This window comes from Panthera tigris, chromosome C1 (genome assembly GCF_018350195.1).
Source record: "Panthera tigris isolate Pti1 chromosome C1, P.tigris_Pti1_mat1.1, whole genome shotgun sequence".
In the NCBI taxonomy this organism is placed as follows: domain Eukaryota; kingdom Metazoa; phylum Chordata; class Mammalia; order Carnivora; family Felidae; genus Panthera; species Panthera tigris.
The window spans coordinates 67,434,625-67,506,713 of NC_056667.1; the positions used below are offsets into that span (position 1 = coordinate 67,434,625).

The window sequence follows — 72,089 nt, forward strand, 5'->3', positions numbered from 1 at the left end:
ATGGCGGCTTTATTTGTAATAGTCCCAAATTGAAAATAACCAAATGTCCACCCACAGGTGAATGGAAGGCAAAGTGTCCTGTATCCACACATTGAAATAATACTCAGCAATAAAATGGAATGAACTATTGATATACGCCACAGCATAAATGAAGCTCAAAGTAATTATATTGAGCAAGAACTACACCAAAAAAGAATACCTATTGTATGATTCAATTTATATAAAGGTCTAGAAAATGCAAATTGTTCTATAGTTATAGATCAATGATTATCTTGGCTGAGGGAGGTAGGGAAGGAGGGGGGAATGGAATTGCCAAGGGGTACAAGGAAATTTCTGAGGTGGATGAATATGCTCATTACCTTGATTGTGGTGATGGTTTCACAGGTATGCATATACATGTACATATACATATACATGTATATATATATACTAAAATTTATCAAATACATTTTCTCATGCAATTTATCCTATATATGTCCATGCTAAAAGTTATCAAGAATACTTTTTATATATAGTATGTGCATTCCAATGTAGATCAAGTATACATGATAAATTTATAATAAGAAAAAGAAACTCTATTAAGAATGTTAATTATTAACTTAAACGCTATAGTTGTAGAGATCACGACAAGGTCTGGATTGGACAAGAAAAATATATTTAAGTATTGTGACAACAAAATTGCTCAGATGAAGTAGAATGATGGCTGAAAAATCAGAAAATATTGCAAATGAAAATAGATGATTTCATTAGAGAAAGGACATTAAAAAAGAGTTACTGAAAGATACTAGTAAATTTGAAAGAATGAAGAGGAAACAAAGGGCATGCAGATTTCTCCTGTTCATTAATGAGATAATTCACAGAAATCTTTAATTTCCTCACCTGAAAATGGATTAAAACCTGTGCTATACCTTTTGCTAAAGTTAGGTAGTATATGTATTTAACATCTCTGTTCTATTATAATTACAAAAAGCAAATGTTATCACCATCGAATATTATATGCCCTTTCTGTAAAAGGCATTCTGCAAAAGGGCAATTTTTTTTTGTTATTTTATGTATTTGTTTAATTGTTTGTACAAATCAACCATTATGAATATTTACCTTGTTTAGGGTCAAATTTACTAATTAAATTAATTTTGATGGTAATATAGTTTATTTTTGTGATAGACGGTGTGTTTAAAGTCTCTTTAGCATGCACAAAGTGAATTTAAAGCAGTTTCAGTAATCCTTGCCTGATTAGTTAACCTTAAAAGCAGGTTCTTTCAATGAAATGCTAAGAACCACGAATCTCATTTTACCAATTATACAGTCATTAGATCATTAAACACATTGCTATCAGAACTATTTTTAGAGCCTCTTCAATGATTGCTTTCAGTATCTGGGCTTAGTCTCAACATTCATATTCCTCTGACTCTCCTAACCAGCATATTCGTTATTATGAAGCAAAGATGCAGTGAGGTTGCATAAATATTTAATAAATAAATAAGGTCAATGACAGTTTGCATTAAAATGGAAATAAAATACATGCATATATGAACTAGGGTGGCAATTGCGCCTTAATAAAAAATATACTCAAACTACAAATAATAGAGGAAAGAACACTTTACATAATCAAATAAATACAGCTCATTTAGTCATTCATGCCTTCAACAAACAGTTTCCAGCAACCACACTGGACACTTGGGATAAGTCAGTAGGGAAATAAAAAGAGAACAAAATTCTTGATTTGGAATTTATAGTTTAACTGTCAAGCCTGACAATAAATTGTGTATACATGTATATACATATATATATATATATGTATATACATATACACAAACACGCATACATATAATATACATATTATATACATATACGTATATACGTATATGTATATATACGTATATATATACGTATATATATATATATATACGTATATATATACATATATACACAAACACGCATACATATAATATTCTGGAAGGTTAACAATTCTGTAGGAAATAAAAAAAGAGCAGAGAAAGGGGAACCAAGAGAGTAAGCAAGGAAGTAGAGGTTGAAATTTTGAATAGGGTCATACATTAAGCCCCATTGAGAGAGAAGGTGACTTGGGTGAGGAATTTAGTCATAAAGATATTCAGACAGAGTGCAGAGGCTCTCAGGCTCCTGCAGCATTCACTGAGAGCAAGGATGGCAGATGGCTGGAAAGGAGGAACTTGGAGAGAGTAGTAGATTCAAAGGTCAGAGAGGTACAGGGCATAATCAGGTAGACTTTCATATACCACTGGCTCTTTGAGTGAAATAGAAGCTTTAATGGTTTGGTAAAATGAGGGCATGAACTAATTTCAATATTAAGAGAATGATTCTGGCTGCACTGTTGGGAATGGAACGCAGAAGGCAGGAATGAAGTAGGAAGTCAGGGTACTGTGGATGTAATCCAAATGAGAGTGGATGAGGCTGACACCACAGTGAATGTAATGAGAAGGAGTTTAATTCTGTTTGGCGGTAGAGTAGGTATTTTTTAATGGATTGGATCTGGGATGTGAAGGAAAGATCAGAACTAAAGATAAATCTACAGGTTTTAGCCCAAGAGACTATAGGATGGAAGTGCTATTAACTGACATGTGGAAGATTTGGGGTGGAGCAGGGTCTGAAGGACACACATGAGGAAAGCCAGCACATGGAAACTTCTATTCTATTGAATGGTTACCAAATGCCCTGCACCTTAACAGCTGATGAGTACATAGAAGTGAACAAAACACAGTTCCAGCCCCCAGGAGAATTAACAGTCAAGAAGACCAATTGATAGGCTGGGGACTCTCCCATCTAGAAGGAAGCTGTCTTTAAGGGTTTTGTCTAATTTCTATAACATCACCAAATCTTGGAATACCAAAATGTGGAGAATAAAGTGTGCAGGAAGTTTCAAACAAATCAGATCTCTTGACCTGATTGGTAGCATGCTTATGAAGCCAATGGAATTCATTACTAATATTAAACAAGAAAGTACAACATGAAGTTAACAGTCTAAAATTTTAGAAGTCCTTTATATCCTTTATTTTGTATATTTGAGTATTAACGCAACATAAAAATATCATCCCAAGATGGGCTGTGCGCGGAGCTGACACTGATGATGGTGAGGTGCTCCGCTCCCCAGACATCTATGCGAGTACCGCCAACAGGTGGACTCAGCCACCTCTACTACTCCCAGATCTGTACAAGTGACAGATGCACTGAAGGCAGAATTCAAAGCAAATGCCGAGAAGACTTCTGGGAGCAGCATAAAAATTATGAAAGTGAAAAAGGAATAATCTGCCCTTGATAGGGAAAAATCTGTTATAAGATGGCTGACAAGACTGGATAGGGAAATTCCAGTCGCCCCCCCCAACCAAAGACTCCCCTTCCAGGTTCTTGTTCCTATCCCGCTTGCCGTGAGCGCCAATACTACTGACGCAGAATGTGGAAGTAACAGACTATAAATTGTTTCCTCTGCTCACGCTCCAGAGGTCTCAGACCTCTGGAGAGTGATCTCCTCTGAGCCCGCTCGTGTTACTATAAACCCCCTGCCTTCCATGATGTCCAAGTGCCGCTGGTTTCTTCAAGAACTGGATGCTCCAGACCAAGTTCCATAACACCCTAACGGATCCTGAATGCTAGCTACATTTTCAGAGTGAAGATGTGTGGGCACATGTTATGGCAGATTGAAAAGTGATCTCACTTCATGGGGGAAAAAAAATACGTGTCTTGTTCATAAATTGACATTGAATAAGTTGAAGCATGGTTCAAAAAAATGTTATTTATCAAAATGTTTAAATAAATGCATGATGTGAAACATAGTAAGTAAAATTAAGAATTTGTGAAAATATTTCTCTCTTTGTTGTTGATCAAGCTTTGCAGCTATATCTATGTTTTCTGAAGATCTTAGATTAAATGAACTATGGGTTTGACAACAACTATCTCTAAGATATAACATTTTGTTTATCTTATGCAAAAAATCCAAGATTATAATACATATTTAGAAATACAAAGAAAAACAAAAGGAATTCCAAAACAGAAAGTAAATCTTTTTTTTTAATTTTTTTTTTATTTGAGAGAGAGAGAGAGAGCACAAGTGGGGAAGAGTGGCAGAGAGAGAGAGAGAGAGAGAGAGAGAGAATCTTAAACAGGTTCATCACAGCCTCATGAGCCGTGATCACATCACAGAGCCGGACATGGGGCTGGATCCCACAATCCTGGGATCATAACCTTAGCCAAAATCAAGAGTGGCATGCTCAACCAACTGAGCCAAGCAGGGGCCCCAAAAGTAAATCATTTTTAATCCCCTCTCTAAGGGTTAACCACTGCTAATACTTTGGTGGCTGTCCTAGGATGACTTGTGTGAATGTATATTTTGGAATAAATGTAAACAGACACACATGGAGGCACACTTATGTTAACATTTACCAATTTCCCTAGGAGGTGATTTGGGAGAAAAGGAAGATTTACTGTTTAGACCACATACTGAATTAAAAAGGTGATAGTTAAGGTGAAAATAAACATTCTAAAATAAACAATGTTATTTTCAGAAACATTTTAAAGAAGAGTATATCTCTAAAATCAAAAGAAGGTGATAATCAAAATAATATTCAATCAAAATAGCATTTTCTTTTCTTACATTTTTGACACACATACTGTGCATCAAGTGAAATGAAATTCAGTGTTTTGTCTTATCAGCAATGATTTTTCACACAAGACTTTTAAACACATGCTTTGTATTATCATTTCATCTAATTAAATATCATGATTAATATATGTTTATATGTGCATGTGCATGTGTGGGGTGTGTGTGTGTGTGTGTGTGTGTGTGTGTGTGTATGCACTTGTTGACTCTTTCTTTCAGTCACCGATATAATGCTAAGTGAAGAATAACGTAATATTCATAACAACAAACATTCTCTCTAGAGTTTAATATATACCAACCACTTATCTATGTGCTTTCTTGTCTATCAACTAACAATATCACAACACCTCAATGAGCTAAAGCCTATTATTATTACCACTTTACCCTTGAGGAGAAATGAGTCACCGTAGTTTAACCCTTGGTCACACAGAAGGGAAGTGATACTGGGTTTCACATCCCGGCTATTGGCCTTTGCAGTTCATGCCATTATCTGCTACACTCCATTGCTTCATGCAGTCTCAGTCGATCCATCTTTGGTTTTTACATAAATAGGTATTTTTAAATTATACTGCAAAAATATATATCTCGCAAATAATCACCATTACTCTTAAAAATAATCTAGAGTTTTAGCCTAAATATTTTCTGTGAACTTATTTTTTTGGAAACTTGTATTACCAATTTGCATTTTATAATTATTCAACACATTTACATTTCTAATTCTTTCCTAAGATCCCAGAAACTTTTCTTAGATTTTAGCACCTCCTGTTATTTTCTAGTATTTCTAGTATTTACACAATTTCCCCCGCAGGTTTGAAAAAAAATAGGTTATTTGTAATTCAGCTTTTCCAGTAGTAATTAACAAGTCACTCCATTAGCTGATCTGGCTCTATTGTTTCTTAAGAGACTACTATGTGCCTCGCACTATAATTGATACTTAAATAAATGAAAGGTATGGTTCTCTCCCTGAAAGAATTTGCAATGTAATTGAGAAGTAGCTTACCTTGACAAACAAAAACTGCCCAGCCCAGCTTTTCTGTTTCTTTTCAACCGTGCAACACACAGTGACTTTCACCAGGTCACCCTGGTGATTAATTAATAAGCATTGTGGGTGAAAACCAACTCTTAGTTCACTCACTAAGTCATCCAAAAAAACATTTTTAGGGCGGGAGCTGTAGTAGAGTTATCAACATGTTAGTGAATGAGACCATTGTCAGTATAGAAATAACTTTAAGTCTCCACAATAATCTTTTTCTTCTTAAAGCATATCATTTTTTACCTTTCTTGATTTTTGATATTAGTAGGAAATTACTTGCAACTATTGACATCTTGTTTTAGAATAATTTTTTTTTTCCATCTCATGTAGTCTTTGAAGGCTTGTCATGTCATAGAAGGCTTTATTGAGAAGATGGGTTTTGAAGGATGTGTACCATTGGTATTCAACTTCTGAATGACATTTTATTCTTAAGTTACTATGGTCTTTTTTAAATAAGTCATTCTTCTTGAATTGCACTGATTGGCTAAGTAACATTAAAGCATCCTATACTCAATTTCACCAAGGACATCTCTTGAAGCGGTTAGATAGCTCTCTGTTCGAAATTGTATGGTGTTGTATGGAATTGGTGTTTTCCAGTTTCATCAACATAGTAGAAATAACTTTCACTCTTTTAATAAGGCCATATATCTCATTGAACAATGTACTCGTCTTTATTTTTGTTATATGCAAATAGCCAAACGTACATCTCCCTCTCCACTCCCTATAGCTTAGCCATCAGCATCTCCAAAGATGTTCACTCTATTGGAAAGCAATTATTAACTGACACAAATGATTTTTAAGCTAGTTTTCACAAAGAAGCACTCAATCATTTTTTTTTGAAAAAGTTTTGCGTATCCTAATTACTTTGATGCTAAATGAAACATTTATTTCTATTACAAAACAAGCATTTGCAAATTATAAATTTTTAGAAAAAATCATCTTTTCTAATGAAAGAAGATATTTTTGCTGTAATGTTATGAATATTACAACAAATAGAAAAGCACATCTAAAGATTTTACAACTATATCAAAGTTTTTCTTATATATGTAGCAATCTATGGCTAACAACAAATCTAGAAAACCAACAAGATCAGGTCTAGAGACTCTTCTTTCTACAATAGTTTAAATTTTGTTTATGAATTTTTTTATTGACAATTACATCTTAGCCTCCAGTGTTTTGTGTTAATGGAACATTTTCCAATTCTAGAATTGGAAATTCTAGATTTTTTTGGAGGGAATTAAAAGATTAAAAGAATACTATGCAAGCTAGCAATGATAATCACTCAGTACAGGCACAGTTGCTGAATAGTACCTGATGCTATCTCATCCAGGGTGCCATTCCCAGGTTGGACGTGAGTGTTATGTCCTCATTTGAACAGTTACTGACCTCCCTGTTCTTTATGTCCTCGGGAGGCAATCAGATTTTGACTTTTCTTCCTATTGGGCCTCAATGTTATATAAAACTTTTTCCTCTTTACCATTTGAAGCATTGGTTAATTTTGACAACATATTCATTAAATATTGTGGACTTTAAACTCAGGGTTAGCCTAAAGAATATGCTGCTTCCTTAAACAGAATTTTATGAACAGTTACTGCTCACTCAGTAAGCATAACCAAAGTCTTAATGTATTTTGAATGTCCCTCGTAGTTCTATTTTTTTAACATCCTAATTAACTTTCTTTTTTACCCAGTTACAGTTTTTCAGTGTTGAAATGCAAAGACCAGGTGACAGAATATTTCATGGCTTAAACTTCCATAAGTCTGTAAACTTGTGATATAAAATTTTGATTCTAATTTACTAGAAAATAAGCTTTTGATCTTGGTGTTATGTTGGGCAGGGCCCCAGTCTCAATTTTTATGGAGGCCTCTGAAAATGATTTGAGGATAATAAAACACTGTTTCAAATTTTCATGAGAGTCATAGGAAAGCAACAAGAACAACAAGCTTCTATAATTCCTAACCATTCTCCTTATATGATTATATCCAAAATCAATATTGTCTTTTATTATTAATGTAGAATACACATTTTTTAAAATAATAAAATAGAGTAGTTTTATTCCTCAATAGTTCCAGTCTCTGACTTCATGTTTTTATTGGCAGTAGACAACATAATAATAGTTCCAAGTATTTGAGGGGCAATTAGAAAGTATACCACCATTTTAGGTTAATGTTTTTGAATTCATCTCAATAAATAGTTTGTAAGTGTCTCCCATATACAATCTAGGTGCAATACATTACATGGAATAAAAGATCAAATAAAAGCTATCTGTCTTTCCTAGAACCTAACAACATTCTAGGTAGTACAGCAAGGTTAGAATGCATGCTGTATTTATTGGTAAATTTCACACGCTTGATTTAAAGTCAAACTTATTATACATCAGTCATGATTATGTGAGGATGATTTATGAAAATATAATCTTTCATGATTGCATAAAGATAATATTTAATCTTCCCTAGCAGGGATGCCTTCATGAAGGTAGAGTCATTTGAAGTAGACATGGAAAAGCGATTTCAAATACAGAAAAAAGAGCAAAAACAAAAGAACTGGGAAAGTCCATGGCATCTTATAAAATAAGCAATTCAGTTTAATAAGAGATGATAGTACATACAGCAGAGCAATAAGAAAAAAGAGATTTCCATGTAACATGAAAGAAATATGAAATCTCGATTTCAAATTTGGAAACTAAAAAAAAATCACATTTAATTCCATTGACAACGAGAATCCAGTTCAGTTTGAAAAAGAGCATGGTTGGGGCACCTGGGTGGTTTAGTCAGTTGAGTGTCTCACTTGATTTCAGTTCAGGTCATGATCCCAGGGTCATGATATTGCGCCCACATCAGGCTCTACACTGGGCATGAAACCATGAAACCTGCTTAAGATTCTCTCTCTCCCTCCCCTACTCATGCTCAATCTCTCTCTCTCTCTCTCTCTCTCTCTCTCTCTCTGTCAAAAAAGAAAAAAAAAGCATGGTGGAATTAAGCTGTGGTTAGAAACAAAAGTAGACCAATAATAGCAAATATACTTTTATAGAGTGAGGAGGTTCAGGTCTCAAAACTGCCAAGAGATTATTTTAATGATCCAAAAGAGAAATAATGAGAGCCTGAACTAACCTTGTGTCAGACGGATGGAGAAAAAAAAAAAAAGTGAGGGGTTTTTTTGTTTTGTTTTTTTTTAAATAGAAGAGGTAGAATCTAAAGACAGGTACTTAGTTGTGTGAGGCAATATCAAATGAAGAGTTATAGATAACCCTGAGGCATTAACAGCGGGCAACTGAGAGAATTCTGCCACTATTACAGAACCCAGGAAATGAGAAACAGGAGCCAGTTGTGGAAAGAGGAGCAGAGTTGATTTTCAGGGCTGACAAGGTGTCCACATGGGGTTTCAGGGAAAACGTTTGGAAATGCAGATCTCACACTCTGGAGAAAGATGAGAGTAAGCAGATTCAGGAATCATCTCAACAGTGGTCCAGTTAAAGTCTGTACCGGTACTAATTGCTGCCAATCCTATCTTCAGGACTCTATAATAAAATGTCCTCAGTCAACGAATTTATTATAGAGCTGCCCACACATTTCTTAGTAGGATTTTAACTCCATTTAAAATGGCCATTATATAATGTCTCATAGTTCAGTGAATATTGTCTGTGACCTTAAAATAGAGAAAATATTTTCCCTTTCTCAAGTAACTTGAAGCTTGGGGGATTACTTGGTTCTTAGGAACACCACTCTGAACTCTAGTCACTCAGCTCTTTCTAAATTTAGAATATGTGAATAGTAATCTCTACCTTGCTTACCACGTAACTGTGCATTCTTATTAAATGAGACAAGATTAAAGCACTATTCAAATGTAAGAGATGATTATTATGGTCTCTCTCCACCTCTATCTTCATTCCCATGTGAAAAATTCAGCCAACTGGATGGCAGGGACATTACATTCCAGTTGTCTGACCTCACAAGGGCTATGCTTGGGGTTCGGTAGGTTAAAGACATAGCTTTCAGGTGTAGGTGTGAGGCACGATACTGCTGTGCTTGTGAGCATGCACTGTGAGACTTAGGGGCATGTAATACTCACAATGCACCTCAGTTTACTCCTTGATGAAATGGAGATGATGATAGAACCTCTTCATTAAGTTCCTGTGACTACTGAGTGCTTAGAAATAGTAGCCATAAACTATTATTATAATGGGTTCAAATTTTCGGTTTCAGCGATGTATTTGCAAAAATGTAATATTTATTTCCTTAAAAAATTAAAAGTAATATAGCTCTGTAGCCTTTATTCCAGCGATTGGCAAATTTCTTAGCAATTCAAGGTAATAGGCCCTCCAGTTTTAAAATGACTCCAGCTGAAGTTTTGACCCAATTAAGTTTTTTACACCTGGTCCCTTTGCCTTTTTTCCTCCCTGGTACTACTTAGGGTCCAGGCATCAGGTCAGAGATATTTGGTCCACATGCCCACCTGCCATTCTCTATCCTTGCTGCTCCATGATCTCATATAACACGTTAATCCTGGCACTCACTGTGCACTGGGATCTGCTGGTGACATTCATGACCTTTGTGTCCTCTGGTCAAGAAGTTCGGATAGTGCGTCTTCTTTATACTCACTTCTATTGATGGGCTAAATTATGCAATGGTAGCAACAACAACAGCAAAAAAACCCAAATCACGACGACTTATAACAGCAAAGATCCACTCTTCCTTGGACTACATATTCATTAAAGGTCAGTAGCAGTATTCATTCAAGGTCAGTCTTTATTCCAGGACACAGTCTGAAGAGCAACTCCTATCAAAGACTTGGCCAACCTCACAGTAGAAGGAAAAGATCATGGCACCAGGTAGTAGGTCATAAAGCTTCTGCTAGAAAGTGCTTACATCACTCCCAGTTACATCTCATTGACCAGAAGAAGTCACACGTCCAAGTGTATTTAATGGTGTGGGAAAGGATAAGATTCTACCAGGGAGAAGCAGCAATTTTTTTTTTTAATATTATAACCTACCGCAGTCTCTTTGGGCCCCCCAGATATATTTCCTGGCATATTATATCTCTCTCAGGCAGCCACATGCATTTTTCACATGTGGGCAAGGTGAGGAGGACACTGGGGCTGCCCTCAGTTGTATCTGCATTGACACACTAGGGTAGAGTTCCTAGATGTGCAGAAAGATACACAGCCACCTGGTGGCAGACGTCCCTCTTCTAGTTCAGTATCTAATATAGTTCCAAAGGTAGTAACACTAAGAGTCCTCCTCCTAACATTGGCAGGGCCCAAGGCAAGAATATAAATGGAAGTTCCCATATTATATATGTAAATATTTCCAAGTCATGACATGCTATGAAGCTACTACATAAAATATGCTCTACCTTTCCAAATAAATCCTAAATAAGATTGAAAATGCCAGATCCTCATCAGAGCATGACAAAACAAAGAGAATCTGCCCAATCCCAGGACACGGGCCCACTTTGATGGACCTTTTCTTTTCACCCTCCTGCCCTCTGCATATTCCAGGCAGCCTTTCCATGCTTTATCCACATCCCCACATCTAGGGTTGCATTCACCAGCAACAGCTTGGTCTGTTTTCAGGAAGGCAGATTTGAGGAAAGACCCAGGCAGGCATTGAAAACAATGTCAGTGATATTTGGGCTGGAAATCCAGGGGCCGTGGAACCTATAGGATTGTCTAGAAGGGGGTATGTGGGCTATGGATGGGCACATACCTTTGGAGCTTAAGACCACTCACCTGTGGGGGTGGGGGTACCAGATGAAGGCCAAAATGAGGCTTTCTAAACATATGACGTAGGAAAGAAGGACCCTCACCCATGGTCTAAGGGTGCTAAGTCCAAATAAAGTATAGAGTTTTAGAGCACATGGACATCCATTACATAAATAACATTCATATATTTGTGTATATCAGTTATAAAACCTAGATCAACTTAAAAGATCATCTTTTAAGGTTATCTGTTCTCACTTTTATCCACGGGCAGGCTCTGATTCCAGTATCACCTTACCTAATTTCTGAGCGAAACTGACCCAGTCTGGGGTATTTTAAGCAACCTTATTCATTTTACAAAGTATGTATTCCTTTTGGAAAAGAATTCCCAGAAAGTTTCTTGTCAGTGTTTCCTTTAACACTTTTAAAATACAGCATTATTTACAAAAGTGTGCACTCTTTTAAGACTCTACATCTACTGTGTAAAGTAATATCTATTTGTCTTTGCAAATAACACAACACAAATTCTGACTTTTGTCTAAGAACATGATACCAATTTATCAGCACAATAAATTGTCTGTGTCTGTGTGATAGATTACTAAAAACTCAACTGCCTTCCTTGGCTTGATCCCTGCTCTGTGAGAAGGAGATGCCTTTTGTACACAGCTAGCCAAGATTCAAGGGCTGTACCTCTGGCCAAGACAAAGAGCTTTTACTCTGGGTGAAATTAAAGGAGACTCCAGCTGTGGCCTCACTAGTACTCAAACGTCAAGTTCTCTGCTCCCAACCCTATCACCACATACCATTTGCTTAAATGAATAAGTGGCGTTTCTGGTGAGGCTGGAAAGTCTTTAGAAAAATGCAGAGTGGAAGCACTTTATAAATATGAGTTACAGCATTTGAATTAGAATTCTGCTTGGTATAATTTTTTTTTCAGCTTGTCACTCACTGCAAAGGCAGTTTTTTTAAAACAAAGCTGTCAATTTGTTTTATCTTATATGTATTTAATTTTTTGATTCTCAAACAGGGAAAACATGAAACAGAAAATCTCACATGTAACCAAGCTGAAACAAGAAAGACAATTACTTTTCCCTAATGAAATGTTCTATTTCCTTGGTTTGCTGTTTCATTAATTTCCCAACTTCATTTTATGCTGATCTAGATTTTAGTAGTTTTCCTCAAACACAACTTGAGCAAAAGATGTTTGGATTAATTCAAAAAATTATTGCATGTCTATGGTGTGAGACGCTCTTTCTTATGAGCTGGGTAATAGTAAATGGCAATCCAGATTTCTCCTGTGACAGGACTTTGACTTTAGAGCTGGGGTGAGGACAGATTAAGACAGACTAACTAATAAAAGTTAAATATAATGATAGTTATGATGAAGAAAATGAAAAGATTTATGCAACAGGGAATGACTAGGTGGCATATAACATGCAGAGAGCCCCCTCTGAAGAGATAAGATTTGATCTAAGAACTTACTGATGAAAAAGATGAAGCAATACATGTGAATTTGGGAGGGACACTCTGCTACCAGAGTGAATGACAAGGACAAGCCCAAGAAAGGGACCAGTTTGATGTGTTCCGGGATTGGAAAGAAAGTCATTGTAATGGGAGCATAATGAATAAAGGTAAGAGTGATAAGAAATGAGGAAGGACAATATCTGGGGGCGAAATTAATCACCATATTCTAGTATTATAAGGTAAGTTCCATTGTGTTTTTAGTTGGAAGCCACTGGAGAATTTTCAGCTGAGGAGTAATGTGATATATACTTGTAAGAGATTGTTTTGGTTGCTGAGTGTAGACTGTATTTTGGGCCAGGGTGATAGAGTAGGAGAGAGTGAAAGCAGGGAATCATTTAGAACAGCACAATAGCTTGTAGCCTGGATCCCCTTCTAGATCTCTTGGGTCTTTCCATTAAAACAAAAACAAAACAAAACAAAAAAGACATCGTCCAAACTCTATGTTCATTCACTTTTCTTCTTGGCCTTTGACTTGAGTCCATAATTTGTGGGCCCCTTATTTCTTGGTCTCTTTTTCTCTTTGCCTAAGATATGTCATGAAGTCACTTTTGTTTCCTACATTCAGGCTCCTCCTCTGGCTCTCTGTGCAGAGGAATGGACAGAATTCTCTTTCCAGTAAAGCCACCAGAACATGTAATTGCACTCAGAGTTCAGAGTTGCCATCCTGATATCTAAATGATGACAGTATTGAAATAAGCTGCCCACTATTTCCCAGAAGTTGCTAAATATTCGTAAGCATATCTATGATCCAGTAGTCTTAGATAATAGGTAGATCTATTTCATTTTTGCCTCTTGTTAGCTTAGCCATCTTAAATTCTTAAACTAGAGTTGATGAGAAAACCCACTTCATGAGCATGGAAATTCCTTAATCTCTGAAAAAGCCAAAAATCCAAAAATTTCTTTTGATTCCCTCCCATACCCCAAGTTATTGGCTGCTGGGAGCTGAGTAACATTAAGAGGATTAGAAACATGCATGGTCTTCTGTTTAATTTTCTGTCCTTACCATATATGTCAGTCTAATTTCTGGAACATCACTTTTGTTGTCAGCTTTTAATCTTTCTGAGGTGGAAGACTTAGAGGTTTGGCTTCAGTTAGTAACTTCTCTGGTTATTAAATGTGCTCTAAATGCAGTGGCTCATCTTATATGTGTTCCTTAATGTCATTTCTGACTGGGTGTTTTAGTTTCCCACTTTGGTCGAGCCATGTTGAGGGTTAACTCTCATAGAACTATTTATGAAGAAAAGTCTCTGGATTTAGTAAACAGAAGGAGTTATTTCTCATTGCTGGGAGGCGTTGGGTGATTTTCATAATTCCTTTCTTCCAAATCCTTATCATTGTGATTTGTGTTTTCAAGGGATGGGGGTTCACAACAGAAATGATGTCGTGGTGGTTTGGACCGAAAGAGCCATAAATAGAAAGAATATTGCCATGTTTTCTAACAGATGCTCTCTCTGGCTCAGAGCTTGAATCTATCAAGTTATTGAAAGGAGCATTCGTAACATCATGTCTCAGGGAAGAATAGAAAAAAAAAAAGAAAAGAAAAAGAAAATCTTCAGGCTATCTTTCTGAACTATTTTGTGTCTTTAGAATTAAATAATACATTTGAATGGGCCAATGCCAATAATGGTAAAATTTAAAAGATGTGTTGAGATTTGCTTGGGCCACTGTCATATTAGTCTTCTTCCTTTCTTGAGACAACTACTTTATTCTTGAGATTGAGTCCAGATCATCAAACACTCACTTTGTTTTAATTTTAGCTACAGGCAATTCAGTTCATGTCAGCCTATATGTAACAGATGTAAACTTTGCATGTTTTGTTTTGTTTTCGTTGTTTGTTTTTTTCCTTCTCAGTCTCATGGATTACCTTCATACCAGTCTACTCTTTCAGTTTTAAAGGGGGACAGGCTGATCATGACTCCCAGTCATCTGCCGAAGTAGGTGGGTCACCTTAGGGGAAAACTACCTGCTCAAAAATTCATCTCACATTACCAGTGAAGATTTGGGCACCTCCCCCATCATTATTTTCCTTACTCATAAGTTTAAAGCATTAAACTTTTTCAGGGTCTACTACTCAGCAGCCCACATCATTTTGTTCATACCTGTTTCTTGTCCAAATCTTAGTTCTAGTAAAACCTGTGGCTTCTGTGGCTTAAGATGTAGAATTTAATGCAAATACAGTCATGGGGTAACTGTGAATTATTTTATGTATGAATGAAATAGTTCTCCATTTTCCAAACTAATTAATGCAGTGGAAAATCCTGGATGCTGTCTGTGGACATGGGATCAATTTGCTTCTATCGATCATTACTTCTACTTCAGTCTATGTCTTACTACAAATGACCTTTGAGAAAGAAAATCAGTGTCTGTAATTTATCAAATGTAAGTTCTTTTAAAACAATGAGCCAGTATAGCTAAAATTGTGGTGTGTTAATAAATGGCTCTAAAATCTCAGTGTCTTCAAATAATAAAAGCTTCTTTCTTGCTCATGCTACATGGTCATTGGAAGCAGGCAAGAGATACCTTGCTCATTACACTCAATACGGAAACAGGCTAAGTGAGAAGCCACCATTTCTGGCATTGCCAATTTCTGAGCCAAAGTAAAAAGAACTCTGCCAGGGAGCAATTAAGATGTGCTAGCCCAGAAATGACACATTTACTACTGATTGGTTAGAAGTAGTCATAGAGGGGCGCCTGGGTGGCTCAGTCAGTTAGGCATCTGACTTCGGCTCAGGTCATGATCTCACAGCTTGTGAGTTCAAACCCCGAATCGGGCTCTGTGCTGACAGCTCGGAGCCTGGAGCCTGCTTCGGATTCTGTGTCTCCCTCTCTCTCTCTGCCCCTCCCCTGCTCACACTCTGTCTCTCTCTCTCTCTCTCAAAAAATAAACATTAAAAGAAGAAGAAGAAGAAGTAGTCATAGACCAGGGAACAGCCGGGAAGGGAGCTGTGTGCCAATGACAGTAAATACAATTCTACATGTGTCCTAAAGGAAGAGGAACCAGAAATATTTTGATTAAAACCTTTATGATTGCCCTAGCACTCCATGACTGGCTTTCTGTAAGACTTTTGTAGACTGCTTCATTGAGCTTCAAATACATGGCTTCTTTCCAGCAACTTTGCCTGAGGGATCAGTCCTTGAGGGAAAGCTAGATGACAAATGCCTGCTGAGCCAAGGAAGGAGAGAGAAGATCATGGCATTCACCTTTCTGCCTTGTATTCTGATTAGTTAGAAAATACAGGCTCATGTTGGTATTAATGTCCTTCCTGACACTTGCACAAAAGCAATCCCATGACTGACTCACCCCAGCACATTTCCTAATGCTGGTAGAGACAAAGCATTTAGTGGCACTGTCTCTGATACTTCCTGGGGGAAAACCAACTTTATCTGCCATTTTCCTGGCATCTTTGGACTTCTGCTTCTCTGTGAAATACTTCCACACCAGAAAATCAAAAAACTACTATAAATCATTCACTTGCCAGTTGGATCAGATTGAAAACAAGTTCTTTGCCTTCACTTTGCTCGAGGGAATTCCTTGGTCCACCCCAAGCATTCTGTTCACCTTCTCAGATTTCAAAAAGAAAATGTTAACTATAATCACAAATTCACTGTCTATTAGGCAGAAATGTCTACCTTCACCTGGCAACATCGAACTGTGCTATAGTTCAGACTCTTACCAAGGTATAAACCTGTGCTATTTAAAATTACCAAGAACTCAGCTAAACGTTTTCCTTTCTGACTTTCTCCCTCCCTCCCTCCCTTCCTTCCTCCCTCCCTCCCTTCTTTCCTTCCTTCTTTCCTTCCTTTCTTTCTTCTCTCTTTCTTCTTTCTCTTCCTCTTTCTTTCTTTCTTTCTTTCTTTCTTTCTTTCTTTTCTTCTTTCTTTTTTACCAGCTCTGTTGAGATATAACTTACATATAATAATAAACTACACATATTTAAAATATACATTTCGATATTTCGATGTGTTTTGACTTCTATAAACACCAGTGAAACCATCTACACAATCAGAAAAAAACATATCATATCCATCATCCCCAAAAGTTTTCTGGTGCCCCTTTTTTACCTTTCCTCTGACTCTCACTTTCTCTATACTCTTTCTTTTGTCTGACTTCTTTTACTCAGCATAATTATTTTGAGATTTATCCGTGTCATTATGTGTATTGGTGGTTGATTCTTTTTTCTTGCTGAGTAGTATTCCATTACATGGTTTATGCATTCACCTGTTGATGAATACGTGGATTGTTTCTAGTTTCTTTAATATTACTAATAGATCTTCTATGGCAATTTGCATATAACCTTTGTATGAATATATGCTTTCATTTCTCTTGGGTAAATACCTCTGATTGGAATGATGGTATCACATGGTAGATATATATTTATTTTTTTAGAAAAATACAAAACTATTTTTCCAAAGTGGTTATACCATGCCATATTCTCAAAAGCACTGAATGAGAGTTCAACTATCTATACTTGGTCACCCAACACATATTATCAGTCTTGCCCATTTTAATACATGTTTTCTGATATTTCCATATGATTTTGGTTTGCATTTCCCTAATGACTAATGATGTTGCACATCTTTCTATATGCTTCTTTGCTACCCATACTTCAATTTTCATGAAATATCTGTTCAAATTCTTTGCCCATTTTTTATTTGAGCTTTTTGTTTTTCTTATTATTAAGACAATTGTTCCCAAAATTGTTAGTTTTGAAATTATTACAAACTATAATTAAACAACACTTTGAGGAAGTACACAAAGATGCAGTGGTCCACAACCATTTGCGAGTAATTTGTTAATCCAATGCTCCATTGTCTCCTACTGCCCCAATGTGTATTTTCTATAAGCAGGAGATTTCCTTATATAAACATAATATAACCATCAAATTCAGGAAATTAACATTATATATTATTGCCATTTAACAGTCAAACACCAGTCAAGTTTTGCCAATTTTTCCAAAAAATTGTTCCAATTTTTGCCGATTGTTCACAAAGCATAAAAATCCAGTTCAGAATCACACATAGAAACTTTTTAGTTACCTTCAGTCTGCGACATTTCTTCACTATTACTTAGATTTTTGGACTTTGACACTTTTAAAGATTGCAGGTCAGTTATTTTGTAGAATGTCACTTAATTTAGGTTTAAATTCTGGTTATATATTTTTGACAGGGATATCCAGAAGTGATGGTGAATTCTTCTCATTGGATACTATTAGTTTTTAAAAACAACTTTATTGAGGTATAATTAAAAGGCAGTTAACTGCTCATAGTATACAATTTGAAAAGATTCGACCTATATGTATACTGTTACTACAATCCAGATAATGAACACATCAATAGCTCTCCCAAAAGTAGCTTGAAGACTTTATCTCTCTCTATAGCCCTTCTCCTCCCTCCCCAGACAACTGATCTGCTGTCACTATAGATTAGTTTATATATTTTAGAATTTTATTTAAATTTTATTTAAATGCACTATATTTTTGCCTGGCTTCTTTCACTTGGCATAATTATTTTGAGATGCATCCATGTTGTAGCATGTATCAATATTTATTCCTTATTTTTAAGAAGTATTCTATTGCATGGTATACCACAGTTGTTGGCACTTGTTAATGGACACTTGGGTTGTTTCCAGCTTTTGCCTATTACAAATAAAGCTGCTATGAACATTCATGCACATGTCTTTGTGTGGACATATGTTTTTATTTCTCTTGGGAAAATACTTTGGCATGTAATAGCTCGATCATATGGTAGGTGTATGTTTAATTCTTTAAGAAATTGCCAAATATTTTTCCAAAGCGGTTTATGCTTTAACCACCAGCGAAGTGTTTGAATGCTTTTTACATCCATCAGCATTTAATCAGAAATCCACTTTGTCCACTTCCTCATCAGCACTTGATGAGGCCAGACTTTTTAATTTTAACCATTCTAAAATCTGTGCAGTGGTATCTCATTGTGGTTTCACTTTGCCTTTCCCAAATAACTAATAATATTTAGAGTTTTTTCATGTCCCTATTTACCATTCATATATCATGAGCTTTTAATGGATTGCTCAAAATATGCTTGTTAGCAAAATTTCAATGCTATATTCATAATGAAAATCTGTGGCTCTGTCACAATTTATTATCTTTTTTAAGGGAAGGTGGGTCAGGACCTCTGTGTTTTCTGTTTCTACTCATCAATATTTGCCTCTTTATTAAATAGTTGAATACCTGGTACACCCTTCTCTTTGACACCTTCAAAAGTACAGATATACAAACATAGAAGGACCTGGGTGTTCCCCTCAAAGTATTTTTCTGGTTGTAACTGCTTAGTTCTGTTTGTTTGTTTGTTTGTTTGTTTACTTTGGTACAGAAGCTTACTGACTGAGGGCAGACTATGGTTCACAAACATACAGAAGTAATGACGTTTTCCATGTTGACTTTCCATTTGTTGGCATTCTTTCTCAAATAGCAGGGTTTTTGTTTGTTTTTGTATTATTTTGTTTTGTCTTTTAGTTAGAGATTTTTAATTTCCTCAGAGATACTGAATTTCATGCCAGGTGCAAAGAAGTTATTCTAGGAATAAAATAATTAATGTTCTATGTACTTTGGGATACAAATAATAACATCTTAAATACAAACAATCCCATTTCCTCTTTCTCCTTTGCACATTAGCTCAATTCAATCCCAGTCATCCCTTGGAGTTAGAAATCATGTGACTTGAGTTCTAACCAACTGAACAGGAAGAGACATAACATGTGTCACCTCCAGATCTGGCTCATTCAAACCCATCCACATGATCCTCAACATTCTTTCCCCTTTTTGTGACCAGTGTTGAAGATAACAGATAAACAGGATGGAATGACACTGGGTACCAGAATCACCATTTGGAGAACAACACATGGACCAGGAACATTAGTTTGATAGATGATGTGGATAATTTCCATTGCTCTAAGCCACTGAAACTTAGAAATTTGCCTGTTACAGCAACTAGCATCACTCTTACCAATAAAGAAGTCAGTAGGTCAGAAGGATAGGTCAACACTAAGGTTTCTATATTTTTCTACTGGCATTTCTTCCTCCTTGTTTGGACAAGGCTTGATGCCTTGATGGAGTACTGAAGCCCACTGAGACAACAGTGCTTGGAGTTTAATTGAAAGGCATAAGTACCGTGCAACAGTCCTTTTAATCAAGATGTTAAAAAGAAACTTTATTAAACTGTGATTGAATATATAAAATTAAGATGTAATGCATTTTAAATATATTAGCTCAAATGATAAAATATTAAATTAAGATTTAATATATTAAATTAAACACAGATTAAACTAGATTGAAAAAATACTTTAAAAAATCTCAAATACACCAGAGGAATTATTAACCATTTTATTTAAAAGTGAAAGTCTAGCAAGTACTAGAGTCATAAAAGAGGGACTATTGAGGGGAACCTAGCCACATTGGGTATACAGCAGTTGCTGCACTAAGTAAATGAGATTATCAAAGATTGAAGCAGAAATTTGGTTTTGGGTTAAAACGTAGGAGAATAAGAGCATGTTGAATCTACCAGATCCCATGAGTTCTCAGTGGCAGTGCCGACCCTGATGGTGAACACATGGCTCATCTATTTAGAGCTGTTATCTTTTCCCATGTCCAACATAAAAGCTTCTTGAAATGATTTTGTTGTTTGTACTTCTATATTTTCATGAGACAGGCTAGATCTTTGCAGATACTGACCCTTGGATCTAGCAGCCTTTCATAGGGAAGGAAAAATAGAGCAAAGTATCTCAAACCAAAAAAAGTGTCAAATGAAAAAACGAAAAGAAATAACCTGACTCCATTTTTCATGTTTAATCCTGAAAATAAATGAATTCAAACATACCTTTATATTGAACTTAGTAAGTGCCAGTACAGAACACTTTTTAAGTAAATGTTTCATCCAATTTTTACAATGATTCTATAAGGAAAGTATTTTTTTATAATTGTACATATGTAGAAATTACAAACAGGACAAATAAGACATTTTCCAGGGATGAAACAGTTAGAAATCAATGTAACTACACTCAAGAGTTTATCTATTTTCCCCCAAATCCCATGATCTGGATTGATGGCTGGATGATATCCATAAAGGAAGTCAGGCAGTTTCCCAGACAAGTCACTATGCTTAGTCACAAGGAATTAAAGTAAAGTACAGATGATAATGATAATAATAAATAATAATTATAGCAGCTATCATTTATTAGGCACTTAATGACTTGAGACACAATGATAAATACTTTGCTTATAATAATGCGTTTGATCATCTGAACAACTTGTGAAATGAGCACTGTCAATACCTCCATTTTAGAGATCAGAAGCCTGAGATTTAGAACTTAAGAAATGTGCCCCAGGCCACAAAGTTTTGAAGATACAAAGCTGGGATCAAACTCAGAGTTGCTTCCTCTCCCACTCCTCCTGGTCAAGCACTCTCCATTGACGTGCTTGGTGTATGTGGATGGATTGAGATGAGAGAATGAGAACTGTAGAGCTCCGTGGTTTCTACTCTAAACCTGTTCAGCTGGCTCTTTACTGAGTCTTCTAACCTATGAGTAAAAATAGACTGATGTCCATATGGGAGCATTATCAGGTTGACATGAAATTCTTACCTTAATGTTGAAAAAAACAATGGAAATACATCTGGGTGGTGTGATAACTGCCAGACAGGTGACTAAAGTCTGTTTTTATTTAATTTCTTCACTCACTTCAGTCCACTCTTCAACCCACTATAATCTGACTTCAGTCTGTCACCTCACCCAAGCTTACCAATGACAACTCATTATTAAATCTCAATGGCTCTTTTGTAGACCTCTCTGCTTTGGGCTATATTTCACACAGTCAACCACTTTCATCTATCTTCTCGATACTCTTTTCTGAATATTGACTTCTGAAATGCTAATTTTTCTGGTTTTCCTCCACTTCTCTGTTCCATTTAACACATTTCATCCTTTTCATTTCTATCTCAACCTAGTCACTTGATTTCAAATGCTTCTGCATTTGATGCAGATGCTTCTGCACTTCATTGTATCCCTGAGCAATTCAATCTCCTACCACTGGTGCTGTCTGTACTAATGACAGCACGTTTCCTTTCTGGTGTGTCCTATTTCAGTCAAAGGTATAACCTTCTAGATACTCTTTCTTTTGGGTGAGCTCATCTGTGTTCATGTTTCCAAATCTATATCCAGTTACTATCTCTATCCTGACCTCCAGAGCTGGATTTCCATCTCCTTCTCTCTCAATAAATCTGGACACCAAATCTAGATATCAAACACAATGTACTCCAAACTGATCTCATCCTAGCTAAGCAGTGATTAAGAACATGTTTTCTGCAGAAAAAGACAAATATCACATGATTACACTCATATGTGAAATTTAAGAAACACAACAGAAATATAGGGGAAAGGAAGGAAAAATAAGATAAAAACAGAGAGGGTGGCAAACCATAAGAGATTCTAAAATGTAGAGAATAGATGGGGGGTTGCTACAGGGGAGGTCCATGGGGGGGGTGGGCTAAATGGGTGATGGGCATTAAGGAGTGCACTTGGAATGAGCACTAGGTATTATATGTTAAGTGTTGAATCACTTGGTTCTACTCCTGAAACCAATGTTATACTGTATTTAAATAATGTGAATTAAAATAAATTTAATAATAAAAAAAAGAAGATAGTCCCTGGAGCCCAATTTTTTCACTTACTAGCTGTAACTTTGGGCATTATTTAATGTCTCTCTGTCTCTTAGCCTTATTCTGTAAAGTAGGGATGATTATAGTACCTTCGCCATACTGTGACATGACTAGTCCTAGTCTGGCCAGGTCTTTTTTTGTTGTTTCATTTCCCTGAATCTACTGATGTCCACTCGTGTCCTATGTCAGCTGCCTCTGAATGTTCACTGCTCTGGGTCAGAGTGGACATACCCAGAATCAAAAGCTCCCCATATCTATGTTCACCTTATCAACCACCAACTTTAAGGATGAAGATGAATCAGTTAGATTTCTCTGGCTCCAGTAAGTGCTTTTCCTAATTTGTTACTCAAGATACTCATAAAATGTTAGAACTTAGGAAGTTTATTTATTTATTTTATTTTATTTTTTTGGTGCAAGTGAAGCAAAATGTCCACTGTCACTGCCTGTTACATGAGAATGGCCTCACATTGGGCTTTAATGGATCTGTGACAGAATACAGCCTCTAGATCATAAAAAAAAACATTCTTCCTATTTTCCTGGAAAGACCAGGTTCAAACAAGTTCAAAGCTACGTGCTAAACACACGTACATCCACATGCGCGTGTGCGCACACACACACACACACACACACACACACCTGCGTACTTTCCTTCTCAAGGTGAATCAGTGAGTCACTGAGTTTATACTACTCTCTGTACAAAACTAACAAACTTGCCACCCACCAAAATGTGCAATTTAATCTTTTACACTTGATAAAGTGAGTCTGTGTTTCTACTGATCACTCACTGTGCTTATAATACTTTCTTATTTATTTGATACTTTTCTGTTTATACTTCAAAATCCCTTCTAAAATTCCACTTTAGCAGTGTCTTTCATTAACACATAGGAAGAATTATGGTAGTTTGCAAATACTAATACTAATACTACTAATAATATACTTAAAAGTAATATCATGTCTTGTGTGCCTCATATGAACCAAGTCCTTAAAACAAGCTTATTAAGTAGTATCTGTGTTACAGGTAAGGAAATAGACATTCAGTGAGACTGAGTAACTTGTGCAAGAAACAATATGTACAAAACCAAAATTTGGCCCAGTCTTTTTCTCCCATTAGCTGACATGTCCCCTCTCACCACCACACTTGACCTAATGAGAATTTCCATCCTTGTCCATCTACCTATGTATTATGTATTATATGTTATGTAACCTCAAGAACAAGCATAATTTTACTTATATTTTTCCAATACAATATGTATTATATAAAAAGATTTTCAAAATATTTTCTGAGTGAATGAGTCAACCAAATAGTGACCAAATCACACGTTTGTACTAAACATGTACCGACACTAAAGAGTTAATGACATGGAAATAGAAAAAATTAGAAAACATGGTCTCAATTTCAAGTAGCTTACAAAATTCCAATTTAGAAGCAATATGGAATGGTGTAAAGACATAAGAACAGGCTTTTAGTACATTCAAATTTGTAATTTTGACTTTGCCAATACCAAGATTGGGAAAGTCATAAAATTTCTGTTACATTACTTCACAGCTTCTCAAAAGCCAAAAGGTTACTTTATGTAATCAGAAAGCTGACTTTCCACCATAACAATCTGTCACTATCCTCTAAGAAAGTCAATCTTTGATAGCACAGTTCATATGTGTAAATCAGTGGTATTTAGGGAAAAAAATGGTTTAAAGTATTTGCATATTACAACAGATTCCACTTCAGAAAGCACAGGTTTGTGAATCTGTTAAAATTTTGTTCAAGTTTTTATTTAAATTCAGTTAGTTAACATACAGTGTAATATTAGTTTCAGGTGTATAGTTTAGTGATGCCTCACTTACATACAACACTCGGTGCTCATAAATTTTTGAACGGATATGAATAGTAGAAGAGTTGCTCTAAGCATATTACTTTTGTTATTTTATTTCATCTCGAACTCTGGGTTTCAAATTCCTCACCTATGTAATGGGTATTCTATAAAGGTATAAAAAGTCCTAATCAGGAATGGACACATAGTAATACGAGGCAAATAGCATTTTCCTTTCCCTTTCTGCCTCTAATAATTTCTCTTGAGATCTCCAGACATTTAATATCTTGTCCATTGAATCCCTCTACATATAGAAATAATCTTCAAAACATATTTAACAATTAATAGAGCACCAGACTGACCAGTCAAAAAAGGGTTCTGTTTCATCAATAGGAAGCTCTAAACAACTGACAAAGCCTAGGCAAATGTGTTCTGGTAGATAAGTAGACCTGGCCCAGATTATTTGAGCTTCACAGTCAGAAGTGCACCAACCTGCCTTATTCCATGTGGATTGATCTACTTACTGCATTCCGAGTCAGTTGTGGCATTGTGGCCACAATTTCAGAATTTCAGAAACCCCAATTTTAGAATTTCAGAAACCCCAATTTCAAGTTTTAGCATTGCCCATGGTTCTGACCCTTTCTTCAACATCAATTTTTAATATGTTTATCTTCTTTAAACTTTTTTTTTTGATAAAGAAAATGGGAAAAATGCTTCCAACCATGGTAAACTAGTCAAACCATGATAATGCTTCTTCCAACCATGGTAAACTAGCCAACCATGATAAACTAGTCAAACATTTATCAAGTGCTTATATTTATCATATACTTAAGTTATATAAGATATCATAAAATTGACCACTAGCAGATATGGGAATAAGTGGCAGAAAGAACCTTAAAACCGGTAGCTTGATTCCAATAGAGTAAAGTAGGTAATGTTAGCATCTACAAATCAAGATAGAGATGCAATTTATGGAATATGCAAATTTATGTCAATGTCCAATAAAGTTTAAGTGCAGATTACTCAAGTTTTGACCAACAGCTCCAAGATTGAAGTATTGAGTTGTTAAGAGAAAAGCTTTTTAGCAATGGCATTGTCAAGAAGGGTCTTAAACGTAGTAGAACATAATCCTCTTGATTGGAGTTTGTATATGGACTGTCCCTTAGCTTTTAGTGTTATCCCACAAAATATTGTGTCACAAATATTTAGAACAATTTATCCAGGATATTTTTGTCCTATTTCTCCACCTAATCATGTAAGAACTCAGAGTATTGTTAAAGAAGTTACCAAAAGACCATTCTTGGTTATGACACAAAGACATTTCATTCATGTTTCTTGAATAGATAGAAGAAATCAGCCACTAGTTGATCATAACCTGGCAGAAAAGTGCTAAGTATACAAAAACCATTTAAGAACAGAGGGAAAAAAACCTTATTAATGAAATGTCACAAAATATCATGGTTCATTAGTCCTAACTTCTCAATGCCTACTGAGCTAAGTATAGACTTTTAAATAATAAAATCACTCCTTTTATGCATACATTTTAAAAAATACCAAAAATCTTAAAGATAAAATTTACTAAATATAATAATAATTTTTGAGAAAGTAATTTTAAAATCTAAAAGCTCCTTACTTGAAGATTACAATGTACAAAATATCTGAATTCAACCAAATTAATTATTATGAAGCAGCTTTAAGCTTTAATTTTAATTCTTGGATTTACCGAACTCAAGAAAGTATTTAGCAACCTGTTTATGTGTTATGTATGTTGTAATTAAAGCTTTAAATGTATTCATAAGCACATTTATAAAAATTATAGTGGCATGTGTTTAGAATTTTTGATTTTTTTAACCTTGCAGTTACAAGAAAAGTTTTTTAAAAGCTGTGGAAAGTACCATGTCTTTATATCTTCATTTTATTCTTCATTCCTTTGTGATTATTTAAGTAAGGATATCCTGGTTGGTGATACTGAGATTTTGTTTTATTGCACAAGCTTCCAATAGATGAGACTGTCCTCACTCCTTAGGTTTAGGTGTCATGCTCTTGAACTGATCTTTTAGAATTCTGAGATTGCCATTACAATGAAATAAAAGGGTGGGAATTGTGTGTGAAACTATCCAGGTCTAGTGACCAACATCATTTTCTTCTGTTTGCTCAGAAACAATAAGGGGGAGATAAATTATTAGATTCCCTTACTTGTGATTTCTCTCACTAGCATTTTTGTGTAAAAGTTATCTGAAGTGGAATAAAATAAATAGTCCTCTAGCTACAAAATCAAAATAAAATGTTGTTGATTTACAAAAATTGTTTTGAGATCTACTCCAACAATATTATTTTCATTTTAATATATATTTGTGAACTAAAATATATCGAGAATAATAGTATTTCCCTTGAGGATCTCTCTGCATCTACTTTTCATCATTATATGCATATAATGTATATAATGTATACCTTTACATTATATACATATAATGATGAAAAGTAGATATATATATATATACCCTAGATATATATGTATGTGTGTGTGTATATATATATATATATATATATATATATATGGACAATCCTGCTTATAAGGAGAGCATTTGCTTATAAATGTTATAATTTAAAATTTTAAGTCATGTCTATATCTCTTCTTATACCATATAAATATACATGTATTTGTATACTAACTTTACAGTTCACTAGTTGCACACTTAGCTATAATAGTTTTGTTTAAAACAACATAAAATCATATATTCAGAAGTTAGGCCTGGAGTTCTATATCTCAATGTACAACTTATATAGTAGAAATCCAACTTTTTATTTGGTTTTAATAGGAGAGCTAGTTATATGGTTGACAGTACAGCATTTGCTTAGCAACAAAACTTGCTTCCATTTCATTTTAGAAGGCCTGCTCTAGTTTAAGCATTATATATGTATTTTGGCTGAATAAAAAGTTGTCACAGATCTGTGACTTCAAATTGTAACAGTGCTTGCAAAAGTTGGCTGTCTGAGCTCAGACCACTGTATCAGATAGTGTAGATATCATTAAAACAGTTCCTTTATGTTATATTCAGATGAAAATCTTACTACTATCTAAATATAAGAACTGTAGTCTTTAGGGAAAGTCAACAGAGTTTTCAGGAAGAGAGCCTCCTGAAATTCAGGTTTAGCTCAGGTGGTAACATAGGTTATCTAAATGGGTAGACCAAACAATGAGTTATTAATTCAAAAATCAGACATCAATGGTCTGAAAAACTGATGTTTACCAAGAAATCCCCATGGACAGGCTGGCATTAGTAGAAGCTCAATAAATGTTTGTTGAATAAATAGGCAAATAAATACTCAAGGTCAGATCAGGTAATGTTTGACTCATACAGGATGTTTGTCCCTGCTGTCTTCATACTGTCACTGTTGGAAAAACCCAGTACCTAGAGATGGAGGGTGTAGCAAGGAAGAGGGAGACCACAGGCTCACAAAACTCCTGACTGTGCAAAGGCATAAGTGCTAAAATTACCAGATTTTTATGTGCATCTTTAATATAAAACACTGGGGTTTCTTTCTCTTTCTTTCTTTTTCTTTCTTTTCTTTTCTTTTCTTTTCTTTTCTTTTCTTTTCTTTGTAAAAGCAAAAGGAAGTTGTTCAAAATTCTCAATTGAATTCTGTGCAACAAAGACAAAAAAGTGATTGTGGAAGTCTGATGTAAAGTAGAGGATTGTAGGACAAACATTGCCGACTGTTGTTTTGCCCCTGGGAAGTTAGATATTTATCAGTGGGACCAAGGAAAGAAAGAAAGAAGAAAGAAAGAAAGAAAGAAAGAAAGAAAGAAAGAAAGAAAGAAAGAAGGAGGGAGGAAGGAAGGAAGGAAGGAAAGAAAGGGGGAAAGGGAAAAAAAGTAGAGACATCTTACATAACTTTGAATAACAAGCTTAAAGGCAGACAGAAATAGAAGTAAAATGAAAAATAATCGCATTTTTTGAAAATAACAGGAATTTTCTCACCATTGGGAATTCGGTGTGGAGTTGAATGATGAATAGGACAATAGGTTAGAAAGTGAGTTTGAAGGAAAGTGAAAATAGAAAGAATGGGAAATATTTGTTAACATATAAATTTGGTGCACCAAGTTTATGCAAATACAAAAAAAAATGTACTGCCAGTTGAGTCTTCTTTTTTGAGTTCAAGACTTCACACTTATTACAGAATGAAAAAGTGCATATTTTGATTATTGAAGCTGAAAAACAAAATCACATAAAAATAGTTCTCAAACGCTGTAAAATAAAACTATGCAAGAGTTCAAAACCCCACGTTAAAGAGAGGAATGTATCCAGTTAAAACTGTAGGGGGAACTGAGGTGAGAAAATAATTACTCAAATTGAAGTCAATCCAGAATACGAGGCTGGAACAGGAGCCATGTGGAACACATCACGTGGCGTTTGGAGAAAACAGACACAAGCCTTTGTGTGGGATCATGGAGTCATGCACACGTGCACAAGTACCGGGGAAGGCCAACACTGTGTGATTCCAACAAGGAGGTCATTCTGCAGTCTACTACATTTTGACTCAGAAACTAAATGACAGACTATTACAGTCCCAAACCCCCCTCAGTAACTAAAAGAAAGTCATCCGATAGTGACTGGCACTCATAAAATGAAGTGACTAGACCCTTTTTGAGAGATCAGATTTTCTTACTGACTATCAAGACAAACCCAAGCTTATTTCTCTTTGAACAATCAGGCATACTGCATGAGGTTAAAAAAAGGATTAAAATAAATTGTTCTCAAAAGAGTAGATTCTTTTTCCTATTTTGTATTATTAGATACTTCAGTAAAAATGAGATATTTTATAAAATAAGGTTTATATGTATTTTTCAGACGAGATCGGGCGCGTTCAGGGTGGTATGGCCGTAGACTACATGTAGTTTTCAAAATGTCAACATGTTTAGCAATTTTATGAAGTTCGGCAAAAACTTTGTAATTCATCTTCAGTTTACCGAGAGATGCTGTGATGCATGTGGTCCACTTCTAATGGTCTCATTATAAAATCAAATCTATTAAGTCTCTTTAACATAAGACATGGAAAAAAAGCTAGGGGTTTTAACGTCAGGCACCCTGAGCTTGCATTCTAGCTTTGCCAATCACAGACGTGAAGTTGAACTTCTTTGACTTCCAGTTCCTTCATTAAGAGTATTGAAATAATAATATTTAGCTCCATAGAATTATTTTGAAAATGAGCCAGCTTGTGGTAGGTGCTACATTCACTATAATGCTGTATGGTGTACTTAATGGGCAAATTATTATTGGCAGGCACTGGGCTAGCTGGTAGGAACAAAAAAATGAAAATACCTAACTTCCTTGCCGTTGAGAAGCTCACTCTCTAGTGAAAAAAACACACAGACGGGCAGTTCTGACACAGTTTAATAAATACGCTAACACAGCCCTAGTTCTTAGGAGGACATGGATTCTATAGGAAAAGGAAATTCCCAAAAACTTTGTCCCGCCATAGAATATTCTACTTTTCCAACTTTCTTGTCTAAAGCATTGCAGTGATCATAGTGGCAGTGAGGCTGTAAATGTCAAGTAAGCTATAGCAAATCCCAACTCCTTTGGAGATATGAGGACATGGAAAGTCTCCATTCCCAAGAAGCTGTGAGATCATGTCTGATTTAAGTCCCAATCCTAAACAAAGCGGGACTCATGCTGGGTTTCATGTGCAGAGTTTCATGTCCAATCCCTGTAACGAGGTGATAAGGCCTGTGTCACAGTTAGTCGGTAGCAGGCGATGCAATTAACAGGATTGCACTAACCTGGAGATGCGCCAAGCTGGCAAAAGAAGGATTAGAAAGTAAATGAAGTGAACAACCATGAACCAGCAAATAGGGCTTAATGGACAGTACAAGTCAGTGAGGCAAAAATGGGCCAATTTGCTCTCATTGATTTTCACTGTCCATTGAGCCGCATTCCTCTTTTGCTTTCTAATGCATTTATCTTGGCCTAGGCAAGTTCTCTGGCTGTCATCCTGGGGACAGTTCCATTGACCGCGACAACTCCATGAGTGGACCAAAGTACAATTTGACCCACAGAGCCCTCTCTCAGGCATCCTGATGGGATGTTCTGATGGCTAGGAGAGTCAGAGAAAGAAATTCCAATAGGTCTTATGCCCAGGAAGTCATTGAGGAGACTTTTATCAGAAGAATGGAAGTAAATATTACAAAGTTTCATTCAACTTGTGTGTTCCACCTTATTTTTAAATAATTCATCAAGGCAAAGGACAACACTCTACCCTGCTGTTCTCCACTAGTTTTAAATCATCTCCAGTGGAAGTGCCAAATGACTTCTGCTATCCAGAATAAAGAAACCTGATGACCATTTGTTGTTCACTAGCTATTATGAGAGGAAAGCCATGCAGCCACTTAAACTCTAAGAATAGGAAGATTGAGTCAGCTAGGCTAGGATACAAAGCAATATTTCCACCTGGAATAAGCCCTTCTTCTCTGCCTCTTTTCTACTCTTTTCTCACCTCCTCTTGTTTCCTGGCCTGTCTGCTTCTCTCTATATACATATATTTTTCTTGTTTGGCTATATCTGCCCTCTGTCTTCTTTTTCTTACCTACTGGATGCTTTCTTTTTTCTTACTTTCCCTATGCCCCAAAAGTAAATGCACTGCCTATTACATCAAAAGCCAGTCAGGAAAAGCCACATTTGTCCACTGCATTATCCAACAAGTTGTGTTCCAGATAATTGCTCCCTAGCCCTACCATTTGTGCATAATTTTAGAATGAAGTGGCGTCTGAGATTTTGAAATTCCATCAGTTGCTTTTGGGGAAAAATCTTTATCCAGTTTCATGTGAAACTGCATACCTTGCCATGATCCTGAGCCCAACTTCATATCATTAAAAGAAACTCGGATTTGCAGAAAATATTTATCTATCCATAAGAGAAAGATTTTATTGAGTTAAGAAGTAATAGACAATGTGTACAGAGAATTACGTTTGATATTTACCACAGTATGAACCTCCTTATGAAAGGGGACACAGTGATACCTTCAGCAATTCAGAGTCCATAATTACAAAGAACAGAAGGAAAGTCTTTTGTCCCCAATGCTGCACGAGGAAGCCTCTGAGATTTCCCTGGCTGTGCTGGAAGCTTAGACCCTACTTAGCTCAGGAGGGCTAATGAGACTCCGACCTGACGAGGAATGGCTGCAGGCCTGAAAAAGACTTTTTTTTTCTCCCCAAGCTAATTAACAGGTATTTTCCATGAGTCCAGTAAAATAAGAATTTATTTCTCTAGTTGCCCTTGTAAACAATACCTCATTCAATTATTTGGCAGTAGGGCACACGTACCAAGAAATGATCGGGGATGGCTGGTGAGTCCACTCGCTCGGCCCCAAATATGATTCCTTTTTTGCTGTTGTTTTGTTTTAAACTGTTAATAAACTAGCAAGAAAACGAGAGGGTTGGGGGTAAGTCTCAGATGTCACAGGTCATACTGGTTTTGGTTATTAGTTCTCTCCTCACCCAGGCCCTGCTCCCCAATGGACCATTTCCCCCTTGCGTCCATCAAGTAGTTTTGCATTCCTTAGATGAAACCTGGGGATTACGCGGCCAGCTGCGATAGTACTTTCCTGGAGCTGCTGCTGCTACTGCTACTGCAGCCAGTAGAAGAGATACTGGGGCATTTGATATTCCAGAAAGTGTTAACTGCAGCTGCTAAGCAGCAGAAGAAAAACCAAGTCTTAGTCTAAGTTATGCATTGCGTGACACGTGCATTTGATGTTTCTTCCTATGTTTCCAAAGCAGCATGTGCAACATATCACACTCAAACTGTCACCATCTGAAACAGAACAGCACACAGGCAAAACGTTCCAGCAAGTCTATTGCATGCATGCGTTCCACCTGAAGCACCTGGAAATAACTAAACTTCCAAACATAGGTTGAGTTTTCTTTAACAGAGTAGGAAGCTTCTGTGTTGAAATGAATTTAATTTTAGATGGACTAATTTATCCTAATACGGGCCATCTGAATATTTCATCCTCCCTGTGGATTACTCCTAATATTCTCAGAATTGATCTTCATTACTTTATTTCCTCCCTACCTCCTATCCATTCTATCAGATTTTTTTTCCCCTAAAATGTACAGTTTTTTTTTTCCATATCACTCCTCTACTTAAAAACCATCAATGGTTTCCTTGATGCCAAAAATAAAGCTCACATGCCTTAGCTTGACATTTCAAGTTCTTTACCATCTGGCCTCAACTTCCCTATGGCTTCTGCCTCGTCTCCTAGTCAAATTGGTCTAATCACTGTTACTCCCATCATCATATTTCCACAGCCCCAAATGAAATCTCCTCTGAATTTTCTGGGTATTAATTCTCTTCCTTTTGCTTGAAATGACCACTTTCCTTCTCCCTCTCCCCTTAACCCTCTATCTTTATTGTGTCCACCTTCCAAATTCTACTTGCTCTGGAAGAATTTTTCTGCAACTGCATATTTCTTACAGACAGTGGACTGAGAAGTGTGGTGCTGGAGTGGAAAATAAAGTCTAGAAACCAGGAAAAAGGACAAGGGTTTTAGTTCCAGCACTAATACATAACAATAGCATGACCTTGATTGAGTCACTCAACCCTCTGGTTCTCTGTCTCCTTATTCAAAAAGTGGGTTTAATAATAACTGCCTTCCATAAGCCAACTGCAAAATCATATAAGATCATTCTGAAAAAGTACTCTGAAAATACTGAAATATTCTTTGAATGTAACATAGGATCACAATTTTTTTCTAAACAACCAGCATTTTCTGTGAACTTATGCCACACAATGTTCTGCCTAACCAATAACAACACTATGGTTGGTATTATTATTTACAAATAATAAAATGGAAATGCTAAATGACTTGTCCAAGTTAACATGAGGGGTGAGAAGAAGAACTAGGATTCAAACCAAGATAACTAGTCACCAGGGCTTGTTTTCATCACACTACATTTTATTGCTTTTTATGCAACCTTGTAATCAATCATTAGCATGCATTAATTAGTCTTATGAACTCCTTGAGGCCAATGACCACAGCTTATCTTCCATATGACTTTCATACTTGGTGTTCCCTGTGCCTAGAATGCTGGCCACATGGGTCACATGGCTCACTTCCTCATCTCCTTCATCTTTGCTCAGATGACAACTTCTCAATGAAGACTTCTCTGACCACCATATTTAGAATTTTAACCCTCCAGCCTTTCCTATGCACCTCATCCTGTTTATTTTCTCCCTATCACTTATCATTTTCCATCCTACATATTTTATATATTTCTACGTTTTTATTATCTTGTTCCGATAGAATGTAAGCTCCATGAAGGCAGGGATTTTTGTTTTTTTATTTACTACTGTGTTCCCCACTGCCTAGAACAGTGCCTGAAACATATTAGCTGCTCAAGAAATATTTGCCATCTTTATAGGATAAGCTTCTATCTTCTGTAAAAATTTTGTCCATCATAATGGCAAATTATCCTTGTTGATCACAGGATAAAATCTAAATCCCTAACGAGGAGCCCCAAGTCATTTTAGGAAAGTGTCTCCACCTGCATGTCTACTTTCACCTCTTATCAGTCCTCATGTCAGAGGCTAAAGAGTATGGTAGCTACAGCACATGCCCTGGAGGCAAGTTACCTGAGTGTGAATCTCCGTCTCTTCACCAACCCTGGACACATTACTTAATTTCTTTTAAGCCTCAAGTTCCCCGTTAGTAAAATGGGGGCAGTAATATTAACTAGTTCCTAGAGTTGTAATGGAGAGAAATTAGACCATCCACACAAAGCAAACTGCCCAGCGCAAAGTAGGTTTTGGCATATAATTATCCATTTCAGTTTATAATCTAATTATATGCCTTTCCCCAACCTCTCCAACTCATGCATTTATGTCTCTGAACATCAGATTCTTCTGTGTAAAACACTTTTCCCTAACTTATCCAGTTGGCAAATTCCTACATACCTTTCCGACCTCAACTCAAACACTGCTTTCTCCGAGAAATCCCCCCTGACTTTGCAATTTAGACTAAGGAATTAGTTCTCTGAAGTTTCAACTTTATATTATACATATTTCAACTTTGGCAACGTTATGCTCAATCGGTTTGTTCAAATATCTGTCTCCCTATTGCATTATAAATACCTTCAAGGCAGAAAACTTAAATTTAATTTGTGTATAACCAGTACCTATCACTCAATAAAGATGTAATGACTACATGAATTAATGACTTGAGTTTGCGTTTATTTTTAAGTGAGATTCAATCCTGGAAATATATCTATTTGTACCCTATTTTAAGATTAAATGATTTTTAGATTTTTGGTATAAAATTCTTTCAGTATTCTTTGTTAAGAGGAAACATTTTTCCCCCATCCTGATGCTTTCTTCTATGTGAAGGAAGCTCTACTTGTGCGGGTTCCTGTCCTTTCCATTTTCTTATTCAATTCTCTTCACACGTGAATTCTTAAATCAGATAGAAAAGTTTGGAATGAAAACTGGTCTTGTTAGGCCAAGTCATATTTCTTGTTTTCAAGAGTAGACCTAGACATAAAAAGTATGGGTTCCCAATTACGATGCTCAAATAGTGAACTTGGCCATGAAAAATCCTGTTCTCATGGTGGAAGTTGTTGACTCTTCAAAATTCTAACTAATTTTGAGTTTCAATATCAGGACGCTGGTTTATTGTCAGCTAGGAGCTAGATTGGCCAATGAGAGCAATATGAATAGTAAGGTTGATATTTTTGTTTCCCATTTGTCTCTCTCTTTTATCTTCTTTTTTAAATGGTTTAGAATTCTGTTGCTGAACAATGAGGCTCTTTATCAAACACTTGAAACCCCAAACATCTTTCATAATTTAACTATGCTTGCACTATGGCATAAGTTAAAAATATCACCCATCATCATTATCATGCCTGCAACATCGAACCCATTTATCTAAAGGAATCCTGGGTGGACAATAGTTCCCCCCACCTTTATCTGTGGGGGGCACATTCCAAGACCCTCAGTGGGTGCCTGAAATCATGAAGAATACTGACCTCGATATATACTGTTTTTTCCTATACGTACATACCTGTGATAAAGTTTATGTTACAAATTAGGCACAGTTAAAGATGAACAACAATAACTAAAAACAAAATACAATAGTTACAACAACATACTGTAATTAATGTTATGTGAACGTGGTCTCTTTCTCTCTCTCAAAATATTTCATTGTACCATATTCACCCTACTTCTTGTGATGATGTGAGATGATAAGATGCCTATGTGATAACATGAAGTGAGGTGAATGATGGAGGCATTGTGATGTAGCGTTAAACTACTATTGACTTTCTGACTATACATCAAAAAGCGGATCATCTGCTTCCAGACCATGCTGGCCACAGGTAAAAGAAACAACGGGAAGTGAAACTTCAGATAAGATGGGGACTACTACATGGAGGAATCTACACAAGGAAAATGTTCACTATGATTGGAAGGAAAAAAAAGAAGAAGAAAGTAAGAAGCCTTTTTAATCTGCTATAACCCCAAGGTAAAACACAGTGTCTTCATGAGTGAAAATCACTGTGGTGACACTCAAATATTTGTAGGACAGAGGAAGTATAAAAGTCAGTCATGAGTAGTACCTTATTAGAATCTTCAGATTCTCCAGGCAATCACTTGCTCACAAAGTTTATTTCCACAGATTCTGACGTGCTATTTATCTAGTGTGAATTTCATATTTATGCATGTTTCATAGATCCACTTATTCCACTTTCCATTGAAAATAAGCCTTTGATGAATAAAATGTTGTTTTTCCACTTTATTAAGTAAAACATTAACATAGTGAAAGACATTCTTAAGTTGAAGTGTCGTGTCAGATTGTGTCTACTCACTAACCAAACATGATTATAAGTGACAGAAGTGGTTTGCATTTTTGTTTTATAACATTATAATACTTTAAAACATGAGAATAAGAAATTAAACAAATTATAGTCATATTAAAATATATTTGCAGGGAGAACAGGGAAAATCATTTCTCATTGCTACATAATTAATGTTGTAAGATTTCACTAAGGTACTATACCAGGGTATCAACTTTTTATTCGGCAGTTTACATTTCTATACAGGTTTTCTGTATTTCAGTCATTTTGCAGTTTATTTTATCTAGAAAAGCTTAAGCTAGCCATAAATGACACATTATTACTTTCTTTGGTCAGTTCTTCATATTCAACTAAAATATTTTTCACTCATGCAGGCTATTAGTTCAAATTTTTTCAGATATCCATAAACACTTCATATATAAATTCTATTTTTCTTTCTCAACTCTAAAGTAGGTAATACTATTGATGAAATATTTGTAAATGTAGAGTATATCAAATTACCCAGTATAGACTGGATGATGTCTCTACTAGGTACGGTCCTACCTTCTGTGAAATTCCATGGCCTGAGGACCAAATACCTAGATTACCTAGATTTTATCCAAATTTTTCAACACTTCCAAATTTTCATTAACTCTTCCAGTTAACAGATACTGCAATAGTATCTTTATAGCAATCAGTATTCTTCTCTAGTATAGATTAATGATTTCTGCCCTTTATGCTGTGTATGTTCCAGATAATGTCATACTGAATAAAGTGTCTTGAACTCTTTTTCTCATTATGTGTGTTTTTATCTGCAAAACATATGTAGCATCTATTGTGTTATATTTTTTAAGCTTTAACAAAAATGTTATTGCATTAACCTTTGTATTATAGTACATTCTCAATCAAATGTTACTAAAAGTATTTCTGCAATCACATGGGTGTCCAAAAGTTTCTTAGTGTTTACAAGGTGTTGTATTGGAAAAGGTATGAAGCAAATGGCATGGACTAACACCTTTAAAAATGATACTAAATGTTTAATTTATGTATTACCTTTCTTGCCTTAAGAGACTTAGGGAAAAACTCAAAACTGAAAAAAAATCTGTGAATTTGTAACCATAGGAAAAGGAGATACCATGAAAGAAACAAGAGAGTCTTCATTCTTTGAAAATTTCAACAGTATTTATCCAAGGGCTTATGATGTGCCTGACACTGTATTTTAGGAAATTAATGCCAGATAATTCACATTTTTTTCTATCTTGCAGAAGTATTTGCATTGGGTTATACTGCTTGAAATGCCATCATTTAGAAATTCACCTAAGTTCACCAGAGCTTCCTATATTAATCAAGAATCTTTTGATCTCAAGTGAATGAAACCCTTCTCAAACTCTCCGGGATGAATTGGCATTCATTTTCGGTTTCCACCTCTTTCTGGTGCACCTTATCCTATGGTAAGGGTTGAAAAGCTAAAAACTACACTTTCTTTTCAATTAAACACACTGAAAAGACAACAAGAAAAGGGGAAGGATGCAGAGCTATGTACTATTCATGTGTATTATTTTTGTTGCTCAGCAAAGTCATGAAGACGTAGAATTCTTCTGCATCAGCCTTCCGTTGTGTTACCTCAAGCCCTGTGAGTGTTGGGTGGCAGTGATGACAGAATGGACAGCAAGTACCATACTCCAGCACACAGGCTCTAGTTTTGGTGACATCAAAAGAAGTTTCTGCAGTGAGGGGCTTATTGATCCTCGTACCTATTCCCGGATTTGGAACTCCTGCATCTTCAACTAAGAGTTCTCCCTGCTCCACACTCTGGATGTAGTTAAGGTTGTAGATTCTCTGACAGGACAATTCTGCAGTGTTCTGGAAGTTTTTTCTAGAGGCCCAATACTCTGGGATTTCCAATCATTTTGTAAGCATTTAATTCATTCTTTTTTTTTTATGCTTAAAATACCTTGTGGTTTCCATTTCCTGTACTGAACATTAATCAATATATTGACTCCAGCTACACTGAGCCATAAGGAGAATCTATTGACTGACATAGCTTAAATATCCAGGCCTAAGTGTGACTTTAGACAGGGTAGGTCCAGGGTAGATCAACATAACCCAGTGCCACTTTCTGCTTTACCATTTACTAACTTGACTGAATTCTCAGGTATGATGGAAAATGGTTTTGGAAGCCTAGCTTCTCATCTTCTCCAATTGGAGTCTTATGGTGATGGCCACCTGCCTCTTTACCAACCCCAGCAAAAGCTCCAATAAATGTTATTGGCTGTGGTTTGATCACATGACTATTATCTGTCCAAAATAATAAAAAATGTCCTATTTATCAGATTTGTGCATTATGCCCTACACTGGAACAGAAGTAGCAGGAATAAGCTCCACTCAAAAGAATAATCAAAGAGAACTGAGATTTTCCCACATAAATTTAAATGCCATTATCATAAGAAGGAAAACACATACTTGAAGACAAACAACAAATGTCTACTGTAGTTCTTTAAATTCAAGCACTTCTAGGAGGATTATTTTAAGTCATCTACATGTTAGAATTTACTTTTTTTCCAGTTTTTTTAATGTTTATTAATTTATTGAGCAAGACAGAGAGAGAGTGCATGAGGGAAGGGGCAGAGAGAGAGAGGGAGAGAGAGAATCCCAAGCAGGTGGTGTGCTGACAGCAGATCTCCTGAACCAAACCAAAATTGAATGGGGATGCTCAACTGACTGAGCTACCCAGGCACCTCTACTTTTTTTTCAGTTTTAATAGAGAATTATTAAATGGAAAAAATTAATTTAAAAATATTTATTAAACTCCTACTATATACTATAATCTTTGGGATTCTGTAAAAAAATGCTCATTAAGAATCTTACAAATCTATAGTAAGGCAATTGCATAATTCGGTACAAGTAGGAAAACAAAACTATCATACGGTAAGTAGAGATAATGACACTAAGAAAAAGGAAGAATTACCTCAGTTGAGGAAATTGAGGAAAGCTTCATGGAAATAGTTATGTCTTAAGAAAAGCTTACATGGTTGATTGCACTGAGTTTATGGAAAAGGGATGAGTCAACACAGGGATGTGATAAGTGGGGTGAGAGGAAGAATTTACTTTAAAAAGCTTATTGAGAACTGTGTCTCAGGAAGAACTTTCTAAGAACTGTAAAACTTTCTTCATAATTTTCATTTTTATTCAGAAATTAAAAGAAACAAGGGTCTATAATATAGTTGGAGAGGATGATTCACTAAGATTGTGGATTTGATGTTGTCCGTTTGTTTTGTAATTTATTTATATGTAATTTCATTCCAAAAAGGATTTGAGATAGCTGACCTAACAATTGATTGAAAATGTGGGGCAAGTGAGAGGAAAGAGACAATGGCATTCAATAAATATTTGTTGAGAAGTGAATTAGTTTACTGAGCTTTGGTGAGTGGAAAGTGGAAATGCCACTACAGGATTTGGGCCACTCAGGAAGTAGTTGATTTGCAGAGATAATAGGAATTGACAGAAAGTATATTAGAGCAGACACGTCTTGTGTTTGTAACTACATGAACTTATACCAAAAAAATAAATAAATAAAAATGCAATTTATTTGCCTTGTTTCAGTCTTCACAAGCTGTGAAAAATGTCCATGCTGAATTTTAGTTGTGGACAGAAAACCCAGCATTCCAAAAAGGTAGAGCATTTCTCTCTCTAAAAGGACAGACAGCAGGTGGAACTGATTTTGTTGGTGGCAGTGTGTAACTCACTAAATACTCTATCTTCTGCAGCCATAACTGAAACATTGATTTGAGCTACTGGGGTCATGGGGCTTACCTTACATTTTATAAGAATTATCACGTTTTCCCTCCTTTCTTCTTCCCCCAAAACATGTGCGAATGACCATTTTTCATGACTCTGGATACCCTGATAACATCACTGCAAAGACCGTCCTAGGGAGAAGCATTGGGATCCTCATTTGAGAAGCAACTGTCTTTTTTTTTTTTAATTTTTTTAATGTTTGTTTGTTTATTTAGAAAGCATGAGCGGGGGGAGGGGCAGAGAGAGAGACACACACACAGAGAATCCGAAGCAGGCTCCAGGCTCTGAGCTATCAACACAGAGCCTGATGCAGGACTCAAACTCATGAACCGCGGGATCATGACCTGAGCCAAAGTTGGCCACTTAACCGACTGAACCAGCCAGGTGCCCCGAGAAGCAACTGTCTTGAAATAGTCAAAGTCCTGCATTCATATGTTATTTAAATGCAAGAAATATTCTCAATATTCTTGTAACATATAGAAGCTAGATATCATCTTGACTTTGTAGATTAAAAACAAAGAAAGGGACGAAAGTTAAGAGATATGCTTACATTAGCGATACTATTGTTATTTGAGGCATATATCAGCATCTAACTTGGATGCTGACTAAAATCAAGGTTTGCTGCTTTGCCCACTGACACTTTATGCACATGCTTTGCCCATAAGCAGCAATGCACAAAGGATACACCTTTCCTGCCCTCTTACAAACAGAACACTTGCCACACTGATAATTCTGTTTGGCCAGTTTAAAGTAGGTATTGCATGTCTAAACTCAAGTCTACAGGATCCAGACAACTCTGACTGTACACTGAGATAAGTGCCTGAACTCTCGAATTTTCTACTCTGCAAAACAGAGACAACAATAACACCTTCTTCATAAGATAACTATCGTTTTCAGAGCACATGCTGGATTAAGTGTTTAGGACAATGCCTTGATCTATGATGTCTTTCAATACCATTAGTTATTATTCTTGAGGTCCTTTTAGTGATAAAAGACATTTCTTCTTTTCCAAAAAGATAAAGCTCTAGTTTTAAATGCATTGTACACTTGGAAATAATTAGCATATTTGCAGTGCTCAGTACTACTCATTTAAAAAAGATTAGGAACAAGAGACTTTAGCCCCCTGCAACCATTTCAAGAGTGGTCTTTTTAACAACAACAACCACACCACTCTGTGGTTTAAATCTTACATTATTTACTTGTGCCTGGTGAATTGAGAAGGATACTTCATCCCCCTTGGATGTGAAGACCAAATGTGCTCAGCTGCAGACCAATTATGATATTCAAGTATTTTCTAGACTGCTGAATGGGAAACGTTGAACTGTGCTTGTGTGATTAGCCTCATTGATTTCTATAGAAATGTAGTACTTAACTTCAATCAGTACAGTAGTTCAGTAGTTCAAGGAAGTTTATTCCTCCTTTGAAATTCACAAGGAATATATAGTACAAAATTAGCCTTGCAAGAGTCACAATAATTTACCAAAACCAGGTGTCTCAGGAGTATTTGTAATTTATCCCCTAATTTGAAAAGATTAGACCACCTCATAACTTAGATGTGTGTTTTCAGTTTGACTTTACTTACAGATTATACTATGCAATTACTTGCAAACAATTATTGATTACTTTAAAAATAAATAGGGATCCATTACATGGTAGTCTTCACTATTCTTTTGGCTCAAAAATGTTTTACTGTCTTCTAGTTGAAATAGTGATGTCTTGGGCCTGGAAGATGATAGCCAATAACCAAAAAATATGGAGGCTTTTAACACAATGAAAAAGCTTAAATAGAAACCTGGTGGTTAATGGATCCTCAATAACAGAGAGAAACTTGGTGAACACTTAACTCAATCTACTTTTCCATCTATTCATCTAATTATTTCTATGATGCCTCTGATCAAAGTAATTAGGCAAGCTGACAGTGATATTCAAATTTCAACATAATAAATGAAGGAAAGGAGGCTTCCCCCTGTCTGTACTTAACTGGAGACGTGTTGGGGGTATATTTGTGTTAATGACACAATGTCTGCAAGGTACCATTTAGGTACAGTTTAGAAGAAAATCAGTACAAATTTCAGAGGCTAAATTTTATGCTTATCTGATATTTTCAGTTTGGGGTGAATCTTTCCTTGCCAACTCAGGTGACATTTGGCCAACCAACCACTTTCAACAACTTAATGGCCATGATCCTCAATGTCTGGAAGATATTTTTAGTTATGCAGAACAATTGGAGGATTGTTCTTCAATGTCCCAGCATCAAAGCCAAGTTATTCATGGAGATAACAGCAGAAATAAACTGCACACTCTGCTTCTACTTCAACTTCTCATAAAGAAAGATTATTATCTAAAGCAGAATCATATCCAAGATAGCCAGCTCATCCTTTCTGCCAGCCAGTCCAAAATCATGAGTCCACAACCAAGCGTGTGCTGAGTAATTCCAATATATTTTAAAATATTGTTTCAAACATTTACATAAATCAATGTTGAAAATACAGATTTTCTTCTCAGTGTTATTCTCAAGACTCTTCTGATAAAATGTGGATTTAGTTTTGTTATGGTACCAAAATACTCAGAATTTGAAATTCAAACTCCTAACCATCTCCCCTATTTTCCTTTTAGTGTTATATTTGCTCCACTTTCGCTTTTGTAAGATGATATTTATTAAAAAGTCTCTAAGACAGTATTCTAGAGGCCGATTATTTTCTCTTTGCCTTGTGCCTTGTGAACTCACTGAAATCTTTTGTCTTTGAGAACCTTCAACCAATCGAGCCATACATATAAGAATGAAGGTCAAAGACAGGTCAAATGAGGTGAATTCTAGGGTTGGTGAAATCTGGGGTTTACTCTCACTTGGGTCGTTGTTACAGGAGTAATAATTCCTCAAATTTCATTCTTCCAACAATCTTCAAGTAGAAGTCTGGAAAGCTTTCACAGGTCTTTTGGGAATAAACATAATATATAAAAAAAACATTGCATACAGTTTTGCTACTTAGAGTTTGGGGGCGACATTGTTCTGATTTCCCATTGGTAATAATAGAATGTCCTCGATTGAATAGTATAGACAAGGTTCTTAGGAATAATAATAAGGTATCTGAAGTGGTTCAGGCATGAGCATCCCCAGAATGTGCCACTTTGGCATGTGGATTACTTGGAACTAAAAATAATGAAGGCCCAAAAGACTTAGGAAGAGCTTCTTACCTCCCCCTTAACTGCTTCTAAGCATTTAGATAAAGGGCAGCTACAAACAGTATGAGCTAGATGAGGTAAACTGTGGGGAGCTCAGCAGGGCCTGTTTGTTCAAATTCTTCTCTGTGTCCCATTATCTCTGCATGGCATGACAAACATTTGTTTACCAAATATTTGCTTTTCGCATCTTCCTGTGAATTCTTCCTTCCCTTGGAAGTCCCAGATCCCTATCCCCTTCTCCTCAGCTCAGGATGGCATATAAGCCTCAACTGCCTGACTGTCTCTGAGCCTCTCATGCCTTTGTGGGGCTCCTGTGCATACTCAATTAAATTTGTTTTTCTCCTGTTAATCTGTCTTATGTCAATTTAATTAATAAGACAGTCAAAAGAACCTAGAAGGGTAGAGGACAAATTTTCTTCCTCTACATATCTAATTCATTCATTCAGTCACTCATGCATTCAATCAACATATATTTGCATTCAACAAATACATTACATATTCATCTATTCTGGTAAATAAAGAGACTTTTGTTTCAATAGAAGACTGAAATTTCATGACAAGCTTATGTTCCTTTTTTTTGTTTGCTACTTTAGACTTTAGGTAATCAGAGCTAACCTATGAAAATATTATAATTTCAGAAAATCATGTAATTTCTCAGGTGCTTGGAAGGACTGAATCTTATTTCCATCAAAGAATTATTTTTAATTTGACTTGACTTTTTTTTGTTTTGTTTTGTCTGCTTGTCACACTAATAATATATCTGAAGGCTATTATAAGTGGATATCATTAAAAACACACTATTTCATTGTTGAGCTCATCAGTAATTTCCAGGTCAACAAAATATTGATAGTATTCTGTAATGTGCCCATTGCAATAATGCATTAAATATGCCCACTGAAGGGGATCACATTTTGTCCCACCAAAATATGCCTCTCTGGCACAATAATTAGTTTCAAGAAACAGCAGAAGAAGCTCTGAAAACAAAGTAGAAGTTACCTCTTTGTAAGGGATATTTTCAATTATAAGAGAAATCACCCTCTGTAACAGGAAGAGAAGAGTGACTAAATCTCTAGAAATTTATCAATAGAGAAGGCAAAGATCTAAATCTGCATAACAACGTTACCCGTGTTTACTGTATGTTTTCTTGGTAACCTCTCATAACTGGCTACCCCACCCCCACCACCCTTTGTCTTTAGCTAGAGATGATATTTAAAGTGATGGCTTTGGCCATTTGGGGGAGTTACTCAGTTTTCTTGGGTATCTTTCATGTACACAGAAGGTACACATGTTATTAAACACATGTTTACTTTTCTCCTGGTAATCTGTCTGAATTACAGGCATGTCTCAGCCAAGAACCTAGAAGAGGAAAGGGCAAGTCATTTTTCTGACCCCACGCCATGCATGAGGCAGATGATTTCGTTTTGAATCTCCTTCCATCCATACTAGCTGTCAAATACAAATCTCCTGTGTACAGTATGTTTTTGAATAGTAGAAAAAAGTTTCTCCAAAATCTCTATAGTGTCAAGCCATGGCCAAAGATTAAATGTCATAGCATGACCATAAATAGTCTGTATACAATCCTTATAAGAGTTATACCTGTTTTGATATAAGATTATATTTTACAATCTGTTGACTTGGGCAACTCCCCCCTGTGTGATGTCAGATGACCCTCAAATTCTACCTCAAAATGTCCCTCAGTTATTTCTGGAATGTGTGAGAAATGGTCCCATGTATTATAAATTTTGACTGCCATCTTGCTCCCAAGTCATTTCAGGTATCAACAGTAAAACTGCTTTTTAATCATTCTCTGCCCTTTTTGGTTGTTAATTGGTACTATCCATTTGTCACAGATGAAAATGCTTCCATTGTATAAATTCAAGGAGGTTAAATTGTTGACTTCCTGTCCAAAATAAAGAAATCCCATCTGGCTGAGTATAAAAAAAAATCAAGACGGTATTACAGAATATTGGAGGAAAGATTGCTTACGGGCTTCTGTTTTGGAACTTGTCCGTTGAGGGATTTGAAAGAAGAGTGTAAACGGAAAATTATCTGGGCTAACAAGTCTAAGTGGGGCTAGCTACAAATCCTGAATGTTTTCTTACAAAGAAAATGGAGCTTGATGTTTAGAAAGCTTTGTTTTTCTATGGAAAAATCAATAAAAATCATTTTATTATATCCTGCTTTGGTGAAAGGGACTAAAATCTAGGGGAAGTTAAAAGTGAATTGGTTTTCTTTAACAAAATTGTGGATGACACTAAGTAGCAAAGTTCATCCTATTCTTTAGTCAGGAGGTGTGGCAGAAGTCTGGAATGTAAAATTGCTCCAAAACATCTGCAATTGGCAGCAGTTAACTTATGGGAATAAAACCTTTTTTGTATAAGTGATTAGATTCTTGGGGCTTCAAAGAGAGTTGCGGCATCTTAATTACTTGGAACATAACTACTCCAGTTTAAAAAAAAATACTCAAGGTGAAAACACACAGTAGAATTAAGCAGTATTATTTCAACCTTGAAATTGAAGCTTTATCTTATCATTGTATTACCCTGTAATGGAAAACTGAACTTGTGTTAATCAGTATTCCTGATTACAAATAGGGAAATTGTGGGGATTTTTCAGTCTTCCTTTTATTTTAAATAAAATGTCATGACCATGATTTAGATAGAAATATTTTGCAGAGGATAAAAGGCTCTTAAAATTCTGATAAACACAGGCTAACTTCTGAGATTTATAACTTATTGAACTTTTTATGCATAAAACATTTAGGTTAATTCATTTAAATAAATGATTGGATTGTTTTGCTGTCACTGCCTCAGATGTGCCTGCTTGGGCTTTCTTTTCCATAAAGTACATTTAGTGATTAGCTGAGTACATTTAAATGCAATTTGTCTTGAATAAGAAAAATCTGAAGATAAAGTAGCTGTAAACAACTAACTAAATAAATAAAGCTATAACCATGCAAAAGAGAGACACAGAGCTGAGAACTGAATAGATAGGAGTACTGAATATTGCAAGTACTGAATATTGATTTGCTACTCTAGTTCACAATAAGTGTGTTGGCTTATCCTGCTTATTGGTTGTTTCATATTTTTCACCAGGCCCCAAACAAAACTAAACAAAACAGACATGAATATAATTATTTTGTGTATAATGCCTTTGTGTCATTCTAGCAACTCCTGTTGCATGATGATGATGACAACCCAGGCTCAGAGCAATGGAGGCACAGAGTTTCTAGACCATTTCAATACACACAAGACAAAATGAAGTCCGTATCTCTAAATCCCAGAGCAAGTTTATAACTGGTAAGATACTAATTCAAACCTCAGCTTTTTCATACTACTGTCCGGCAGAAGTCATTCACAATGTGGTACAGTTCCAGGACAGTGTAAGTGACACAGGGCTTAGGGATTCCATTTCAAGGTACCTCATGGTTCTGATTCAACTTAAAGAAGTAAAACAAGAAGTGAAATTTGCTCAGAATAAGACATATAGTTGTGTTTTCCAAAATTCATTCGCAGTAAGAATTGAACTAGATTTGTCACAGACTAGAAGTCATTTCCTCTCTGGATGCTCCAAGATCCCCATTTCCTGGGGGCTCTACCAACTAGAGGACCTGAGAATGGATCCTGAGAGTTTGTGCCAATGGCCATAAGAAATCCTGGGATATATATCTACCTATGTGGGATTTCTCCTCTCTCATAAGCTCTGTTGTTTGCATCCTGAGTGAACACTGTTGGGGAAGAAAAATTTTCCTGTACCAGTCAAGTTTCTTCTGTCTGGTCTAAGAATTAAATTGACATGAGATAGATTAACAGGAGAAAATAATATTTAATTATATGTGCACAGGGAATCCACATAAACATTAGATTCCAAAGACAGTCAGGCAAAATGGGGTATATATGTCATCTGGAACTAAACAGAAGAGATTAGGGGTCCAGGACTTCAGAGAGAAGGATATCAATTCACAGGAAGATGAAAAAGAGTACATATTTGGTAAACAAATATTTGCTGGGTCATTCAGAAACAATAGGATCTAGAGAGGAATTTTATTTTTATTATTTTTTAACGTTTATTTATTTTTGAGACAGAGAGAGACAGAGCATGAACAGGGGAGGGGCAGAGAGAGAGGGAGACACAGAATCAGAAGCAGGCTCCAGGCTCTGAGCCATCAGCCCAGAGCCCGACGCGGGGCTCGGACCGTGAGATCGTGACCTGAGCCGAAGTCGGACGCTTAACCGACTGAGCCACCCAGGCGCCCCTAGAGAGGAATTTTAAAAAACAGACTCTCAAATTTCTCCTTGTCTGCTACCCCTGCTTTACATTATAATGTAGCTATCTATGGTGATAGCTCCCTTCCTGGAGTAGATGCTTTAACCAAATCCTTTCAGGAAGTCAGGGGGAAGGTCAAAGTTTCTTCCTGAGTCTTTTGACCTTTGTTTTTAGCTTGAAATTATTCAAGTTAAATTTAATTATAAATTAATTAAATTTACTAATTAATTAATTAATTATTCAAGCCAAAGTGGCACATCTTGGAGCAACTTATTCTGAACTTCTACAACACTAAGCATTTATAAATATCAATATATTTCATTATTTTCAGTAAAATTAGAGAGTTATACAAACTAAAGAAAAACTAGAGCATGAGAATTACAAGAGTAATGCACCAGGGACCAAAGTTCCTAAGGATTAAAAATAGAATTATTATATATCTAAGAATGCAGAAGACAAAGAAAATAGGTTTAACCAAATTATCTGCTTTAGTGGTTTTTTTCATAATTTATCCAGTATAATTAATTGTTTCCCAAATAAAAAGAAGTAAAAATAATTCTTACATATTGGAATAGTGTTAGAAAAACATTAAAGTGCTCCATTCTTTCTTTGTTTATAGACAAAATAGATAAAGTGCTAATGTGCTGACAAAGGGATTTTATGGAGCTCAATGCTTTGAATTAAATTTGACTCAAAAGCAGTCTCCTTTTTGGCAAGTGCCCTACTTCCAAAGACAAAAGGTCATATTTTTTTTTCTTGTGGAAATTCTTTATTCTTTTCTGACTTTTTACCCTGTTGCCCATCTCCCTTGCTAGCTATTTTGGGTTAGTTATGCAGCTTAATTTGATCAGGCTTAGCACAGTGAGAGATCAGACTAATCTGGCTTTCTCCTTTTGGATCATTTACTGAAAAATGTTCTAGATCCTACTAAATTGCAGGATTCCTCTGACAATTGCACCCACAAGGAGTATCTTTTGACATGTCTTTATCTTTAAACTTTCTTCTAAACATTGGAGACTGAAAATATATGGACTGAGAGATCAAATGTATTCTTAGAAATGTAATTAGCCCTCAGTCTTGTGGCATGTTGTTAAATATGCTTTGGATAATCACATAATAGTGTACACACACACACACACACGCACACACACACACCAAATAACTTTTTCTTCTGGTTTAAAAAAAAAGTCTTAAGATTGCAAGTATAATAATGCTTTCAACATGTTACATTTTAACTGTTAGATGAGTCAATTTGACCTGAAATTTTTTCTATATAATAGGTATGATATATTAATATATTAGTTTCTTTGGCAAGTGCCTGGGAATTTGAGTTTGTTGGATTTTTGTTTTGTATGTTGGTGGTGTGTTTGATGTTTATGATGTGTGTGTGTGTGTGTGTGTGTGTGTGTTCTGTCTCCCCACTAAATATGCATCTTACAGTTCTTCAGAATTGTTCCTACTTGTATAACATCATTGTTTGTGCAGTTTTATGCCAATGTAACTCCTCAGAAACCCTCATTAACTCAACATTGGCCAAAATAAACGTGAATTCTTAAGTTGAAATTTTTCAATAATTCTAGCTTATTTAAGTTGGGTAGAAAGGTCAATGTTACCAGATTTCTTACACATAAATCATTGTAATATACACTAATATCTACATTACAAAAGAAAATATGAAAAAAAGAAAATATTTAAGAGTTAAAATCCCACCGCTATTACTTTTGACAATTTTGGAGTGTTTTCTTCCATCCATTGCATTCTAAAACAGTTTTTCTCTGACTTTATTTACAATTATTCTGAGCACATAACAAAAGAATAAAAATCCTCACCTATAAGAGAAGCTTTAAGTCTCCCCGCATAAATTTTGGTGCCTCATAGCTAACCTGTTCCTTATTTCTGTACCATCTTTAATCAAACCTGGTAAACATTATGGTCCCTGTTCACATATAATGATATACCTTTTCTAGCCTTGTCCTATTAAGGGTACAGATGGAAAAAAATCAAAACAAAAACAATCCTTGATGTTATCACGAAATTTGCTATATTAAACCACCCCTGAAATTTGAGTCTCCCATTTTTTTTCTAGTTACATGTGAACCCATAACTGTTCTTTTGTTATTTAATTGTTGTTAATCTGATTTTCCATGCCCTTCCAATTTGCTTAAGCAATTGATCTGATAAACCACTTTGTGGCGTGATCTTTATGAGAGAAAGCTGATGAAGACGGCTAATGTGCTCCATCACCCTAGGTGAAGATATGCAGTTTCAAGGATGCCAGTCTAGTGCTCGTATCCTTTGTATTGCCAACTTGTAGTGAGGGTTCCCTGCAGGACATCTCTGAACACATTAACAGTAGACATTGAGCTCCCACAGGGTGTCAAACCTTGTGTGAGGATCCTGTGGTACTTATGAAGAATACTCAAAGTCTGGCTTTCACTGAGATGACAATTTACTATCAAGGAAGCTGTATGTATATGCCAGTAAAAATACAAGTGTTGGAGGGGTAAGGGTTTGATACAAAGAGCTATGGCATCAAAGTCAAACACACCTGTAACTGAATCTAGCTTTATGACATTCCAACTCTGGAACTCTGATAGTGTTACTGAGATTTCCAGAGCCCCAGTTTTCCATATACGAAAAGAAGGAGTAGCAGCAGCGTTATCACAATAGATAATATTAATTGAATGCTTACCATGTTCCAGGTATGCTCTTTAATACTGTGCATATTCTAACTCAGTTATTCCTTTTAACAAACTTTAAGAGGTAAACATTGTCCTCCCATTTACAGACGATGAAATTGAGGCATAGAGAATTAAATAAGACCCAAGGTCACAAAGCTAGCAGGTGAAGGAGCCAGGATTTGACCCCAGGCAGTGGGAAACCTCATATCTGGATTCTTAACCTCTTTTCTATACTGCCTGGTGAGACTTACGTGAGAATTAAATTAAATGATGTGCCTAAGCTATCTAGCAATGTGCAAAGACATAACTTCTAAATGCCCTCTGATTCCCTGATGAGCTGAGATATTTGCAAAAGAGGAGAGTTTCCTTGAAAGTGAAACTTGACTTAGAACTTCGAGGAAAAGGCAAGAAAAGTTGTCTATTTTTTGTTTAAGATGCAAATAACATTTGCCTGAACTTTATTATACTTCTCTGGATGTGAAATTCTTCTTTCCTCTCAGAGAACCTTAATTCTATTCCAAACCAGATTCATGTTTTATCCTCCAAATTATTCTATTGAGAGTTTTAAAGGTAAAATCAGGTAAGATCATTCCTTAGAAATAATATAGCTGAGATATACGGGTTTCAACATGGATTTTAGAATAAAAAATTTCCTACAAAATATACAAAAGCAAAGACTATTATGTTTTGTCATGCATATTCCTAATCAGGTATGTTTATTCACTCGTAAACATTTATTAAGTTGATCAACATAAGTACGTACTGTATACCAGACAGTACAAAGCCCTGAGGATGAAAAAGACAATTTATTTGTATTATATCACTGTGGGGACATTCTCATTTCTTACTTCCTGTCATCTTCTTCCTTCCTGGGGCAAGATTCCCTCAATATAGTTTGGGGAAACCATGGCCTGCTCTTCACTCTTGGGTTATGAAGAAGCCAGAAGACTCTGGCTTCATTTCCTGGCTTCCATCAGATCGGCGTCTCTCTGGCTAAAATAATTTGTTTGGAGATCAGTGGATGAATTTGTTATGCCCAGAATTCGTGATCCCCAAAGACCACTAGGGAGCCGAGTCCGATGCAAAAGCAAAAGAGCCTTTATTCGAGCTAGCTCGAGCTCAATCCCCTACCTGCATCGAGGCAGCGGTGAGATACCAGGGAGAGAGAGCGAGTTTCAAAAGCACAAAGGTTTTATTGGGGCCTAGGGGCAGTTGGTGAGGTAATGGCTGTGGCCTCAGCCAATTGGCTGGGGAAGGGTCGGAGTCCTGTTACGCAGGTCTCTGGGCGTGTTTTGATCAGGAATTTTGAACGGGTGAGCGGGAGGTTACTCAAGGGGAGGAGGCGTGGTCTAGGTGAAGGATACAGAACAAGATGGAGTCAGCCGGGGTAGGCCCGCCCTTTCAAATTAATCCTACCAATCACATTGAAGCTCAGAAGTTTACTGAGACTTCTGGGGCAGGAACATTGATGGTCTCATGCTAGGTGGCAGCATGTGAATATAAAATCCTCAGAGCTCCCAGCAGACAAATTTCCATTTTGAGGATGGCTAACCTGAGGATGAAACCAACCCCATAGATGCCAGAGCATTCAGATGGAAAATAATTACAAGAAAAAAATCCTTGGTGTTACCACTAAATTTCTGTTATTAAGCCACCTCTGAAACTGGAATCCTCCAGTCCTTTCAGTTACATGTGAACCAATAAATTTCCTTTTATTATTTAAGCCAGTTGAATTTGGATTTTGTTTACTTAGGAAGAACAGACTTCTGATTGCTATAAGTTCCTAATGTGAATGTGACCTAAAGTTCTTACCTTTGAAACCATGAGAATGCACTAACAAAATGAGTTGCCCTCAGTCCCAGGTGTTCCTGGAAAATATTTTAAGATCCCTGGATCTCACTGGGACTCAGTTGCTTACCCACAAAGGATCCATTAGTTAGCTGTTTTGCCAATGTTTTTTTTTCAGGTTTCTTATTATGTTGTTATGTTTTCTGGTGTGATTGCCAAGAAGAAATGCAAGCATTGGACAAATGTCTAAGCATTTTTATATCTTATTGGAATGTTTCACCCAGAAATAGCATTGCTGATAACCAAAGACTGAGCAATAAATCTCTGGACTGATGTCCTTGAAGGTTATATTTAAACACATTGTAGTATATCTGTTATTGTCAAAAGGTCCTATATAACACCGGGTATATTAGGAAGAACAGCAACCATAGTGGGGAAAAATATTATCTCTGATTCTTCTGACTTATTCAGCTTTTCTCCCTCTCACTTCATCTATACCACCCTCAGTAAACCTCTTGCTCTTCCTCAAATATGCCAGGCATGTTCCCATCTATGAGCCTTTCCTTTGAAAGGAAAGCCTCATCCTTCTACCTTGTAGATAGCTGGATTGTTAATGCTCTTAGGTTTTGTTCCTCTAGATGTCCACATGGTTCTCTTCCTAACCTTTTTAAAGCCTTCACTCAAATATCTCTTTTCTATGAGGTTTTCCCTGCCACTCTACCTAAAATTATTAACACTCCCTTACAAGCCAGCATTTTCCACCCCTTCCCTGCCTTATAGTCTCTAAAGCACTTACCAGCGGTTAACATAATTATGTGCCTAACTTCTTTGTTTAGTGTCTGTCTACACCCACTAAAATGTAACCTTCATGAGGGCAAAGGTTTTGTTTGTTTGTTTGTTTGTTGGTTTTATGTGCAGCTGTATCCTCAATAGCTACAGGAGTTTCTGGCACTCGTTAGCTGATAAATACATGTTTGCTAAATGGAGGAATCTGACCTTATACTAAGATGGAATCATTTGTATTCCTAGATATCACACTGCAAGAAAATCTCTAAGAAGAGGAAAACTTAAGATAAATGTGGTTACATCTGAGAAGAGATAAAAACCGTAAGAGTGGGGCTACAACTGAAATATGAAATTAGAACAAGGGAGCACACCTTGAAGCTTGAAATAAAGGCAGCATGCATTATTTGGCATGGGTAAGGAATCAAGATTTTAGATAGTCCAATGTAACGTACTCTGAGAAAGTGTCTGAAAGGTGTAATTCTGTGTGAATAAAGACCATTTTAATGGGGGAAAAGTCTAAAAACCAACATCTGCCTCAAGCCTTCCCTATGGTGAGCAAAGAGCCTCATGGAGAAAAGATTGTGCATCACCTACTCCATGGATGGGTCAGGGGGGGAATGACATTGGATTATCCCTGCTCTTAGAAATAAAATCACAGGACAGAATTCAAAGGGAAGTTTTCAATTCCTGTCTTCAGAAGAGAGTCGAGAACTGTAACCAAGGGAATAAAACTGTAAGAACTTTGTAAGTGTCTGTAACCTTCATCACTTTCCCACGTTTGTTATTTTTATCTCTTCAATATTTTTCCCAGAGGAATTAGCAGGAAAATCCTTAGAACAAAAGAAGGCAGTGTGATTCTGTCAAAGTTAGGTAAATAAAGGGTCAAGCTGGCCTGACTTCACAGGCCTCTGCCTTCCTTTTTGGTGGATAACAAAACCCCAAAAGATAGAGTGGGGGGACAGAAGCTAATCAAAAAGAGGAAAACTGGCTGAATCTTGCCAGCTTGCAGCAAGAAAGAAAAGAAGAGCCCAGTATGACAAGGACTCGGCAGCTGTGCTCTAGAAACATCTTGAAGCTCCCCAACATTTAAAATAACATTATCTCTAAAAGATATAGTTCATATATAAATGGGTTCGAAAAGTGTTTAAGATACATTTTGGGTATTTTAAGAAAATGGGAAATGCTTGGGATTCTTTTTTTGAGAGTGATGGTATGCCAAGCATGTCTGAAAGCCTCAAAATCTACCTTGATGAGCATCACAAGCCAAATCATAGACTGGCTAGATGATTAACTAGTTTGACCTTCTCTGATTACATTAACTAACTGCTTTTAAATGAATGTGCCCATGGAAACCTAGGATAGTAGGTCCCTTGGTAGAGGAAATATTTCTAAATAGGGCAAAATATCAAATGAATTTGATCACGAAGCAAAATGTGGTATCTTGCCTCTGAAAATGTTCAGAAAGATATGCCACACCAAAATGTCTATGAAGGTTATCACCAAAGCTTGCCAAGTTTACCAAACACATTAGTAGTGACACATTGCTATGCCATTGTTGCCAATCTGTGCCTTCATATTTAACAATTCACAGCATTTATGTGATAGTCTCCCCCAAAACTCCATTATTGCATTTTTATTTCTCTCCTATTAATAGACAAAAGGTTATGAGGCTCTTGATGGTACTTCACTCACTTGTGTTCTGTTTCCTTGCATGTGCATCTCAATAATACGCTGTAGATTACTGGGTCAAAAATTTGTTCCCTTCTAAGCTTATCAGTAACAATTGTGTCTACTGACTTCTAAAATGAAAAATACCAAAGAAAACTGGGATAGCAAGAAGTGAAGTGAATCAACAAGATCTCACTCAGACCTGTTGTTTCATTTTAGAGTAAGTCTTCCATAAAGTGATGAGATGTCCCAGATGGCCAGCCAGAGACATTCTTTGAATGATGAGACAGGTCCCCAACAATAGTGAAGTGTTCTATCAATCCCTGAGTGCTGTAACAATATACATGTGCAAACATTCTGCCCCAAAGAGAGAATTCCTGGTAAAATAATTTGGCTCACTCTCCCAATTCAAACAACTGCAGATACATTCCAATGTGTCATTTTCAATAAAGATAGGTGGCCTGCTGCTGCTTCATACCGGAACTGTGCTGTGTGCTGTAAATAATAGGTAAGCGGCAGTTTAGTTATACATGTGTATGAAGTGCTTATGGCGATATAAATTGGAGGTTCTTCCACTGGCTCTACATCAAGCATTCCCATTCTTTGCACACTTCATAGGGTCATAGGGTACTCCCTCTCTCTTTTTTTATCCTAGAGTATTAAAATTTGAGGCAGCTATCAGCGTAAACGTTATGAACTTTCTCACTAGAAACTGAATTAAGTGGCAGCGTTAACGCACAGATAAGCTGCGCTGTGTTCCCATTCCAAGCCTGAATGATTCACTGAACAACTCGTGTTTGCCATTTCATGTGGCACCACGGGTACACCCATTTTCATGTTCTTGCAGTAACAATGCTATACTCTTGGAGAAAGCTTCTAGAAAGCCAAGCAGGAATAGTCAAAGTATAGAGTTGTGTCAGAAGCATTCAAAATGGATGGTTCTAAAGATGTGTGCCCTCACTTCTGGTTATTAATAAAGCTATAGGCACCCAATTTCTTTTCTATGTGGTTAATGAGACATTAGCCTTGCCAGTAGGTAAAGATTAGATTACTAGCTGTGCCACACGAAAAGAATTATAATCTTGACCCCTTGGCTTGATATAGTTTATTGCTGGTACAGCCCCTGTGGAAAACATTATGGAAGTTCCTCAAGAAAGTAAAGATAAAAATACTATATTATCCTATAATTCCTATACTGGATATTTAACCCTCAAAAACAAAACCACTAATTCAAAAAGATATATACATTCCTGTGTTTATTGCAACATTATTTATGATAGCCAAGGTATGAAATCAGTCCAAGTGTCCATCAACAGATGAATGGACAAAGACAATGTGGTTATATATATACAATGGAATATTACTCAGCTATAAAAAAGGATAAGGTCTTGCCATTTGCAACAACATGGATGGACCTTGAGGGTATTATGCTAAGTAAAATAAGTCAAAGAAAGAAAAAATACCATATGATTTCACTTATGTATGGAATCTGAAAAATTAATAAACGAACAAAAAAGTACGGACAGACCTATAAGTACAGAGAACAAAGTGATGGTTGCCAGAAGAGAGGGAGTTTAGGGGAGAGGAAGAATGGGGGAAAGGAGTGGGAGATATAGGCTTCTAGTTAGGAACTGAATAAGTCATGTGAATGAAAGGTACAGAATAGGGAATATAGTCAACGGTACTGTAATAGTGTTGTTTGGTGACAGATGGTAGCTACACTTGGTCAGCTGACTATGGTCAGCATAGCATAAGGTATAGAGAGGTTGAATTACTATGTCGTATACCTGTAGCTATTGTAACGTTGTGTGTGGACTATACTAAAATTAAAAAAGAAAAAAAGAGTTTATTGCTAGACTAAAAGAAGTAAGTCTGTCACAGAGAGGCTTTGGTTCCGGGACCATTTCCTGAGGTAAATAATCATTGGCAAGCCTACATGTATGTAATGGATAACTAGCATCAAAATGATTGAATTTTTTTAAGTCCATAAATATTTGTTCCAATTTTGAAACCAAAGCATACCTTCAGATTCTCAATGCCACATTATGTTCCTACGTATGAGGGCATATGTACTTGATCTCTTTTCCCTGTATTCTAGTCCTTGGGAAATTTCGGGAGGTCCTTACAAGACCTTACTACGTTTAGTATAAACTGTCAGTACAAGTTTGGGTATCATGATCAAGAAATTCTACTTGAAATATGTAGTTTACATAAACAGCTTGTCGAGAAGCCTTAATTGAGGGGAGGGCAGTATAAATATGATTTTCCCTCAATCACTGCTATTAAATCGGTATTAAATTTTGATACCTTAACCCTTAAAGAGAATGGGAGATCCTTGAAATCTCAGGATGATTTTGACAATTAAAACTTGGTTCAAGTTGGCTTAAACTTCAGTCATGTGTCAGCATCATAAAGCTCTTCTTCTCCCAACAGAGACTGAGCTTTTGGGCATGTGGAACAAGAGTGGAGATAGCAGCATCCATTACACTGTACACATCTCCCTTCCATCTCCATTTTTGATGTTGGTTTAGGGAAGAGAGATGAGGGAAAGAAGACAAACATCTTGTGTTTGTAACAGGGCAAGAGTGTTGCTGGCTTTTTTGACTAGTACTGACCGGCAATGCCCTCTGTATCATCACGGTTGGAATACTGACCTCTGTGGGCTACAAGTATACAGTTTAGGCTGTCTGTGGTGCTTCCTCAGTACTCTGCTAATACTCAGAATCAAGCTCAAGTCTTCAGCTTCTAAGCAAGAGTTATCTCCACATCCAGGATGGGGCAACCTCTGTTTTTAGGTGGAGGACCAGTAATGTCTCTTGGATCAGTTACCTTCTGCGATGTCCTAGACTCAAAAAAATTTCAAGTACTAGTACCCTTGCCAATCAGACAGTGGTAACAGGCTCTGAGTTGGAATAAAGAGTTACCTAGAATTTTTCTTTTCAGCTTTTGCATTAGCCAAGGTAAAAATCAGATTTAACATCCTATAATATTTAAATAGGAAAGGGGCGCCTGGGTGGCTCAGTCGGTGAAGCGTCCGACTTCGGCTCAGGTCATGATCACACGGTTTGTGAGTTTGAGCCCCCTATCAGATTCTGTGCTGACAGCTCAGAGCCTGGAGCCTGCTTCGGATCCTGTGTCTCCCTCTTTCTGTCTGCTCCTCCCCCGCTCACGATCTGTCGCTCTCTGTCTCTCAAAAATGAATAAAAACGTTAATTTTTTAAAATAAAAAATTAAAAAAAACTTTAAATAGGAAAAATGCTTGAGACACTATGTAAAGTAGCATTAAATTGCTCCACAATTTATGATTCATGTGACCTTGACTGAGTCACAATATTGCTGAGCTTAAGTTTCCTCAATTACAAAAATGAATAATAATAGTCCCTACTTCATGGTTATCTTAACTATAAGGATATGTTAGTTTAGCTATATGAATAAAAATCATTTTTTAAAATTCAGATATCTGTTACATGTTAAGATTAAAACTTGAACAATATAAACAAGGAGCAAAATTTATTTCTGCGATGATTTCACATGTAGATATTTTTTATCAAAGCTGTTTATTGCTGAATGGTTTCCAAATAGATTTTCTTTAATATTTCTCATTTTCTTGGAGAAATTATAGTTTTGAGGATGATTTAAGCATATCCACCTTTTCTAAACCAGTGAATCTCAAACTTCACCTAATATTACTCACAAGTGAATTCAAATGCATTTTGGTAGGCACAACCCTCAGACCTTCTGATTTAATAGAACTATAGTAGGGGTGATAGATTTATGTTTTGCCAAACATCCTCTGCTTTCCAAGGAATCTGAAGCAGATAATTCCCAGACCACACTTAGGAAAACATTGCTTTAAGATGAATGTGAAACTTCCTCATTAATGGATACCTGTGAATGTTTGCAGCTATGTATACTTAGGAATGTAAGGAATGCCTTGCACTAACAGAAAAAACATAGGGGCAACCTGCATGACATTGATTCTATAGTTACAGAAATAAAGTGATATTTTGAAATAATTATAGCTTTGCATACTTATTATGCACAGGCAACTCTATTACCAAAACAGTGTTTCTTAGAGTTGTAGAAAAGAAACTGACCTTGAAAGTAATACAGCACTGAATTATAACTACACTTAAGGGGAAAATGGCAAATCTCTATTTTTGTTATAGGAATAATGGATACTTCATAAAAGAAGCAAAGTGATGAAAGCAAATGATTTTTTTCCTAAGCATCTCTTCTAGAAAAAAATTTTTTGTTATGTTTTATCTCCACGTTAAATAAAATGGCATATTAAAAATCATGCAATAAATATGTGCTATGCTACATATTTGCCTGGGAAGTTTTTAGATTCTTGATTTAAATTTGTGATTTTCTCTTTCTGTCTCTGTCTATCCTTCTCTGATTCAGAGCATTTCTCTTATACCAAGAAATCATCTAGAAGATCTCTTTAGCATTTTGATGCAACTGATTACTTTCTTTTTGATCTGTGCCCCCAACCTCCTCCTAACCCTCACTAACAATAGCTTTATTCCCCAGACTAAACTTAGGTACAGTGAGTGAAATATCTCTGTTTCTGAGTAAGAAATACATTGAAATGTTAAGTGGCAATAAACACACCAGTGATCACAATGTTGAAATTTTTAAATAAAATAATGGACTATCTTACCACTTTGTATGCAGCAAGATAGTGATGCCATAAATGAGAAGGTCTTTTTTTCTAAAGTAGACTTATCTTTGTCTCTGATTCGGGAGCACCCCATCATTCAGACTTCTCCCCAGGGAATAGATTTGTAAGTAAAATTTGTAGGGGGAGGCTCATTGTTTATTCTGATATCTGTAACAGCCCATGATTTTGCAACTGGGCTTGTCCTCATTTAAAATAATTTTGGATCTGAACCAGAAAACTTGTGTTGTCTAGACTCAGTTTGATTTCCCATAGTACTTCAAATCAGTATTAGAGGCATTATATAAAAGACAAATTTGTTCTTGTGTCTCTTCATGAACAAAGCATAATTCAGTCCTGCAGAGAGCTCATTGCATTCAGACAACCAAAGCATGTGTGAACCTTATGTTATTCTGCCCTTTCTCAATATTTAAAAACTGATACCTATCTCTTCAAGAGGATAAGCGTTTTCCTAAGTTAAAAAAAATTTTCAGGGCAGGCTTGGCCTGCATTAACTCTATTGAATTCTTCAAATACATACCAAGTTAATGAAGGCTAAACCACGGTGGGCTAAATTTTTTGATAAATATCGAAGTCTTCTTTGATCCTGATAACCCACAAATGTTCAGCATGAGTGAGTTTTCACGGTCAGCATGCAGTGATTTTGATATTTAACTTAAGCTCTTGCCCAATGTGGTTTATTTCACTTATGTGGATGGTATGCTTAGAACTAAGAAGCAGGAAAAATTGGAAACAGCAGAAGGGCGCAAGACATGACATATAAGGCACTTTTCCCCATTTGGCTAAGCGTCTGCATCATTTACTTGTGGCTTCAAGGGCTCTCTCTTTGCATGTGAGTCCTTTTGAAGTAAAACAAACAAAAGCTCAGAGAACACTTCTTCATTTTATTTTACAGACCAGCCCTTGTCTGCTTTCTTTTACGAATCTGGGTCTCTTTTTCCCTTCATGGTAAAGTGGTAGGAAGTGAGGTAGGGTGAAGGTGGGTAAACAGGTATGCAGTGGAAATAACTGCCTTCTCTTTCAATGCTTCAGTGATAATAAATGGCAACCCTCAACAAATTCATTGTAAACTCAAAGTCCCCCAATTTTCCCTGGGGTCAGAAGAAGTCCAATCTCTAATTTGTTGGATTCAGTGGCCCTTAGGATTCAAATGGAAAGAGAGAAATGTGTCTATATAGTGTATACAATGTATATATGTAAGCTACACTGTGATTCCATTTAGATGCTCTTAGAAATCAGGACAGTGGTCATCCTTGTTGCGGGGGCGGGGGGGGGCGGTTGGAAGGAAGCATGAGGTGGCTTTTGACATGCTGATCATCTTATTTTACTTGATCTTGTTATTGACATAGTTATATTCAATTTTTGAAATTTGTTTGTGTATTTGTGATATATATACTTTCTCCATCCTTCTGTTTTTAAATGAAAAATAAATATATAAGTATATATGTAACCAATGTGTTCTTAATCTCAGCAATGTTGACATTTTAGACCTCTTATGTCTTTGTTCTTGGGGTTGTCCCGAGCACTGTGGAATATTTAGAAGCATTCTTGACCTCTACCTGTTAGATGGTAGTAGAATCTTTCTTCTCCCAGTGGGACAATCAAAAGTGTCTCCAGAATTGTCAAGTGTCTCCTGGGAAACAAAATCTTGAGAATCTCTGATAAAACCTATCATTGTAAAAGACTAGATGTCAAATGTGTAGAAGAAATAATCCCTTGAGATAAAATGGTATCATGATGGCAATGAGTAATATCATCAGGCTTGGAGAAGATTATGTGGGTTGGCATTACTTGAAACTCATGCTGCCTTCCAAATCATTAAAGTTTATTATAGTTTTGATGCACTGTGTTTCCCGCTGCTTAATGTTCATGCATAACTTCTATAAATCAAATACAGCCAATTCAGAAATGCTTTTGACAACTGATTGATTGATTAATCTCAGTTTTGAGCAGAATAATTGGCAAGAAAAGGGAACCCATTATAGGACTACATTATTTATAGAAACAAAAGGGCTCAAAATTACCTGCAAGACAAGTATACGAGGGTATTCTCAGTTCTAATAACAAAACCTTACTCTACAATTGGCTGTTGAGGCAGACAAGTAAGCAATTGAAAAGAATGAACGTTGCCCAATCTCTAGGCATGAAGAATTATTAATACAAGTTCAGATTGCTCACAACAACTGATAAAATTAGTAGTAACTGGGTTATTACAGAGACAAGCCAAACAAGAATTCTGAGATAAAGTACTGTGTATAAAGATTCAAACAAAAAGGTGTTTAAAAAATGAACATTAACATTCTAGGCAAACACTTTAAAAGGCTGTGGCACCAGACTCGCAAACACCAGCAAATCTTGATAACTCTTTTTATTAGGACAAAATGCTTTCTGTTTAAAGGGCATCCAACATGTTTTTGTTTGGCTTTTGTTTTGGTTTTGGGTTTTTGCTATGTGTATTTTCTTAAGACGACTTACAGCTTAAAAGGGAAAATAATGCCATCTGAATCCAATGTTTTACCAAGAACTGTTTATCAGTGTTTCATTCTGTGCACTCAGAGTATAAATGCTTTCTTTTTTCCTGAAGCCAGATTTGGATCACTCACTTGAGCTGGGCCTGGGGGAAAAGCACAGCGGGTCTGATGAGCTGATTAATTACCAGAAATCAAATGCCTTCCAGTCAGGAGCTCTGTGCTTGAAAGCAAGCACCAAGACTAGAGAAATGGCAAGATCCACATGCATGCATGGACAGACAGGAACACCTCAGGGATTAAGTTTCACTGTGGCCTGAAACAAAGGACTTAAGAATGATTGTTTATCCTTGGCAGTGTGACCTGTGCAATCTTTTTTCATATAAGGGCTTTAAGCATATGACTTTTAAAGTCAAAGAAACCCTGTTAAATCAACTTGAAGATTTTGTCATCTTAAAAAAAAAATCCACATGATTTTCTCATTGCTTTTCCACCCTTTTTCACACTCCTTGAAACTTAGGTAGTAATTCATAATTAAAGGTTAGGATATGTCTTATTTCAAGTCTTGTGTGCATAAATAGAACTCTTTGCAGCTGTATCGTAGGAAGAGCTTCTCATTTAAAGTGGAGTGTGTGTCTACCAGGGAGATATCAACAGAGACAGAATGATATGAAACGTTGGGAACAATATACTGCCAAGCTCTGAAAACTGGAACACCATTAATAATCATAGATGGGCAAGATCAGCCTGTTGACCAACTTTTCTCGTCTTCAAAGACCACAGAAATATGCAACTTATTCCCTCAATTCACTGTGTAGGTTGGTTTCTTCATGCTTAATATCCATAAAACCTCCATTAGAAGCACAGATCCATTTTTACAAAAGGACTAAGGTCAAAGTGTCCAGTACTGAATTCTCATGCAGGAGGTTTGCCTATTTTTAGTTGCTGTTTTTAAACTTCTGCTGTGGAGATAATTTGTTCCTCCAGAAATTGCTTTTGCAATTTACTCTCCACCCCCAGAGAAGCACCCAGAGGCAGAAGCCACAGCTGCTGTGCTGTTTCACAGGGAAGGTCAGAAAGTTGTGTGCTACCCTTAGTTACTGTAGACCCCAGCTTTGCAACTTCAGATCACTGAAACACCTGAGCTGCTCTCTTAAACAGATTTTTTTTTGTTGTTTTTAAAGAAAGGCTATGGATTAAAAAAGGCACTAGGGGCACCTGGGTGGCTCAACCAGTTGAGCCTCCAACTTTGGCTCAGTTCATGATATCACGGTTCATGGGTTCAAGCCTCATGTCAGGCTCTGTGCTGACAGCTCAGAGCCTGGAGCTTGCTTCAGATTCTGTGTCTCCCTCTGTCTCTCTTTCTGCCCCTCTTCCACTAGCACTCCATCTCTCTTTATCTCTCAAAAGTAAATAAAGATTAAAAAAAATTTTTTTAAAGAGGGCACTAGGCTGTGGAATAAATAGGTCATGGGGATAAAAAGCATGACATAAGGAACATCATCAATGAATTGTAACAGTGGTATTTCTAGACAGACAGTGGCTACACTTGAAGTGAACACAGCATAATGTGTAAATGTGACAAATTACTATGTTGTAACCTGAAACTAATGTAAACTTGTGTATCAAATACTTAAACATAAATAAATGAATAAATAAATAGATAGATAGATAGATAGATAGACAGACACTAGGCCAAATTCCTTCTAAACTACCCAAGTTTGTGTGTCTCAGAAAACAGATTGTGAGCTCTGAAAGTAAAACATAAAATTGTTCTTTAGTGTTGACTCTCTTTTCTGGTTGCCTTAGAAAGCTCTTCAGTGCTAAGTCAGTGAAAGAAATGAGATAAAAGTTCCTCAAATTTGAAGGAAGGATCAAAGCTGTATCATAAATACTTTAAGATTAACCAGCGGCAGGAGTGGGATTCATGTTCAAAACTACTTACAAGAGAGCCAATACCAAGAAGAGAAAACACGAGATGGAAATGCTTTAAGATGTGTGTAGAATTTATCAACTCTTGTTGTGCTGTGAGCATTCTCTGTTTCAGAATTCCCATCTTTTGTCCTATGTTCCCCTCTGGCACAGAAGGGTGTTGGGCAAAAAAAAAAAAAAAAGACAAAAACAAAAACAAAACTTCTTCCTGGAAGCCATGAATCAAATCACCCTTGTTTGGCACGTTCTTGTTAAGAAACCAAACTGCCATCCAGGTTGGTCATCCTTCTATTGCTAACTAGAAAATTATTCCTCTCTCCTATGTGTAAATTTCAAGACTAAAAGCATATACTAGTATATGAATTGCAGAGGAAGACCCACAGATAGAAACTAGCTGGACTAGAAAACACTAGAAAATAGAAAAAAAAAAAAAAAGCAAACAACCTAAAGTAGAAAAAAAACTGTGAAAATCACAATGACCCGAAAGTTTATCTATAGAAATGAAAAAAATCAAGTGTTTTTTGAAGTTAAATAAATTTGTTTTCATTAGTTATGCTTTTTTTTTTTTTTTTTTTTTTTTGCCAGCCCTTTACCTTTTTTATTTTCTCCTGTACTGAACTCAGGCTTTAGTCCCTGCCTACTCTGACCTACCCTTCACTCTCCAATGATTTACTTAGACTTTCCTCTATTTGTTGGGGGAATACGATGATGAAAATGGGAATCCATTTCTGTCCCCAAATAGCTCATACCTACACTCTCAATACCCACTTTTCTATTCTTATTCATTAATCTACCCCACTGTTAAATGATAATTATTCTCCCTATTTATCCTTTTCCCCACATTTCCTGTATTCTTTATTTTTTAATTACTTGAAATGATTTGTATAGATATTAAATATTTATGGAGTTCTACATATTTACCTATGGTGCTGCTATTTATTGGTTAACTTGGAGGGGATTTGTTGAATATTTTGCAAGAAAATGAAGGTTTAGCGACATGTTAAAAATTATTTTCAAAGATAGTCTCCTCATTGGACAAGTGGTAATCATTTATGGATGATATCTAACCCTGGGCTTCTTTGATATGATATTTTGGAGAAGTAATTTTTACAAAAATTACATTTGAGTTTGAAATGCATTGCATGATTCCCCCCCACCCCCACCCCCCAACCCCCGCCCTTTTGGAAGAGAATTTACCCTTCTAATTATGTTTACCTTAGGCTAATATTAAAATTGGTTTGCATTCCTTGACATAAAAACTGCCTCAGGGAGAGGTCACAGAAAGAGGGACTTGACCCAGAAACTTGCAGACAAGGGAGAAGTCTGCCCACGGGTGCAGATGTAACCTAGATAATTCAGAAAGTGGATAAGCCACAAACATATAACCAAGAGGCACTTGTCTCTAAAAAGTGAACTAGAAATCTTATTAAAACTTTGCTTTCTTGCTAATTTTTTCTATTTTTTTAATTCTTTATCCCTGTTCAGATAAAAATCATAAAAAAATATTTCTTATTCTCACTTTCTATTTTACCATTTTCTTTTTGCCTCTTTAGAAGAAAATATTCTAATATGGGGGTAGTCCAGAGCAAAAATAATTCAGTTGGCTTTACTTTGACAGAATTTTAGTTATGTTCTTTTTCCTGTTTTTCTTTTCCTACCCTAGATGCACTTATACATAACTTGGATGACATCTCTTCTTTCCCACATCATCATTAACTCCGTGTAGGAAATAATAACAATTGTAATTAAACAGTGCTTTTCTCCAGTGAGCTCCAAGTGATGTACAGCCATTATCTCAGGTGTGGACATACTATTCCTGTGAAGTAGGTAGTAGTATTCTCATTTCACAGATGGGAAATCTGTGTCATAAAGAGGTTAAATGAATTGTCCAAGGTTATGCAGAAAATTACTGTATGTTCAAGCCACATGGTGTACCCTCTTTTAGAAACTACTACTTAGAGAAAAGCCATGTAATATCTTATTAGCAATACATTTGTCACTAATGACTGGGATCAACATAAAGATGCCCACTGAAGACTTCCAAGTATGAGGTAGTCAATAGTCAGATGAAAAGATATACAAAGAGAAGAAATATATGCTCCCCAACCTGAAATATAAACTCCGTCATTCAACAGCAAGAACAGCAAGGCTTTTATTGAACTCCTGTTAGGTGCCAGCTACTATACTAACACTGGGACTGTAATTATGAAGACTCAGTCTTTGCCTCAAGAAACTCAAAAGTTGTTGAACAGAATGGAAATTTGTTTTAATGTTTATTTTTGAGAGAGAGAGAGAGAGAGAGAGAGAGAGAGAAGTGGGGAAGGAACACTGAGAGGGGGTGGGGAGACACAGAATCTGACTGGGAACACAGAGCCCGATGTGGGGCTCAAACTCATGAACCGCGAGATCATGACCTGAGCCGAAGTCGGACGCTTAACAGACTGAGCCACCCGGGTGTCTCTACAATGGAAATCTTTAAGAGATACTTCCATTTATTTTAAGGAAGTGTATAAAGCTGTGTGGTCACTTGCTAAATGGGTCCAAAATACGACTTAGAGCTCAAAGACCTCACAGAATTATTTGATACACATCTCAGATCGTTCTGATTTCCCCCATACTACCCAAGTCACACCGTACACGGGGCATTGAGTTTACCTCTAAAAGGGGTTACTTTTAATCTTCTAAAGTATTATATTAAATAATAACAAATTACATATACATATATGTATAGGTATGTATATATACACATATTTTATAGATTTCATAATCCTTTTGTCAGGACATCAGGGAATTTTTTACATAGTAAATGAATAAGATTGAGTGTTCAAACTCTTAAGACATCTAATTTGGAGACTTAAATATGTTTCAGTTTGACTGTGCTTCTCTCAACATCCAGATTGCAGACCGAGTGTCTTCTCAGCAAGTGTGTTTTTATTGTCATATTTGAATATCGATTATGTCACGTATATTGGTTATCTTCATCAATCTTCAAAATACTACTTTAAAGCTACTTTAGTCTTCTTCCTTCTTTTTCCCAGTCTGCACTCAACCACAGAGTAGCTTTCCCTAATCACTCACCTATCTCCACCTTGATGCTACAACTCACCATCTAGAAAACTGTCTCATAAGCTTCCTACACAAGACTAAGAACATAGCATGTGGAAGTCATTAAGGACATTTTAAGTAGCTTGCACATTCAGCACATGCCCCGGGCCTAAAGCATAATATTAACCACGTTATCTATGTCAAGTTCACCATTCCTCTGCCTTATAGTCGTACAATTGAGAAATAGTATTGGCTGGTAACTTGTACTTCCAACTTTTGTGTTGCCATGAAACCATCTCTCTAGGTGCGAGTTCTGATTCTTATGTAAAAATCCACACCTTTACAGATGTGTATAAAAAGACAGATCTCCACACATGTTTTATGTATTAACTAAAAGTCTTTTCTTTAAAATGCAATGTAAGTTCCATTTTTTTTTTTCTAGCTCAACTGAGATATAATTGACAAAGAAAGTTGTGGAAGTCCTTCCATGTGAGACAACATGGATTAAACTGGAGGGCATTATGCTGTGTCTCACTCAGACAAAGACAAATACAGCATGGTATCACTTACATGTGGAATCTTAAAAAAAAAAACAAAAAAAAGTGTTAATAAATTAATCCATCGTCCACTTCCATTTTTTTCTTTTTTTTATTGTAAGTTTTGTTCTATAAATCTTTTCATATGTCCTTGCTTTGTTAGCTCAAGGTCTTAAAGGTTTGTGAAAATGTACTATCTTCCAAACAGATAATAAAATGTTTTTATTATCCAATTATTATTGCCATATTTTTTCTGGACACAAAGACAGAAACATAGGCAAAGATATTTGAAAAGTTTGCTTTTGAGGAAATCATATGTTCTAGGACAAACTGCAATGTCCTTATTGCCCACATTCATTAGTCAATATCAAGTTTCTGCTCTGTTTTGTCTACTCATATCTAATCTCTTATATTTACAAAAACTAAGTGTCATATTTGTATATACTCTTCAGGTTTTGTTTGTGATCAATACTGTCCTTGCTCCATAGCTATTCAAAATTGAATGTCAGAACCTTGGGAACAATATGTATTGATGTGAGTCTCTACTGTGCACCACTGTTCAAAATTCCCCTACTGACTTATAGTATCTTTCTTCTTTATGGTGAATATCAAAACATCTAATTACAGTAACATAGAACAGTTATGTGAATGACTTCCTTTTCTGGGGTATTGGGGTTGGCGGGCGGAATATACCTAAATAAGCTATGATAACCAAATAATCTTCCTTAATTAAGCACACAATGTAATTCATTTGAAATGCAAACCCTAAAGAGAGACAATGGAGATTAGAAGAAAACCCATGAAGAAACTCCATGATTGTGTTCACTACCAGCATCTATTTTTAGTTTTCAAAAAATTATCAAATCTTCTTTAAGAGAAAGAAACATACGTCATCGACACTTCTAAAAATAAAGGTATAAATGTTGAGGGAACTATTCTTGCCTTTTGTTTTTGTGGTGCTGCTTTTACTGTTCACTGTTGTTTTAAGTATGCAGATGGGTGTGGTGGAAAGAAAATGAAGTATGCCCTTACAGTTCTAGGTGCACCTTGAAAAGGTCAGGTCTACAGGTCTATTGTTTTTCTTTTGTGGTTCTTATTGTTGAAAAGGTAGCAAGGTCTTTTGTAGAATAAACTCTTCTTTGTATGTTTTTCCCCCCACATTGTTTCTAGTACCAATTAGAAGAGCAAAGAAGTGCAAACTCCTGAATCTCATTCATTGGTTAAGATGTATCAAGTGTTTATTAAGGATCTACCATGTGCCTTCACTGTTCTATAGATTGGGGATACAATGGGGAATAGGGATTCTCAAGATTATAGAGTGAAAACCTGGAGAGAAATGAGGAGGCAAGATGGAATATAAAATTATTGCAGATAGTAACCATTGCTGTGGAGAAAAGAGACGCCTGGAGCAGGACAGAGTGGGACTGTGTTGTGGGGGGAGCTCTACTTAAGAAAGGGCAGCAGACAAGACAACTCTAAAGAGATAATATTGAGGCTGATATCTGAATAATGAAATTGAGACAGTCAGCCAAAGACCTAGGGAAAGTGTGTTTCTGACATAGGAAACTACAAGTGCAAAGGCAAAGAGGTAATAACAAATTTGGCATGTGAGGAAAAGACATAGTAAGAAAATTGAGCCAGTGCAAGACATGGAGGAAATGAAGTCCAAGAGATAGTTGAAGGCCAGATTAGGAAGGTCTTGAAAACCATGGCAAAATGATTGCATTTTACTATAACCTAAAATCAAAAGCTTGTGTATGGTTTTAAGCAAAGGAGTGCTATGGTAAGGTTTATATCTTTAAAATATCCTTTTGTCACTGATGTGGAAAGGGGATCTGAGGGAAATGAGGCTAAAAGAAAGATCAGGTAGCTACTACAATGGTCCAGATAAGAGACGATAGTAATTTGAACTTGAGTGGTTAAGAGAAAAAATTATGAGAAGTAGTACAGTTCAGGAAAGCTTTGAGATTGAGCCCAAACTACCTGCTGATGGATTGTGTGCAAGGAATGAGGGAAAGAGGAATTAAGCACACATCCTGAGCAATTTGGAAAATGATAGCCCCATCAACTGGCATAAAAAACAACAGGGAAGGGTAGGTTTAGGAAGATGGGAAAATTAAGAGTTCTGCCTCCTGACACAAGAATGGCCTCTGCAATCTAAGAATGATATAGACATGAACCACTGGCCGCTGCTTGATTGCTTCTAGGGGTAGAACTTTCACTACTTTGAAAGCAGTACTAAGCACATTCTGTGCCTAATCACAATTTCCATAATATTCCTATGAGAAAACTGCTACCTTTATAATCTCCATACAGATGACAAAATTAAGATTTAGAGAGGTTACATAATTTGTGCAATAAACCACTGCATTTATACACTCTGAAATGCTATCTATCAGGAAAAGAGCTCCTAGTGGAGGAAACATTATCCCAGAGAAGATTCCAAGGCAGAAAGCAATTCCTACATCTCTGTGAAATGGATCTAGATCAGGAGATTTGGTCAGAAGTTTCAAGACAGAGTATAAAAAGCAGACCAATATTAAAGGAGGACTAGCAGCAAACTGCCTTTGCCATTAGACTGGAAAAGTTTGCCAAACTCCCCTGTGCCATTAGACTAAGTAACATAAATTCTCTCTCCCTGAGAAGAAGTTGTTCCAGAAACCAGAGATGGAACTCAACTTGCCAGTTGGCTGTTAAGTAATTCCAGTTACATGGATTGGAAGGCTGCTGGTTCAGGAATCATTCAGTCATTTTGAAGGCAGTTGAATCTCGTATACGAGGCATTGCTGATGGGACAGAGCACAAAAAAGTTGTTCAAACATTTGTTTCTATCAGGCTCAGGCCAGGTCTGATGTTAGGTAGAATATTGAGAATTCGCTGCTCAGGCTAAAGAAACTGATGTTTAATGTTTGATGTTAGAAGTTACTTGTTCATCTTTCTCACCAATGGATGGATTGTTTTCCCTTCAGATTCTCTTCAGAGAGAAATTTCTTTCCAAAAGAAGTTTAAAATATCCCCTTGCAGTTATGATCAAGTGGAGACTGCTGATCATTGTAGACCAGGCAAGACAGAGCACTGGGATTTGAAAGATTAAAAACATCATTTTAGGGTTAACAAGTTAAGACCACAAGACATTTTTTTTTTAACACTGGGAGAAAGAGTAATCCAATTTATCCCATAAAAAGTGTGTAAGGTCCTATTTTAATTCCTTAAGTGAAAAGACTTAAAAATTTATATCTGGGGCTCCTGGTGGCTCAGTCAGTTAAACATCCGATTTTGGTTCAGGTCATGATCTCAAAGCCCATGAGTTCGAGCCCCGGATCTGGCTTTCTGCTGTAAACGCAAAGCCTGGTTGGGATCCTCTGTCTCCCTCTCTTTGCCTTTCCCCTACCCACTCTCCCTCTCTTAAAAATAAGTAAACATTTAAAAAAAGTTATGTTCAGACCATATGCTATAATTTATTAATGTGGCTTAATGAATTAATTCAGTTGTTTTTAAATATAACAGCTAATTAATGAATTAATTCAACAGATACTGTGTAAGTGCCCGCTGAGCTTCAGCAACTGTACTGGGTGTTGGATACAATGTTGGGACACAATCTTTGCCCTCTTGGAGTTCACAGTTTGAGAAGGCATGCAAACAAACAAATAAACATGTGCAACTGCAAATTCTGAAAAGTGGAAGGAAGAAAAGAAGAAAATTCAGTGGAGACAATAAAAAGGATGACTTACTTCAGATTGGGTGATCTAGGAAGATTTCTCTGGGAAGGGGAAATTAAACTGAGATCTGAAAAATAAGGACTCAGTCAAATGAAGAATTGGGGGAGGAGGAAAGAAATGTAGGCCGTTGGTCCAGCCCCTGCAATGATTCAGGACTTGGTGAATTCAGGGAGTTGAAAATCACAGTTGTGTCAGGAGGGAGATGACAGGAGGAGTGAGATGAGGTTGGAGAATAAGAGCCAGATCATGTCTGATTAAGACATGTGGGCATTTTCATATGCTTGCCTCCAAATGTAAGAGAAACCAAGGATGTGGCATCACCTGATAGAGGTTCTTCGAAGACCACACCAGCTGTTATGTCAGTAATGGATTAAAAGTGGGCAAGAGTAGGGGCACCTGGGTAGCTTAGTCGGTTGAGTGTCGGACTTTGGCTCAGGTCATGATCTCACAGTCCATGAGTTCCAGCCCCGCATCGGGCTCTGTGCTGACAGCTCAGAGCCTGGAGCCTGCTTCAGATTCTGTGTCTCCCTCTCTCTCTGACCCTCCCCGGTTCATGCTGTGTCTCTCTCTGTCTCAAAAATAAACAAATATTTAAAAAAAAATTTTTTTAATTAAAAAAAAAGGGCAAGAGTGGAAGTAGAAAGACATACTATTAGGCTATATTTCAAATACAGACTATTGATGGCTCAGCCTAGGACAGAAAATGTCGTAGAAATGGAAAGCAAACTATAGATGTTCATTTTGAAGGTAAAAGCAGAGCTTACCGATGTGCTGTAGCTACAAAAGAAGAAGTGGGTAAAAACAACAATTTCCAAGCTTGAAATCATGGGTAGATAGAATTAATATAAAGGACACCAACATTATTTTATTCTATTCTAATTTAATTTTTCATATTTAAATTTTTTGTTTTGCCAAATAAGCAATTATTTCTCTAGTTTTTTAAAGAATGAGAGGCACTTTCCCTTAAGAGCTCACATAAAGAGAGAAGCCAAGCCTTATTCTTAGAGACTTTCTCCTTTGCCCTCATGAAATATTGACAGGGTTCTCTCCCCATTTCCCAGCCCAGGCACAAAGAGCATAACTGCCCACAAGGGAAGATTCTGGGGGGATGGGATACAGAAGAATATGGGACATTTCTGGTATGGTATAAAGGTTATACTTTCAGTTAAAGGAAATAGAATGGTTTTTTTTCTTTACTTTTTAAAATTTTAAATTTAGCAATGCTATCTGTCTTACAGCTACTTAATTACCAAAAGAAGCAGAAAAAAAAGAGATTTTTAGCCTAGTTATTAGGCGAATGCCAAAGAATAAGTATGTTTTCTTAT

General features: G+C 36.3%; 1 non-coding gene across 1 annotated transcript; it reads right to left on the reverse strand.

Moving 5' to 3' along the window:
* Positions 1–14,789: 14,789 nt before the first annotated feature.
* LOC122241582 lies at positions 14,790–14,936 on the reverse strand. The gene has a single exon (XR_006221839.1). It is a non-coding gene; the product is annotated as a U12 minor spliceosomal RNA (small nuclear RNA).
* Positions 14,937–72,089: the final 57,153 nt, after the last annotated feature.